The following is a 67,328-nucleotide window of genomic DNA, read 5'->3' as shown; positions in this document are numbered from 1 at the left end:
AACTCTCCAGCCTGTGATCTTCTGAGAGACTTCTTACGTTGTAAGTATAGATCTTCATTTTCTTCATGTTGTTTAATGTCCAAGACTTGGATCTGCTTGGACAGTGCTTAGTCACATTCGGTGGCACACTGCCCGTAAGCACACGAGGCAATGCGGTTGGACCTTTAGGAGACGATGATCCAACAGGAACGTCCGGCTTTGTTTTTGTTGTGCTGTTCACATTGGCTATGAAGGGGGGTTGGCAGTAATCTCACCTCCGTGCCAACTGGTTTCTGTTGAGATATTTCTCTGGAGTCACCTTATTCATTATATTCGGTGAAGCCCTATATCTATAGGTTGCCCAATGGTCCACGCCGTCATTATGACGGTACCCTACATATCTTTGAGGAATTTCCCTGTTCGCCATCAGGGACGTACCAGTTTGCAGTGGGCCCTGTGACTGTGCGTGTGAGCTGCTCTTTGTCTGATCTTTCTTACAAAACCTGTTCGATATGGGTGACCCTGCAGAGATTTTCTCTCTATCGACATAGCAATTGTAGTCATTAAGATTCTCAAGCCTATCCACCACGTCAAGGTGTCCACTCTCGGATAGGATATATATATATATATATATATATATATATATATATATATATATATATATATATATATATATATATATATATATATATATATGACACACAGGAAACCCACAGTCGGAGAAAATAAACTTCGAATAAAGAAGAATCCTATATTTCGGCTATCAACTGTAGCCCTCTTCAGGAAAGTACATAAGACAGAGGACAAAGGGGACTTATAAGCTACAGAAAAGAGAAGGAATGTGGACAGATGACCTCACTCAGGCGCGGGGCAAACTGGGGTGGTGGAGGAGGGAGGGGGTGAGGTGAGGGGGGTTTGTAAGCCCCGTACCAGTTTGCTAACAGCTGCGCGTGAAATGATGTCAGGAGTCCACTGTCCTTTAGAGATATTAATATTAGGGCATTCCTCAATTAATGCTGATTCGACTATTTTTCTCCTGAAACCGCAGTGGGACTTGAACACTAATCTGGCCTTACCCCAGTCGAAAGAATTATTCTTATTTTTGACATGAAGAAATACAGCCGAATTTTCTTGCCCAAAAGGTCAATTAGGTATGGGCAAGAAATTTCGGCTGTATTTCTGGCCAGCTAGCGGAAAATGGTCAACTTAGCGGACCATTTCCGCTAATTTGAGCATTTTCGTTATTGCTATTTGCAGTTCGCTAATTTGAGCTTCCGCTAAATTGAGATTCGTTAAATCGGGCTTCTACTGTATATATATGTGTATGTGTGCGTGTGTATATGTATATATATATATATACATATATACATGTATATATACACACACATATATATATACATGTATATATTGTCACATATATTCCCATATATGTAAGGTGGGAATAGTATTACTTTGGATAACGGCGCCCCGCGATAACGTGGGCGTCAGATTACAGGACGAGTACTGAGGAGGCGTGGGAAGGAGGTCCATCCATACAATGGAGTATTTGTTCTAACACTCAGCCTAGAACGAAGGAGAACGTTTTTAGTTAATTGACCAATGAGGTTCAACCACCATAGACGCAATTGGGCGTGTCAGAATCAGTTTTAGAGTAGAGGGTACGATGTAAAGGTGTCGCCTCGAAGGGGTCGTCGGCTGAAGTAAGTCCTCTGTACTCCCCCCTGTATTAGTCGTAAGACAATTAACTCAGCTAGGGTATAATCTAGTGTTTCATGTAGTGGTGTCAAATGTCTATAGTAGTGATTTAGACAGTGTTTTTCGTTGGTAAAGTATTAATTAATTAATTAATCTTCTTTCACCCCCGTTAAAAGTTTTCGAGCGGGAATCTTCTGTTTTGAAACTTATTACTCACTTGAATATTCAGTGATTGTTATCCTTCATGTAATCCTATTAACTTTAATGAATAGTGTTAAACGTTATCTGTGCGTTTCATTTTTCTTGATATTTATGATAATATAAAATCAAGTGGCGACCTTGTAATTTCTATTGGAGTTATCCCAAAGACATGGGGTCTTGGGAACTCAGTCACCCATTCACTCTTACTATGTGTTACGAGTCTGACAACTTTACAATTTCTATTTGAGTTATCCCAAAGACATGGGGTCTTGGGAACTCATTTCACATACTTAATCGATTGCAAGTCAGATATGTGAGCGAGATTCGTAACATATATATTGGCGACCTTGCCAGGATTTTAACGGTAAAGTGAAAGAATTACCAACGAAAATATTTAGTATTAAATAGGATCAATAGTGTGAGAAAATGAAGTTGACAAGTACAGAGGAGGTATTGGAGTTTGTACACAAACAACCTACTAAAAAGGAGATACAGAGCCTTACTGCTAACGATTTGAGATTCATAGCACAAAGTCTAGGGGTTGAGCACGCACATGAGGCAAATAAAACTGAATTAATAAGAATTGTTGTAGAAATAGTGCATAATCGAGATGAAAGTGGGGCAATGAGAGATGAAGGAAGAACAGATAGAGACTCTGTCACTTCAGAATGTGAGGAAGAGGAAGAAGTGGAAGAGGAAATGGAGAAGGGTGAATCTCAAAACACTGAGTCTCGATTAGGCGAATTACGGTTGAAGTTAGAGATAGCTAAGATAGAAGCTGAAGTAAAAAGGGAAGAAACTGAGAGAGTTAAGATGGAAACTGAAAAGGCTAGAATAGACAATGAAAACCTTAGACTTCAAGTTAACTTACAAGAAAGTAGACGAGTGCTATCAGAATCTCAACTCGTGAATAGGAGGCTCAATTTTGATGTAGTACATAACGCTAAATTGCTTCCTGAATTTGATTAATCACAGGTGGATACTTACTTTAGGACGTTTGAAGGAATAGCGGAAGATTATCAGTGGCCGAAGCAGTATTGGCCTGCATTGTTGCGAACAAGCCTCAGAGGCAAACCGCTAAGAGTTTATGGTGCTTTAGAGGATTCACAAACAAAGGATTACGATGAAATCAAAGCAGCCATCCTACGAGCCTGTGAATTAGTGCCTGAAGTTTATAGGGTAAAATTTAGGAATCTGAGGAAGCAATCTAATATCTCACACGTTGAATTTAGTAGAGAGAAAAGAATGTTATGGGACCAATGGGTAAGATCCCGTAACGTAAATGGAGATTATAGGAAACTAGCTGAGTTAATGTTAATGGAAGAGTATCTGAGATCCATCCCTAAAGAGGTGTCATTGTATCTTCAGGAGAAAGAAGTCTCGAAGTTGGAAGAGGCTGCAGTCTTAGCAGGTAAATATGAAAAACTTAAACCTACTGCAGGGAAATTCTCAGTTACTCCAAGGGGGAGAGAGGAACAGCCGAGGATCCCACAATCAACCTCCTCAGGTGGACCTACAAAATCCCTAGAGGTCAAGAAAGGTGACTATAGTAAGTCATCACAGATAATTTCATGTAGCTATTGTGGAAGGATAGGACACCTGACGAGGGATTGTTGGCACAGGAGAAGGGAAATAGAGGGGGTTAAACCCATAGTATTATTAAATAGATGGGACACCCACATAGAAAGTAAAGTCCGAGAGGGGGAGGACGAGGAGGAGACCACCAAAGTAGTGGCCCTCATGAGTAAGGTTGCCACAGACGGCATGGAGAAGGATGAGATGAAACCTCACTTGAGAGGTTATGACCCGTTCCTTTTTCAAGGAACAGTTACCATAAAGGGAGAGAAGAGAAAAGAGGTGACCATTCTGAGAGACTCAGGAGCCCTCCAATCAGTAATGCTGAGTAGCTTAGTTGAAAAACCTGTAGCAAAAGGGAGAGTAGTTATAGGCTTCCTAGGAGGCCTAGCCAAGGTGTCACTGGTAGAGGTAGATATGGAATCACCTCTATATGAGGGACAGGCAAAGATAGGCCTAGTAGATCAGTTGCCAGTGGAAGGAGTTGAAGTCATTCTAGGAAATGACTTAGTGGGTGGGAAGATGTGTCCCACACCTACATGTGAGAGAAGAGAGAGAGAAGGGTCTAAGGACCAAGTGAGGCCAATAAAGGTCTCGAGAGGGGAAGGCTGTGGAAATCCTAAATGTAAGGACAGTCTGAATCCCGAGGGAAGAATCCCTAGTGAAAATACTCAAGTCGAGACAGAGGTGGACTTGAGGTTCCTGTTCCGTGAGGAACGAGGCAGCGAGTCGGAAGTGTTTGACCTGACTCGCCTGTTTATGGGAGAGAAGAAGGGAGATGGAAAGAGTCTAAATGACTCACACAGAGAGGGAGAGAAGAAAGGAGAGAAATGGAGTCTAAGCGACTCACACAGAAAGGGAGAGAAGAAAGGAGAGAAATGGAGTCTAAGCGACTCACACAGAAAGGGAGAGAAAAAAGGAGAGAAAAGGAGTCCAAGCGACTCATACAAAAAGGGAGAGAAGACAGGAGAGAAATGGACTCTAAGTGACTCACACAGAAAGGGAGAGAAGAAAGGAGAGAAATGGAGTCTAAGCTACTCACACAGAAAGGGAGAGAAGAAAGGAGAGAAAAGGAGTCTAAGCGACTCATACAAAAAGGGAGAGAAGACAGGAGAGAAATGGAGTCTAAGTGACTCACACAGAAAGGGAAAGAAGAAAGGAGAGAAATGGAGTCTAAGTGGCTCACACAGAAAGGGAGAGAAGAAAGGAGAGAAATGGAGTCTAAACGACTCGCACAGAAAGGGAGAGAAGAAAGGAGATGGGAGGAGTCTAAATGACTCACACAGAATGGATGAGAAGAAAGGAGAAAAGAGTTCTAATGACTCACAAAGAATTGGAGAGAAGGAAGGAGAAACAAGGGGTCCCAGTGTCTTACAGGGAATGGGAGAGAAAGAGGTGGAAGCAATGAGCCCCCGTGGCTTACAGAGAGTTGGCTCCGATTTGAGAGACTGGAAGGAAGGAGTGGTGAGTGAGAGTGAGTTGTCAAAGGAATACTCTTTAGAGTCGGGAGTACTATTCCGCAAGTGGGTGGATAGTACCTGCTCTACTGATGACGCAGGATGGTCTGATAGGCGACAAATAGTGTTGCCGAAGGTCTACAGGGAAGGAGTTATGCGATTAGGGCATGATAATTCCTTTGCAGGACATTAAGGTGATCCAAGAGTGATGAAGTCGGTGGAGGCAGTGAGAAGCAGGTTGACCTCATGTTGGCAGAGTGTTCAAGAGCGAGTGAAGGCGAAAGTGCGAGAGTTTAAACGAGGAGCGAGGTTCAGCGACCCGTACGACGTGACAAAACGAGTGAGGGAACTGAACAAAGTGGTTGTCACTCCGGGTAGGAGACGGAAGCAGCAGTTGTGTCACCTCGGTGTGTGGAAAGCGTACCAGGAGAGGGACAAGTGGGTGTGTCTGGCGGTAGTGTGCATGCCGTCTCCATCGGGCCTGAGGAAGACGAGGACTCGACCTTCCCCACCTTTGAGATGACGTGGAAGGCGAATGCAGAGGTGTGGCCACAGGTGGTGAGCCAGCTGGGTCATCGTTCGGCTGAGCAGCGAGAGGACCTACTGGAGTTGCAGAGACGATACCAGGAGAGCTTTCGGGATGCCCCTGAAAGGACCCACCTGACGCTGCATGACGTGGACAGGAAGATGCGACGCCTATCAAGCAAGCCCCGTATCGTGTGAACCCGCAATAAGTGACTATCATTGAGGAAGGAACAAAGTTCCAGTGGACAAAGACTTATAATTCCGTTGTGCTTAAACTAAGAGTGTCAAAGAAAAGGGTATGCCATCAATGATCTTAGCAATTAAGTATTTTGTTGTGCATGTCCATGTTGGTGCCCAGGTAACGGTTTTCACAGACCACCATCCCTTGAAGTACCTTAACAAGTTTAAAGATAAGAACCTCCGCTTAACCAAATGGAGTTTGTTTTTGTAGGAGTATCATTTAGATGTTCGTCATATACGAGGGAAGACAATGTGGTAGCCGATTGCCTGTCGATATTGTAAGTATATTCTCCCTCAAGTAAACACCAAAAAAAAAAAAAAAAATCTTTACCTTAAAAGAGGGAGGTGTCACATATATTCCCATATATGTAAGGTGGGAATAGTATTACTTTGGATAACGGCGCCCCGCGATAACGTGGGCGTCAGATTACAGGACGAGTACTGAGGAGGCGTGGGAAGGAGGTCCATCCATACAATGGAGTATTTGTTCTAACACTCAGCCTAGAACGAAGGAGAACGTTTTTAGTTAATTGACCAATGAGGTTCAACCACCATAGACGCAATTTCTATGGGCCAATCAGAGGATTTTGTAGAGAAGAACCAGAGCGCCTTGGGCGTGTCAGAATCAGTTTTAGAGTAGAGGGTACGATGTAAAGGTGTCGCCTCGAAGGGGTCGTCGGCTGAAGTAAGTCCTCTGTACTCCCCCCTGTATTAGTCGTAAGACAATTAACTCAGCTAGGGTATAATCTAGTGTTTCATGTAGTGGTGTCAAATGTCTATAGTAGTGATTTAGACAGTGTTTTTCGTTGGTAAAGTATTAATTAATTAATTAATCTTCTTTCACCCCCGTTAAAAGTTTTCGAGCGGGAATCTTCTGTTTTGAAACTTATTACTCACTTGAATATTCAGTGATTGTTATCCTTCATGTAATCCTATTAACTTTAATGAATAGTGTTAAACGTTATCTGTGCGTTTCATTTTTCTTGATATTTATGATAATATAAAATCAAGTGGCGACCTTGTAATTTCTATTGGAGTTATCCCAAAGACATGGGGTCTTGGGAACTCAGTCACCCATTCACTCTTACTATGTGTTACGAGTCTGACAACTTTACAATTTCTATTTGAGTTATCCCAAAGACATGGGGTCTTGGGAACTCATTTCACATACTTAATCGATTGCAAGTCAGATATGTGAGCGAGATTCGTAACAATATATACATATATATATACATATATAGATGTATATATATATATATATATATATATATATATATATATATATATATATATATATATATATATATATATATACCTATGGTTTGATATCAGTGAAGGGGTGAGACAAGGTGAAGTTTATATTCCCATTACCTTTTATATTTTTATACAGATGTAAAAAAAATGAGATTTGGGGATGTAGTTTTACACTGGTATATGCAGACGATACTGCACTGCTTGCAAACAAACCCAGTAAACTTCAAAATGCATTAAATGACTGTAACAGAGCATTAAGAAGGGCAAAAAAAAGAAGATCAGTATAGACAAAACAGAAGTAATGATGGTAGCAAGGCAAAACGAAGAGAGAAATATGGTTAGAAGAAAAGCTAAAATTAGTCGAAAGATTGAACTACCTAGGAGTGAGAATAGATGAAAAGTGACAATTGGAAAAAGAAATAGTAAATAGAATACAAAACTATACAAAAGAAAAATATTGAGAACATTATACCGACTGATGAGAGACAAAATCATACCCAGGCAGTTTAAAACTATGACATACAAAATCATATTGATTCCAATGATGAATTAAGGTTCAGAAACCTCGACCCGACGCTGACCCGCCACTGACCCTGCCCTTCCCTGCCCGCTGGACCGTACTACTCACCGCCGCCGGGCCAGCCCTGCCTGGTATGGACCTACCGCACTCCCTGCCTGTTGTGGACCTACCGCACCCCCTGCCTGCCCAGTCGCGCTCCTGAGAGTGGAACGCGAACTCCTGCCTGGTGTGGACTCGCCGCCTGCATCTTTGAGTGGATTCCCGACGCCACTGGCTGCTCCACCCGCAGTTGACCCCGACGCCGCTTGCCATCTCCGTCAGAACGGACTCTAGCCTCCACTTGCCGTTGCCTGCAATTCCCGCCGCCGCCGCTGAACCTACGTACATATCATCATGGACCAGTCCGGTTTACCTTCAGCAAACGTGGATCCCGTGCAGGAATCATCCACTGCTTCACTTCAGCAAGCTGCAACCTTATCCGCTGTCCAAGCCTTCCGTGCACCACCTTTCCTAAGTCATGACCCGACTGTGTGGTTCAACATACTCGAGTGCAACTTCAAATCCTCTCGTATAACTACTAGTCTAGCCAAATTCAGTAGCGCCTGTTCCCTTCTTCCTGCGGACGTTCTTTCACGTGTGTCTGACGCAATTTCCACAGCTTTGACTTCAGCCAACCCATATGAAGACTTGAAGGACGCCATCCTCGCTAGATTCCAGTCGTCAGTCGCGACGCGCCTTCAAGAACTTCTCTCAAAGGAAGAAATAGGCAACGAGAGACCGTCAGACTTATTACGCCGCATGAAGAATCTTCTTGCTGAAAAGTACGACACATTTGACAAGGCTCTGTTTCTCCAGCTGTATTATCAACGTCTGCCCGCCACCATCCAGCGGAGCCTGTTCACTGTCAAGGACCAGCTTCCCGTTGAGAAACTCGCCACACTAGCCGACGAGCTCGTCGCCACTGTTACCTCGCCCTCTGTCTCCCATGTCAAGACAGACCCCCTTTACGAGCGCCTCGTCGATATGGTGACTCAACTCACCCTTCAAGTTAATGAACTGAAGGAACAGGTTCAGGCAACAGATCGCCGTAACTTTTCACGCAGGCCACGTTCCCGATCAAGACCGAGATCCAAAAGTACAGATCGGAACCCAGCGGTATGCTACTATCACGCCCAGTTCGGCTCAAAGGCGCGTAAATGTAACCATCCCCGCGCCTTCCCCCAGTCCCCTACTTTAAACCTCAACGGCGAACATTAGCGGTGCATAATGTTCGCCCCTCCTCTTCACAACTCCTGTACATACAAGACCCTTTAACACGTCACCTCTTCCTCATCGACACCGGTGCTGCAGTGAGCATACTGCCAGCTTCTGCCAGTTCGAAGACGTTACCCCCAATCACGTCCCTCTACGCTGCCAACAACACTAAAATCGCCGTGTACAGGAAATCCACCTTAACCCTCTCCCTCAACCTCCGTCGTGCCTTCGAGTGGACCTTCTACGTCGCCGACGTCCCTCAACCCATCATCGGAGCCGATTTCCTGAACCATTATGGCCTTCTCGTGGACATTCAGCGCCGTCGCCTTTACGATGTCTCCACGCGCCTCACGTCCTACGGCCACACTCGTCCTGGCGTCAGTACCAACATCTCCGTCATCAGTCCCGGTACACCTTTTGCTTCTCTCCTTCAACAATTCCCCACCCTCACCCAGCCACATAAATGCACGCCGCCGATACGTCACCACGTCGAACATCGCATTGTCACTTCTGGTCGCCCAACCCACGCCAAGCCACGACGTCTAGCACCCGAACGGCAACGCGTCGTCAAGGCCGAGTTCGAATCCCTCATGCGTCAAGGGATAATACGACCCAGCAAGAGCAACTGATCTTCGGCGCTACACGTCGTCACTAAGAAGAGCGGCGACTTACGACCATGCGGTGACTATCGTGCCCTAAACTCTCAGACTGTCTTCGACCGTTACCCAATCCCCAACATTCAAGAGTTTGGTTCCCAACTCTTCGGCTGCACCATCTTCTCTACAGTGGATCTGGTTCAAGCTTTCCACCAGATCCCTGTACACCCCGATGACATCCCGAAGACGGCCATTACCACCCCGTTTGGTCTCTACGAGTACGTCCGGATGCCATTCGGCTTGAAAAACGCAGCACAAACGTTCCAGCGCTTCATTGACGAAGTCCTTCGTGGCTTACCCTTCTGTTTCGCCTACATAGACGACCTCCTCATCGCCAGCCCTGATGAAGCCACCCACCGCCGTCACCTCGAAGAAGTCCTCACCCGTCTACGTGACTACGGCATCCAAATCAACGCCGCCAAGTCGAACTTTGGATTGACCTCCGTAGACTTCCTTGGACACACTGTCTCCTCCACTGGTATTTCACCTCTGAGTACCAAGTGTGATGCCATCCGCCAGTTCCCGAAGCCCTCCACACAGAGACAACTCAAGCAGTTCCTAGGAATGCTTAACTTTTACAATCGCTTCATTCCTAAGTGTTCCCTCATGTTGCAGCCTTTGTATTCCCTCATTAGACCTTGCAAGCGTGGTCAGTCTATCAAGCTCGATTGGTGTCCTGAAGCCGACAAAGCTTTCGCTTCTGCGAAGTCTGCCCTAGACACCGTCGCCACCCTCAGTTTCCCTGCCCCGGAGGCCCTCACATCAATCGCTACTGACGCCTCCAACGACGGAATCGGCGCCGTCTTGCAGCAATTCGTCGACAATGCTTGGAAGCCGCTCGCCTTCTTCTCCAAGAAACTGAGCAACGCTGAGAAGAACTACAGCACATTCGACAGGGAATTGCTCGCTGTCTACAGAGCTGTCCAACGTTTCAGATATTTCCTAGAAGGTCGACAGTTCGTCATCTTCACTGACCACAAACCCCTCACTACCACCTTCCACGCTAACAAAGCCAGCTACACACCTACACAACTCCGCCACTTACAGTACATTTCTCAATTCTCCACAGACATAAGATACGTACAAGGTTCCAACAACGCACCCGCTGACGCCCTCTCCAGAAACATTCACGCAGTCTCAACGCAGTCTCCTGCCATCGACTACGCCGCCATTGCAGCTGCACAGGCCAACTGCGACGACTTGCAGCGTCTGTTGGACAACCCTTCCCTCAGGATGGAGAAGATTCAAGTACCTGGCACAGACATCCATCTGTATGATGACGTCTCCACCGGCAACCTTCGCCCCTTCCTACCTCCGTCATTCCGCCATCAACTCTTCCGCCACCTTCATGACCTTGCACATCCTGGCATCCGTGCATCCCAACGGATGTTGACGTCCAAATTCATCTGGCCAAGTATTAACAAGGATGTCAGACACTGGGCCCGCACCTGCCTCCAGTGCCAGGCTTCCAAGGTAACGAGACACACGTTTTCTCCACTAACTTCTTTCCCGCTCGTCTCTGCCAGATTCAGCCACGTACACGTCGATATCGTCGGCCCCCTCCCATACTCCAACGGCTTCAAGTACGTGTTTACCTGTGTCGACCGCTTCACTCGCTGGCCAGAGGCGATTCCACTTCCCGACATCAACACTGACACCGTTGCACGAGCGTTCGTCGACAACTGGGTTGCTCGCTTCGGTGTCCCGACCAACCTCACCTCAAGGTAATGGCCATCCTTGGTATCCGCCGTTACCGCACTGCCAGTTACCATCCTCAGGCCAACGGCATGGTAGAGCGCTTTCACCGCCAGCTGAAGGCCGCCCTCTACGCCCATGCCCTCAACAATGAGCTCTGGTCAGTGGCCCTGTCCCTTGTGCTCCTTGGAATCAGAACCTCACTCAAGCTTGACATTGGCCACTCTCCTGCTGAACTCGTTTTCGGCACCACCCTCAAGCTTCCTGGAGAGTTTGTCGCAGACGTGCCTCCTTCCACCTCCTGTACTCCACACGACTTCGCCTTCCAGCTGAAGGAGACCATGGCCAACCTCCACCCCGTCCCGCCACGCCACGCCAAGTCTACTAAAACCTTCGTGAGCCAGGACCTACTCCAGTGCACCCACGTCTTCGTCAGGACGGACGCCGTAAGAAAAGCCCTCCAACCTCCGTACCAAGGTCTAAGTAAACAGGTCTAACCGCTGTATCAGTTCTGCGCAGCTTCTGACGTAGTTTGGATGCGTCCATTTTCTCTTTGTGATACACTGAAGAAAACTGTGAAACGCCAAGGAAGACAGGAACTATAATATTTTATATATTATATATATATATATTATATATCATATATATTATATATCATATATATAGACAGGAACTATAATATTTTATATATATTTATATATATATTTTATATAATATTTGTCAGAATATAACTAATTGATTGGAGCGGTGCGAGCGAAGGCGACGTCATTTTCGTACGACGGACCAACTTCAACTGACAGCTATAGGACCCGCTAACCCACTTTGAACAGCCAGGTGACGTTCACGGGCTCGCTGCGCCAACTCCCTCGAAATTCGGTCGGAAGTGGTTAGACCTTATATTCTTAGATCTTGCTCCGTACGAAGGCCCTTTCGAAGTCCTACGACGCACCAGAAAGACGGTCACGATCAAACGCAACGGAAAGCGTGACCACGTCTCCATCGATCGCGTCAAACCGGCCTACCTTTTCGACCCCACGGACACTCCCGTCAACACCACTCCCATTCCCACTCCTTCCAGGCAGCCCCGAACCTCCAAGACTGTCTCATTTCAACAATAACTCGGAGGGGGGTTATGTAGCAGCACGCTACCACTGCTAGTGTCCCCGAAGCGTACACGTCATACTGTTTGTAAAATTATTATTCTGCATCAATTTATTATACATGCCTTTTAAATTATACAGTATGTTGCAAAAATTATATATAGTACGAGGATCACTGTTGTATTGTTCAATATATTTATATCTATATTTATTTGCATACTTTGTTCATAGCTTTAATTATTTACAATGTAATATGTATGTCATGGCGGACGGGCCATTAAATATCACTCACTAAAACAAGCACGAAATTGGCGCTACTCCTACCGATGAGTAGGGAATGTTACTGCAAACCTGATGAGATAATCCAGCCTCGTCAGACGTTGCGCAACAATCCGCAGAGTGAGGGGGTAAAATGAGTAGTAAGTGAAGGGAGAGCACTGGGATGCACATCGGACATATTCTCTGAGAGGGTACCAGCCCTACTTGGTGAATGGTTAGAAAAGGTTGGACATGAGAATATATGTACGTATGTATATATATATATATACACACATATATATATATATCTGTCAAGTGATGTAACATATTTGTATAAATACACTAAAGACCCACTGTTGATTGGATTAAGAAAAGGAAGTAACGATTTCCGTATATTTCGATCACTGGCTGTGATCCTCTTCAGCAGAATATTCTGCTGAAGAGTATCATTGTCAGTGATCGAAATATACGGAAATCGTTACTTCCTTTCTTTTCTTAATCCAATCAACAGTAGGTCTTCAGTGTATATATATATAATATATATATACATATGAGAACCACAATGGAAATAAGCTTACATGCTTTTTTGTGTTATCCTCGCCAATTGTAATTATTATTTCGAACTATGTGTTCTTGTCATTATCAGCACTTCATGTATATTAATTCTTTGCCAAATAAACTTACATATATATATGTGTGTGTTTGTATACCGCGGGAGTAAATTTTCTCTTAGGCAGGTTTGGTTAAAAGCAACTGCAAATTCAGCGCTGATCAATTTCTTCTTCAGTTTCCAACTTCCTAAAGGTATCCTTTATAGCAAGGGGTAAATCTATATATATATATATATATATATATATATATATATATATATATATATATATATATATATATATATATACATACATATATATACATATATATAGATATATATGTGTGTGTGTGTGTAAGTAAAAATACATATATGTATATAGTGTATATATATATATATATATATATATATATATATATATATATATATATATATATGTATGTATATATATATATATATATATATATATATATATATATATATATATATATATATAAAGTATGTATGTATGCAATAATCATGTTTCGTACAAATGGGGTCTTTGAAATATATCGTAGGACTTCAGCGCCACTACTCATCCCTAGCTGCATGAGCCATTACAAGTTTTGGCGCTTCATTTCCATTACCACAAATTGACATTTTAGATTCCATTATCTTTTTAAATAGGTGACAGTTTTTGTGCATCTATTCTGTTTTAATATCACATATTTAGAAAAGTTATATATTGTTATATCCTAATATTCTCTTTTAGTTGGCTTTTTAATGATGATTATCATTATATAACAGGCTAAAGTGCTAAACCGTTACATTGCATCAGCAAGAAATAAACGCTAAGTTTATCATATGGTCAGTTTGGCCCTACGTGTGAGTTTTATCTAGCGCTATTTCGCTGTGTGGCTGCAAACACTTCTCACAGAGGTTCAAGATGGCGTCTGCACTCTACCGAGGAATTCTCTTCACGGAAAAACTTGTGGCCCGATCAGGCCGCCAGGTATTTTCAATTGAGATTATTATAGAATATTGTCATTAGTTTTAGTTGAAGCACGTAATAATGTGTTCTTATGTTGACGATACTCCACTTACCAGGAGCCGTACTTTTATCTTTCGCAACACTTTTGACCTACTGCTATTTTTGGTCATTGAGGGTGATTCAATAACTAATCGTACTTTATTGGTGCAATTGTATCGATGGGTAGTAGTCACATAATAACACATAGATTTATTTGTAGTTAAAGTACGTGTCCAAAGTCTTGCGTCACCATATTCCAAGGTGAACAGGTTTACAGGGAAGGCTACGTTGTACGATAATTATATACTTTCATTAATGATTAAGATATGATGGATTTCCGAGGTTGTTCAGGTGATTAGAAAAAGTACTAATTATGCCAGTATAAATCCAGAAAGATATTTACTTATTACAGTATATAAAGATATTGTGAGTAGTATGTACCCCATATATTTTGCTACCGGGCGTGTATGGTAAGAACTAAGATACGGTATTGAGGTAAAGAATCGAAGATTTAGAAAAAATATGTATGAACTTCTCCCGGAGTGCAATCAGTAGTTATTAATCAGCAGAATTAATAGGCCGTCCACTATGTTATTCAATTAATTAAGTTTAATTTGAACCTGTCGTTGTTATTATTTGAATGAATAACGGTAAATATTAGGGTATAAAAAGCATGAATGTAGGTCATCGTATTACCGCTTAGCAGATACCCGTTCTTTCCTTGCAATACAGAAAATGTGACGTAGATTAATATTTAAGCTCTTTTGTAAACTTTTTATTGAAGAATGAAAAAATCATGATAAAATAAGATTACTCAGTCCATAACCCTACCTTGTCTGAATTTGTCATAAATTATTAATCAGAGTGTGAGAGGAATCCCTGTAGGTAGTGCATATAAATTGTAATGGAGAAAGTTCAAGTACATGAACCTATTTCAAGGTCTCAATAATACCAGTATAACAATGGTACAAATTAGTTTAAGAGAATCCTCCCAATATTTCTTCCAAATAAGTATATAGAAGATATCAAAACAGCCATGGTTACCGGTACAAATTAGTTTAAGAGAATCCTCACAATATTTCTTCCAAATAAGTATATAGAAGATATCAAAACATCCATACATACATATACCAAGGCTTTTTCCCCCTTTCAAGGGAGGTAGCCAAAAAGAATAAGGCATAAAATCATTCCCACCCATTCCATCCCTGAATACGCTCCACTCCCCTCCACCCTCCCTCTTATCGTAGCACCTCCTGGATGATGGGTCATCCCCGCACCTTGTCCACTGCCCTGGGTCAGAGGCAGTGTCGCAAGTCACAGAACATCCACAGCAAGGCCACTTCATCATATCGACAACCCCCCCCCCTCTCTCCATCCTAGATTGCACACTTGTTCATTAAATTTGAATACTCCTTGAGTGAAAAGTACAAAGATTTTAGGTAACCTCATTGTCATTAATCTGGTGTGATAGAAAGGGAAAGTTCTCATGGTACTTTGTAATAGTAGTTGTAGCTTTGAGATTAACGGATTGGAATTTCAGACCCCACAGACACAGTGGCGGGCAACAGTCCTCAGGCCTGCCCATAACTATGGGAAGGAGCTGTAAACTTTATAATAAAGTGGGACTGCTGCTTTTGGTAGGAGGAAGGGAGTAGTTGCCAGTTATCCTCTCTCATTACGTGAAGTGGGATAGAAAATATAGTCAAACGTTCTAGGCGTAGTCTGGAGATGGTCGCAGCTTCTTCAGATGGTAATTATTGGTTGGCTTTGAAGATGGAAGGTAGGGATAATAATAATAATAATAAGTTTATTTGGCAGTAAATCAACTACAGAAAGAAAAAACACGTACTTCAAAATTACAATTGCCGAGGATAACACAAAAAAGCATTGTGGTCCTCATGAAATCTGTTATTCTACACAGTTACACAGACAGCATACATAGGTGTTAAGGGGGACCAGAACAGTCATGAGTAATACAAATCAGTACACATAAATTGTGATATTCTCAGATTTTCATCTTGTAGGACTACTGCTCACAGGTCCTTATGTTTAACACACTGAAGCTAGTTGATCCATTTGCTACAGTTTTCAGATCTCCTGCAAGAAATGAGACACTTAGACTTTTTTGATGTACTCGTGTAGGGTGGTTTCTCTGCCACGAACTCTCCCATGAGTTAGGACGAGAATGAAACAAATGAATGGTGGATGGGAGTGGGGCATGACTTTGACTCAGCTACCTCCCTTATAAGGAGAAAGGCCCGTAATGTTTAGATATATAGTTTCTCTGTCACTCACTGAAAGTAATATCTAGACTTAAATTGTTAGAAAGGAATCTTGGGCCCAGTCCAAATACTGCATGTCTTATGAGATGGTTTGATGTATTTTAAAAATGGGCAGTAGGTAGGCAATTCTGTACACCATCTTGTAGAACCATCACTAGCAGGTACCTATATTCTAACCCAATCTAACCTAACCAAACCTAACCAAATGCAAGAAAGACCAGGGACAACACATTGGTTGATTTAGGAATAATCATTCGGCCTATGGTAGTGAAGGTAAACATTTGTTCTATAGTTCTTGCTGATTAATGACTTCAGAACTTCTGTGCTCTATGTTGCTGGCTTAGTCTAGTGATATAGGAGTAGTTGGCAGGTGTAATTTAGAAGAAATAGACCAATGTTAGAGATTTTGGACCTTGCCTGAATACCAAATGTCAATCTCTTAGATTGACCACGAAATGGAGTTGGTGATATTTATGGATTTGAAAGATGGGCAACAAGATGCTTCTCTTTGATAACCCTTTCATAGGCCAACCATTTCTAGGTATCCATTCATCATTGGTCCTTCCTGTGGTATTTTGTCTGATCATTACTTAATTGGGGTGTAGAGATTTTATGGGATTTCCCAAGGATTAAATCCAGCCAGAGTATAAGCTAGTGAGAAATTTACCTTAACCCTTTGTCACCAAAGATGTCACACTATTGAACAAAGTGGATATACCCCCCACACACACACCATTTAACATGGTCATACAGATAATTCCTTATTTCTGAACAAGATGGAGCCCAAAGCATTCTGCCATATCAGTGCTTCTTTCCCTATTAACAGACTTTAGCCAGTAGGAGTTTGTTAACATTTCAGCCCTATTCTCTTTTTCACTGTTCCTCTGAACTTAGTATCTGCATGCCTACCATCCTTCAGAGACTGTAAAACACAAGGTTTTCTGAAACTTCTTGCCCCCTTTTCATGTAGTAATGTTTTACTAGAGTCAGACTACATCCTCAGATCTTTCCTTCCATTGGAAGGGTGTGGAACTCTTTCACCAAAAATTTTCATCTCTCTGACTAGGGCATCTCAAAACACCTCCCATAAGCTGTCTCTTGGTCACGTGATTTTAGGATCCTCTGTCTTTTCTTGTCATAGCATTCCTCTGTAAGCAGTTTGTCATTTGATATCCCCGCATTGGTCAGAAAAAGTTTAATATGTTTCAGATGATGTTAATCTTTGGAGTTTTATTCCAGTTAATGTGAGACCATTTCATTGGGTTAGGAAATTTTTCAGAGTGTGTGTGTATGACTTGGTTATGCTTCACTTTTAAGATATGTTTTTGTGTAGTACCAAGCCCTGTACTTTGTAAAAGGCAGGGTGTTACAGTAATATCAGTAGAGAATGCCTTTGTTTATATTATCTTTACTCCTTTTGATAGCAGGAAATCTAAACCAATTTAAATTGTGTAGGCCCAGACAGTTTAAATAATTATTCTAGGAACTTCATTGACATCCAGCATACCAGTTACTCAGTGATTTTGTGTGTGTGTGAGCGTGCGAGATTAGAGGCTAGTCTTTGCTCGAAAAGAGAATGAGCCAAAACTTTTAACTTCAGTCACTGTTCTGCTACCCTTTTTAATTTCTTTTATCACACAATTTACTCCACATCTTCAGTGCAATATTGGCCACAAGAATAGATACTCTGGTTATTCGTGATTAAGTGCAATCTCGCCCTGGTCCTCATGGCATCATGTTATCTCTGCAGATAGAAGCGCCGGTGCGTTATCAGTGACGAAATATAAATTTCCTCTCAGCCCACCCACCTTCCTCCCTCCCTCCCCTCCCTCTTCCTCTCATTATCCCTTCTTCAACTTTCATTCTCCACTCTTTACCTCCTATTCCTCTCTTTATTCCCTCACTCCCCATATCTCTCTCTCTCTCTCTCTCTCTCTCTCTCTCTCTTTCTCTCTTTCTACCTCCTTCCTTCTCTCTCTCTACCTCCTTCCTTCTCTCTCTCTACCTCCTTCCTTCTCTCTCTCTCTCTCTCTCTCTCTCTCTCTCTCTCTCTCTCTCCCTCTTCTCTCTCTCTCTCTCCTCTTCTCTCTCTCTCTCTCTCTCTCTCTCTCTCTCTCTCTCTCTCTCTCCTTCCTTCTCTCTCTCTCTCTCTCTCTCTCTCTCTCCTTCCTTCTCTCTCTCTACCTCCTTCCTTCTCTCTCTCTCTCCTTCCTTCTCTCTCTCTCTCTCTACCTCCTTCCTTCTCTCTCTCTCTCTACCTCCTTCCTTCTCTCTCTCTCTACCTCCTTCCTTCTCTCTCTCTCTCTACCTCCTTCCTTCTCTCTCTCTCTCTCTCTCTACCTCCTTCCTTCTCTCTCTCTCCTTCCTTCTCTCCTATCTCTCCTTCCTTCTCTCCTATCTCTCTCCTTCCTTCTCTCCTATCTCTCTCCTTCCTTCTCTCCTATCTCTCTCTCCTATCTCTCTCTCCTATCTCTCTCTCTCTCTCTCTCTCTCTCTCTCTCTCTCTTCCCCTATTCTTTTCACGTTCCCCGTTTTCCGTCAGGAGCACTTCGCCTGACCTCGCATATCTTTGTATTCGCTGGCAACATCTCAGTTCCTCATTGAGCGGCCATCAGATTCCTCCTCATGGCACCTCATCATTACTCTACGTGTGAACCGTGAATACCTGCCCCCCCAGGGGTAGGAGGGAGGGTCCGGAGTCCCTCAGGGGAACCCTAAACAGAATATTAATGTGGATGTTTAGGGATATCGTTTAGTGGTGGTGACGTAGTCTCTAGGAGACTGATCAACAGCGTCTGACCCAGCGTTTCTCAACCTTAAGGTACCCCGGAACCCAAAGGTTCCGTAAAAGGTTCCCAGGGGTTCCGCGAGAACAAGTGAGATATGCTAGTGCACTTTTTATTTATTTTTAATTTAATTTCATATACGTAATATAATTAAACACGCACGACATATTCTTGGTTATTGTAATAATATAATATAGACATCTTCCTATCTAACCTATTATTACGATGAAAATAAAATGAGAAAGATATGGTGTGTGTGTGTATATATATATATATATATATATATATATATTTTTTTTTTTTTTTTTTTTTTTGCAGGGGTTCCTTGAGACATGCAATTTATTCTAAATGTTACGCAAGGGTAAAAAGGTTGAGAAACGCTGGTCTAAGCTCTGCAGTACGTGAGTGGAAGAGTTAGAGATGAATTTGGAGGTGCGTCCACGGAGCGGGGTCTGAAAGAACATTCTCGCCCTTCTCATAATATGGTGGAGGCAACCACGATTCTAGGATTAACATCATCATTCGAGATAAGGCGATTTGGGGTGGCGATAAGAAGATAGGCATGCGTAAAAGTTCTACTGATATTGAAGCCATTGGCGACATCAGGTGGACAGTGTGTTTGTGTGCGCGCGCGCGCGCTGTACGGTCTGCAGAGGCGAAGTTGCGGATTCCGGACTGTTACTGCAGGTCTATTCCTCAACTTATCGATCTTTCGTGCAGGAATCGCCCGCAGTGGGTGAGGGGTGGGGAAGATCACTTAGGGAGGGGGAAGGTAAACTTTTTTTTCTTCAAATTTTGGTAGAGAAAGGTAACACGCAAAGTTAGTAATAGTCGCTCTTTGTCTCCCCCTCCCCCCCCTCTCTCTCTCTCTCTCTCTCTCTCTCTCTCTCTCTCTCTCTCTCTCTCTCTCTCTCTCTCTCTCTCTCTCTCTCTCTCTCTCTCTCGCTCGCTCGCTCGCTCTCTTTCATCGAATTGACTATGACTTTGCATGTGGATTGCCTTTGCTTGTTCAGACTGCATGCGTGCACCGGCTCCCAACATCGCGGGTGTCTGAAGGGAGTTCGATCAGCACCGTGCATGTCGGGCATTCAGTCCCGTCAGCCACTCTGCTGATCTTCTTTTGCGTTGCACACGCAAGTGGGTGGGTCTGATTCCCCACGTACCCAAAAGTAGCGACTCGTGTCGTGCGTACCCGAAAGGAGCGACTCGTGTCGTGCGTACCCGAAAGTAGCGACTCGTGTCTTGCGTACCCGAAAGTAGCACAAGACTGCTTTCACCGTGTTCTCGGGTCTTGCGCTGTGTGTTATGTGTGACTGCGTGTGAAGCAGCCAAGCAAGGAGACGCTTGTCGCTTGTTCTGTTGCCAAGCATGTGGCGATGCTTTGTTGCACCTTCACTTTGATGCAGCTTGGTATAGATTCATGAGCAGGATTGGTGAGGTTAAGAGGGTACTCAGCGGTGACCTCGAGTTTCATTTCTCGAATGTTTCGGATGAATCTTTCCTCAGAGAAATCTTAGACGAAGGGAATATGCAAGTGTCCACATCTTGTGGGTCTGAAGACCACACGAGATTTCGCGGAATATGTGCGCCTGACATACCTTCGTAGACGGTCCCGTCCCCCCCCCCTCTCTCTCTCTCTCTCTCAACATAGAAAATCTCCTATATTGGTGAACTCCATTGCTATTCGCAATTTTTCCTCTTTTTTCCTCTTTTTCCCTCTTTTTCCCTCTTTTTTTCCATCAACCACCATTTCGACATAATTCTCAAATCGAAATATAATGATGTTGATCTTAGTGTTTCCACTAACGATTGCTTACCCAGTGATTCCTAACAACAAGATGCGAAGGTGCAGCATTGCCGAACATGGACGTAGGTCCGGGGGAGGGGTGGGGGTGGGGGTGTTAGGTAACATCCGTGAGTGAGGAAGACCTACAAGACCAGTGTATAGTGGGCACTTGTTCAGCTCTCTTTTTCTGTGCCCTCCCCAATGAATTGTATATCTGGTGGAGTAGAAGAGAAAGAAAATGCAGAGGCTTGCCTCTCTTTTTCTCCCACACCCCAAGCTATATATATATATATACTGTAGATTTATGCACAGATACTACCGCCAAAAGGCATAGTAAAACACAGTGGAGCGTTCTTGTATTCACGACGTTTCGTACACTTTTTACATTTTCAAGTGCGGGGTGAGGTCGCGTAAAAATGATCAAGGGGAGGAAAGGAGGTGGAATTCTGTGCAGTGGTGGACTTCATAGACGGAATTATGGCTAGGTCTCTAGACTGCAGATTTAATTTTGGAGACTTCTCTTTAATAACAAGGGCCTCGAGAATTTGCAAGCGCTTGGTATCCTGTTCTTGTCCAATAATTTCTCTCTCTCTCTCTCTCTCTCTCTCTCTTCTCTCTCTCTCTCCTCTCTCTCTCTCTCTCAAAACATTTCCCTTGTTAGAGTGGTGTTGTGGCATGTGGTAGTGTGAGTGGTGTACCATTTTGGAAGTGGAGAGTGATTCTTTTACTAAGTGTTGTTGTGTATATGTGCGTCCCTACCCTCCTCATACATAGGATACACAACAACAACACTTAGTAGAAGAATCACTCTCAACCTCCAAAATGGTACACCAAAAACTCACACTATCACATGCCACAACACCACTCTAACAAGGGAAATGTTGGAAAAAACGAAACAAAGATTATTGGACAAGAACAGGATACCAAGAGCTTGCAAATTCTCGAGGCCCTTGTTATTAAAGAGAAGTCTCCAAAATTAAATCTGCAATCTAGAGACCTTGCCATAATTCCGTCTATGAAGTCCACCACTCCACAGAATTCCACCTCCCCACGGAGTTCCATCATCCCACGGAGTTCCACCACCATACGTGACCTCACCCCGCACCATGAACCCTATTCTTTCAATATATAAACATGTCTTTTTTATTGTAATCAATATCACGTGAAAATGTACAAAGTGTACGAAACGTCGTGAATACATTAAGAAAGCTCCACTGTGTTTTACTATGCCTTTTGACATTAGTATTTTTGTGCTCAACTCGACGCATCAATCTGCAGTTCGCAAAGTAGAGAGTATCAAGAAGATCATAAATACAGAAGTCGCTGTATTTTTTAACCACACACACACACACATATATATATATATATATATATATATATATATATATGTATATATATACTCGTGTGTGTGTAGAAAATTACATGCTGCCCAGCGAATTGTGTATTTGAATTGATCAATTCAAGAGGTGCAGTACAGTGATGTTGGTTGCATATTACCTCCTTTTCCTCCCTCCCTCCCCTCTCTCCCTCTCTCATTTTTTTTCTTTCCTCCTCTGTTTTCTTCCTTTCCACTTTCTTTCTCTTCCTCCTTCCTCTTTCCATCTCTGCCACCGCCCCCTCCTCCCTCTTTCCTTCTTTTCCTCCTTACTTCCTCGTTCCTTCTTTTCCTCCTTCCTCTTTTCTTCTTTTCCTCTTTCCTTCTTTTCCTCCTATCTTCCTCTTTCCTTTTCCTTTCCTTCTTTTCCTCCTACCTTCCTCTTTCATTTTCCTCTTTCCTTCTTTTCCTCCTTTTCTTCCTTCCTCCTTCTTTTCTCCCTACCTCTTTCCTTCTTTTCCTCCTTCCTTCTTTTCCTCCTTCCTTCCTTCTTTTCTTCCTTCCATCCTCTTTCCTTCTTTTCTTCCTTCCATCCTCTCCTTCTTTTCCTCCTTTCATCCTCCTTCTCTTCTGACCTTCTCTTCCTCATTCCTTCCTATTTTCATTTCTCCCTCCTCTTCCATCCTATTCCTACTCCTCCCCATCCCCCTCCCTCTCCTCCTCCTCCCCAGCCCCCTCCCTACCCTCCTCCTCCTCCACCTCAGCCACCTCCTCCTCCTCCTCCTTCCTCCTCCTCCTCCCCAGCCCCCTCCCTCTCCTCCTCCGCAGCCCCCTCCTCCTCCTCCTCCTCCTCCTTTCTCCTCCCTCCTCGTCCTTCCTACTCATCCTCCTCCTCTTCAAAATAACCACAGGTGGAATGTGATGCCCAGAGACTTTCTCCCGCCGACCCTCTCCATCTTGTCCCAGACGGACAAAATGTGTCAGACGCTCTTCGTTATGCGCGCGCGCGTTTGTGTGTGCGAGAGAGAGAGATAATAATGTTGAACGTTGGTCCCAGCGGGCATTGATTCCATTTTCATTAAAACCCTGCTGAAACGAACGATTGCCAACCGGCCTCCTTGATGAATCAAATCGCCTGGCGACACAGCGATGGACAACTTGTTACAATGAGAATGCATTTGGGCGAAAGGAGACTTTTTGGTCCATAGCCAGGTGATTCTATTCAGTCGAAGGAAACGTTCTCTAACGTAGCAATGACGTCACCTGCAATTGAATAAAATCGCGTTTATTCGCCTGAACACGGTGGCCGTGTTTCAGTCGAGTCGAGTTGTTGGTCGACCGGGGACAGTGAAAGGTAGCCAGAATAACACGAAGGTTGACATTCAGGCTCTGTTCACACCAGCGGTCTGAACCGCGTGGAAACCGTATCAGTACCGCATAGTCGAGGAAAAAGCGCGCGGTTGTGTGTGAACGCCTCCATTAACTTACATCGTAATTGAACCGCCGCGGTTCAAACCGCTAGTGTGAACGGGGCCTTAAGTGTGCCGGATTGGGCGTGAGAAAATGCGTGATCGGAAGTATCGTAACTTTGTTCCCATTTGTCGTGCACACAAGATTGGTTTCCAAGATATGACGTAGACTATGGTCCTCTATTGATCGACGAGAGCTTTCGATATATAAAAATAAATGTGAATTTAGTCTAATGTGTGAATTACAAATTACTTTATTTTTACGAGTTGTATTTATCGATTTAATTTATTTTTACGAGTTTTATTTATCTATTTTTTCGACACATCCTTTCCCACTCGTGTGATTTTTTTTAGCCAGAATTAACTCTACATTGTCGGGTTGAAATAACTCGCATCTAATCCCGCAAAGGAAGGGATGTGGGATCAACGGGGTTTAAGATTAACCAGGCTTAGAAATTATATATTCTGATTCATCGTCTTGGCACTATTGTTGAAGTTGATCGTTTACGTTATTACTACGCACGGTCCCCATCTTGTCGTCAGAATCTCGCCTTTACGTGTCGTAGAGGGGGGGGGGGAGGCCAAAGGGAAAACCAGCCCCCCCCCCCTTTACCTCTTTAGAAATCAATAACTCCATCCTCCTCCGCCTCCTTCCTCCCCCCCCCCCTTAGCGGTTCCTTCTGGTGCATGAGGCTGCAATTCCTACTCCTCTATCTCCTCCTCCTATTCCTTCATCCCCTTTTCCTCCACTTTTCCCTCATCCTCCTTTTTCCTCCTCACCCTCTTCCTCCTCCTCCCCCAGTACCGTGATTACGGTTCCCCTCTGGCTTCTAGAATAATCTTAACTTAAGGGTTTGACTGATCAAGATACACCGTGACCTTATCCTCCCTTCCCCTCTCCCCTCCATTCCTCCATTCCCCCCGCGCCTCCTCAGATCGCTCTATAACGTCTCTGATGTGTGGGTTACCTTCACCCTTCAGTATGTCTTGCTCCCCATGACCCACCCCCCTCCCCCCTTACCACCTCTCCTTACACTCGGACAGTGCTCCCCCCTCTCCCCCTACTCCATATTTTTCACCCCATCCACTACCCCTCCCCCATGTACTCATGGTATCCCCCCCCCACCCCCAAGAACCAGAACAGAACAGCGTGACGGCCATCGGCCCATCACACTGAACATCCGCTTCCCCCCCCCCCCATGCCTCTGCAACCAACTCATGTTACACACTCCATCCTCCTACCCTACCTTACCCCCCTTCATTGTGCTTTATGCTCGTAGTGGACCCCCTGTTCATTTCCCATTGTGATGAATCTCAGTGCCCCTCCCCCACCCCAGGGATCCCTATTCAACTGGATAAAAAAAATTGGTTCCAGCAAGAATGAAATATATATAGAGGTGCCACATTTGTTCCGTTGGTCAACAGTGGAGTAGGGCTTTTGCTAAGGAAGACATCATGGGGGGAGGGCACTGGCCTCCTCTATTTCCCCCTCCCCCTTGTTCATTCAGCCCCCCCAAAAAAATGGCCAGCCCCCCCATTAGCCCCCCCAACTGAAATGAGCAAATTGAAAATTTAAAACACTCATTGAAATAATTTTATTAAGTGGAATTTTTAATTGCCAGGGCTAAAGATTTGTCAGCCATCAGTGCTAGCCCAACCATTAACCCCCTCCCCTTCTGAAATGAGGATAATATATGTGTATTATCATATTACTATTAGCCCCCCCAAAAATTTGCTCAGCCCCCCCTTAGCCTCCCCAACTAAAAATTCCTGGCGCCGCCGCTGGTCCAAACGTTTTCGTCTACTTAAGACATTATCAAGGATAATGTCTTAAATAGACGAAAACGTTCGGACTAAGCTTCTTATTTCCCAGTGGTTTTTTCTGCATATTATTTTCACATGTGGCTTGATTCTTATAATTGCATGTTTTTCTCTGACCAGATACTTGCAGCAGCATCCTCAGGACCTCTCTGTACAAGTCAACAACACCGAAACTTGAACGTCCATGAGCATGTCAGCTTCAGCTTGTTGCGGAAGTCAGGCATCCCAGTACCTGGCTTTGGAGTTGCTGAGAGTGCAGAGGAAGCTGTGGATATTGCCAAGCAGTTAGACTCCACTGATGTAGTCGTGAAGGCTCAAGTGTTGGCTGGTGGCCGTGGGAAGGGCTACTTCAAGGGTGGACTCAAAGGCGGTGTCAAGTTAGTCTATACGTAAGTAAGATTGAAATAAGGTGTTTCTTTACTGGTGTAAAATTGCTTGTTAGATAAAACACATTTCCAAAATATTTTATTAGTTATTTAATTGTCTTTTATGTTTCAGTGCTGAAGAAGCTGGAGATATAGCTGGTGCAATGATCGGTGACCGGCTTGTAACCAAACAAACTGGGGAGAAGGGTGTTCCATGCAACAAGGTTCTTGTATGTGAGAGAAAGTTTCCAAGAAGAGAATTCTACTTAGCAGTCATGATGGAGAGATCATATGGGGTATGTAGCACTGCTGGATCCTCCACCCTACCCCACCCCATCTCTATATATCTCTGTCCATCCTGCAAAATAGATGTTGGAGAAAATAGTCTTCCTAATGTTCATCAAGTCCAATCAACACCTGCACCACGTGGAGGTGCATCCCATGGGGGCATGCATTCAATCTCCGCACTCTGCCCACACTCTGATTGTTAACTTAGCATACCCACACTATTAAAACATAGATCAACATTTCTTCAGATAGAGATCTAAGAGAGACCAGATACAAAAACATACACACACACACATGCAGTTGAATAAAATCATCTGGTGGTAGTTATAAAATACATGTTACTGTCCTTGAGTTAGGATTTGTGGATGTATAATGACCAAGTTACATGTATTGATACACTTTAGTATCTGTTTTTAATTTATGTGATCTTACAGGGCCCAGTTATTATTGCATCATCACAAGGAGGGGTCAATATTGAAGACGTAGCTGCCGAAAGCCCAGAAGCCATTCATAAAGTACCTGTTGATATTGCACAGGGTAAGTAGTCAAATTGTCTCTTAACTTCATGAAAGATCCTAATTTACAGCTGAGAATTTTTCCTTTATGTTACTTGACATAAGTTCTTGGAAGAGGTAAGCTAGATTACATTATGACGTGTATTCCATCATTAGGAATCACAGACGAGATAGCAGAGGACCTCACAAGAAAACTAGGACTTCATACAACTCACTTAGAGGAGACGAAAGCAGTTATTAAATCTCTCTATGGTGCCTTCATAAGATATGATGCAAATCTGATTGAAATCAACCCCTATGCTGAGGACACATATGGAAAAAGTGAGTGGTACATGTTGTTTGCAGGATAGTAGTAGTAACAGTAAAATCACAAAATGTATATGGATTGGGTGTATCCTTTGACTCAGTCACTTGTTTATAAGGAGAGGAAAGTCCCTGTTGGTATGTATGGATGAATAAAATCACTTGGCTGCAGCTCCAAATATTAAAGTTGTAAGTTATCAAAAGGAACAGAAAATGTAATTTTTTACTCTGCTAGAACTGTTCTGGTTTTAGTATTCGCAAGTATTCATCATTTCCCCTTTGTCTGGGCTGCACTAATAAATGCCTACATACCATCAATATTATATATATATATATAAATATATATATATACCAAGGCTACTGGTTGATTGATCGATGAAGTTCTACATATGTCCTGCTGTCATCTCAATCAGGAGAGTGTGTTGTCACCTGTGTTTCATTGCAGTGTATGCCTTGGATGCCAAGATGCGTTTCGATGACAATGCCGAGTTCCGGCAGGACGAAGTATTCAGTCAGCGAGATTGGTCACAGGAGGATGCAAAGGAGGTAGAAGCAGCTAAATACAATCTCAACTATATTGCCCTTGATGGTGAGCATAAAATTCTGTCTTAGATTATTTTATTTTATTTTATTTAAGGGACTAATGACTGGTATGTATTTGTGGTCTTGCAAGATGGATGGTGGACACTTCCATTTTCAAAATCCATCAACCCTTTTACCTTCATCGGAAGGTGTAGCCTTATGGCATAGACACCAAGGAGTTCTATCAGTGTCAGTAGTATTTCTTACATCTTGTTGCATGAGGAGAGCTGACAACCAGGGGCAGTGAATTGATTTGTAAAGAAGTGTTTTGTCTTGGAGTGGAATTAATGAGAAGTTGCCAGTTTAATTGCCTCTCCTGTGAATGTGTTGTCACCTTCACATCAGGCAGTTGAGTCTTTATTCAAAACACAGTACATACATAGATATACCAAGAGCATTTTCCCCCGTACAACGGAGGTAGCCAAATTGAAAGGTATAAATCCACTCCCATCCATTTCATCCCCACAATACTCCACTCCCATTCACCACCCCTCCCTCCCTCTTTTCTTGGCTCCTCCTGGATGAAGGGTCATCCCTGCATCTCACCCACTGCCCTGGGTCAGAAACAATGCAACAAGGCCTCTTCATTTAATTGGTGAACTCTCTCCCCATCCCCTCATGCAAAAAAGATGATGGGGAGAAATCCCTTTGGGCTGTGTCAAAATATCATTCACATATACTCCCTCACCCCCCACCCACCCCCTTCCAAACATCACAGCATCATCCATACACGACCATTCTATACTCACCCCTCACTAACAAAACACAGTATGATACACAAATTAAGTTTGGAAAACAAGTATTTACAAGATAATTACAAACATTCACAAAAGCACAAGAAATAATACATTTATATGTATACCATACCTTTGTATTCAATTCTTTAAGAAATCAAAAAGAATAGATATATATATATAATACATTTTGACTGAAAGACAAGAGCAGTAATCAAAGAAAACCTAGGAAAGAAGACCAACCAAACATACTACATACATACATACATATACCAAGGCTTTTTCCCCCTTACAAGGGAGGTAGCCAAAAAGGGAAAGGCATAAAAACACTCCCACCCATTTCATCCCTACATACACTCCACACCCCTCTCATCTGAGCACCTCCTGGATGACGGGTCATCCCTGCACCCTGCCCACCGCCCTGGGTCAGAAGCAGTGTCGCAAGACACAGCACATCCACAGCATGTTTTAACATGATTGATTAACTCTCCTAATGTGAAAAAGTGGGGGAAATTGATAGAGAAATATCTTGGGTCCAATCTGAGACCAGGTGTCAGCTCCTTGTTGCATACATACATACATACATACATATACCAAGGCTTTTTCCCCCTTTCAGGGGAGGTAGCCAAAAAGGGAAAGGCATAAAATCACACTCACCCATTTCATCCCTACATACACTCCACAACCCACCCACCCTCCCTCTCATCTGAGCTCCTTGTTGGCAGGTTTTGAAAACTAAGACTAATTTACTGACATTGATCTTGCAGGACCACCACTTTTTAAAGCAAGTATAGGAGTCATTATTTGTAGTTGGCAGTTCTCCCACTAAATTTTGTTGCACTCTAGTACTATGAGTAAAAGTAAATACAGTATTCTGTATTGGTTTGGCAATGATGACAAACAAGAGGCCGAGTCTGAGTGGATTAGATTGAGCTCCCCAGAGGTTGAGCTCTCAGTTTGCACGAAGATTATTGTCTTTGAGAAGCTATGTCTGAGCCCAGCAGTATCTTTTATCATCCCAGGGTCTTGGTAGATCATGAATACTGAGAAAATTAAAATAAAATTTGCTCTGCAAAGAAAAACATGAAATTCGGTGTGAAAAAACAACAACAAAATTGTTAGATAATATAGTCAGGATTTATTGCTTTTGGTATGATAATGTATATTAAATCTAAGGATAAATGATTATAGCAACATGGTCATTTCTGGTTTGAAATGCTTTGCAGGTAGCATTGGGTGCCTAGTAAATGGTGCTGGTCTTGCAATGGCCACAATGGACATCATCAAGCTGCACGGTGGGTCGCCTGCCAACTTCCTTGATGTTGGAGGTGGAGCCACATCAGAGCAAGTCAAAGAAGCTTTCAAAATCATCACAGCTGATCCCAAAGTAAGTTTGGTCAGAAAGTGTATACAGTAAGTCATAGTGGTAGCTTTAGTAGTACTTTTTAGTTTATTCCTGTCATAATGGCATTTTGTATGTGTATTACTCACGTGTGCATCCCATACCCTCTAATAAATGGTATGTGTGTTTGCACACTGGCTTTTGTCAACTACTCAGCAGCTGTGAGTGTTTGATACGCAAGTGTATGTACAAACGAAAAGAAAACAATAATAAGAGATGATTGTTAATTGGCATGTACATATGTGAGTGGTGATAAAGTCAAAGCATCAACTTGGGGTATGCATATGTAAATGGGAGGGGAGTAAAAGAATTATGCTTTAGCTTGGTAAATAATTATAATAATTGTGTTCCAGGTACATGCCATCCTAGTCAATATCTTTGGAGGAATCATGAGGTGTGATGTCATTGCTCAAGGAGTCATTGCAGCTGCAGAGGAACTGTCACTAAAGATTCCCATTGTTGTCAGGCTTCAGGTGAGTTTTGCAAATTTGCTATGGTATGCTGCAGTATAATTGTCAATTTTTATTTGTACTTAATTTACATACATTTATATAGGTAGACATAAATATGGAAAGGCATAAATATCCCTCATAAAGGAGTGAAACTAAACTGAAAGGAAAAGGAGAGTTAGAGCTTGGAAGTATGGTAGGTAGAGTTTCATTGAAGAGAAGGTGAGAGGGGGAGGAAGTGGCTCTGTTTGGTAGAGTCTTGATTGAGAGGATTAGGAGAGAAATAGAGGGAATTGGTGAGGGACAGTGCAGGTTTAGGACAGGTAGGGGTTGTGTGGATCAGGTTTTTGTGGCAAGACAGATATGTGAGAAAATTTTAGGAAAAGGTAAGGATTACAAAGGAGGAGCATGCTGACAGAAGACCTTATGGTCCATAACTGGGTCAGATGGGAAAAAAAGTGATAAATAAATTATAATATAGATACATATACCAAAGGGTTTTTCCTCCTACACGGGGGGTAGCCAAGAAGAAAAAGGCATAGAAACCAGTTCCACCCATTCCATTTACTATTTACCTGTTTGTATATTATTTAACTATACCTATGTATTTATTTTATTTATTATTATCTATATTATTATAAAAAGTAAGAAATTATATAGATAATAAAAAAAATACATAGGTATAGTTAGATAATATACAAATAGGTAAATAGTAAATAATAATTGACAGATAAATAATATATACATATACCAAAGGCTTTTTTCCCCCTAATAAGGGAAGTAGCCAAAAAACAAAGGCATAAAAACCACTCCAACCCATTCTGTCCCTATCATACTCCACTCCCCTCCACCCTCTTCCCTCCCTCTTATCTTGGCACCTCCTGGATGATGGGTCATCCCTGCATCTCGCCCACTGCCCTGGGTCAGAAGCAGTGTCGCAAGACACAGAACATCCACAGCAAGGCCACTTCAACCCCCCCTCTCCATCCCCTCATGCAGAAAAGAAGAAGACCGGGAGAAATTCCTTCGAGCTGCATCAAATTATTTCTCACATATTCCCTCAACCCCCATTCCCAATCCAATCCACCTCATGCATAACAGCATCATCCATATATAACCATTCTCCATTCACCACTATCATCTGTCCTTTCCTGCCCTTCCTCAATAGACATTCCCTTCTTTCCCCATGTGCCTTTTACCCCATCCATCTCATCCTAGGTCAACCCCTCATGTTCACTCCTTCCACGTCTGCCTTCCACACCTCTTTTACTAGTCTTTCTTCACTCATTCTTTCCATGTGTCCAAACCATCCCAATACTCTTTCATCAACCCTATCTCCCAAGTCCCTTTGCACTCCTGTTCTCCTCACCACCTCATTTCTCACTCTATCCAGCCTAGTAACCCCTATTATACTTGTGAGACACCTCATCTCAAACACAAGGACTTAATAGATAAATGTAAAGATCAACCCAAAGTATTTTATAGATATGTAAACGGCAAGCTAAAAAATAAATAGGAAATACATAAATTACATCAAGGTAATAGAGAATGCAGAGAAGATATAGAAATGGCAGATATTATGAACAAACATTTCAAATCTGTATTCACCAAAGAGGAAAAAAATCTCCAAAACTATGGTCAAAAAATTGAAGTAAGATTTCCTCCACTGAAGAAAATAAACATTACTCAGAATGAAATAAGGAATCAAATACTAAAGCTCGACATTAACAAGTCACATGGACCAGACGGAGTTGCAAACTGGATACTGAAGGAATGTATAAATGAACTAACAGGAAAAATATACAAAATAATAGAATGCTCTCTCAAAGAAGGAAAACTACCAGGAGACTGGAAAAATGCCAATATAGTGCCGATATATAAAGGGGGAAATAAGGAAGATCCAACAAATTATAGACCGGTGTCCCTAACAAGTACAATAGTAAAAATTTGTGAGAGAATCATCAAAGATAGATGGACAAAATATCTGGAGGAGAATAATATACTAAACCCGAGGCAATTTGGATTCAGACAAGGAAGATCATGTACCACTAATTTAATTTGTTTCTATTCAAGATTAATAGATATATTGAAAGAAAGGCTGGGCAGACTGTGCATTCCAAGACCTACAAAAGTCATTTGATAAGGTACCACTCAGAAAATTACTATATAAACAGGAAAAAATAGGAGGTATACATAGAAAACTATTGAATTGGATGGAGGACTTCCTACATGGAAGAAAAATTAGAGTGGTGCTCAGAGACGAATATTCAAAATGGGAAGAAATGAGTAGTGGCATCCCACAGGAGTCAGTACTAGCTCCGATAATGTTTGCTATATATGTAAATGACATGGACGAAGGCATTGAAAGTTGCATGAACTGCTTTGCAGATGACGCAAAATTATTCAAGAAAATAAACTCCGAAATAGACTGTGACTCATTGCAGAGGGATCTGGACAAAGTCTCAGAGTGGAGCAAGAGATAGGAGGTAGAATTCAACATCAAGAAGTGCATTATAATTGAATTTGGAAAAGGCAAGAAGATAATAACAGGACAGTATAAAATTGATGAAAAAGAAATAAAGAAAGTAAATTCTGAAAGAGACCTAGGAGTAATCATCACCAAAGACATGTCACCAGATAAACATATAAATAAAATAGTTGGAGAAACATACAATTTGTTCAGATCAATACCTGGATAAGGAAATGATCAAGAAAATATTACAAACTCTGATAAGGTCAAAACTGGAATATGCAGCACTGATATGGTCACTCAGTACAAAAAATAATATAAGAAAATTTACAAACCTGACATAATTATGAACAAAGACTGGCTGAACTGGAATTGCCAACCCTGGAACAAAGAAGAGAACGAGGGGACCTAATAACCATCTACAGAATTATGAAAGGAAAAGAATGCCTTGATAGAGAGGACTTATTAAAGTGGGACAGAGGAAAAACAAGAGGACATGTAATGAAACTCAAAAAGGATAACTACAGGAGAGACCTGAAAAAGAACAGCTTCCCACACAGAGTGATAGATATATGGAACAAATTGGATGAAGAAATAGTGTGTGCAAACACAATACAACAATTTAAGAACAAACTTGATCTTGAGAGATACAAAAATGGGTCACCATGAGCAGAGCTCCCCTTCCCATACAATACAACTAGGTAACTAGATAAATACATTCAAACTCCTTCTCTCTTCCTCTCTTATGGTCCATGTTTCTGCCCTGCACTGTGCTGTTAGCACAATCACTCCTTCATACAATCTCCTCTTACCATCCATTCCCAAATGTCTATTTTTCATTACACTTTTTAATTAATCCACCAAGGCATTTACTTGCTTCAATCAATCTACATTCTACCTCCACCTCCACTCCCTTTCCTGCAGCATTCACACCCAAGTATCTAAAACTCCCCACTTCTTCCAGTCTCTCTCCCTTAATACTCACTTTCAGTCTGCTGCCACTTTCTCTCCTTATACATCTCATCACCTTTTACCCACATCTTCAACTTCCTTCTTTCACACACCTTCCCAAAATGTCACTAACTTCCTCAATCCCTCCTCTGATCCTGCCACAAGTGCAGTGTCGTCCGCAAACAACAGCTGGCTTATCTCCCACTTTTCTCCATTTTCTTTAACCGTCTTCAACCCACTACCCTTGTATTACCTGTCACACCACCTCATCCATGTATAAATTGAACAGCCACATGCTCTACTACTCCCGTAAGAACTCATGACAGCTCCTAAAAGCTTTCCTCCTATCTTGTATATCTGCAATACTTCCCAAAGTGCCTTCCTATCTACCGTGTCATAAGCCTTTTCTAAAACCATAAAAGCCCAAAAAACATCCTTACCTTTTCCTATAGCTGTCTGCTGTATGTCTTACCACAAAAATCTGATCTACACAATCCTTACCTGTCCTAAACCCATATTGTTCCTCACCAATTACTCCCTCTGTTCCTCTCCTAATTCTCTCAATCAAGACCTCCCATAAGCCTTCCCAACTACACTTAACAAGCTGATCCCTCTGAAACTACTACACTCACACTTGCCCCCTTTTCTCTTGTAAAGTGAAACTATACAGGCACCCCTCCAGTCCTCCTACACTCTACCTTCTAAACAAACATTAAATAACCTCACCAGCCAGTCCTCCATCACTGTACCTCCTTTTTTCAGACGTTCTGCATGACATCCATCCAACCCAGGCACCTTACCTGCTCTCAACATCTTAACAACTGCCTTCACCTCATCTTTCTTTATTTCTCCTATATTTTCCTCGCCCATCACAGTCATTTTCTTAGCACTTCCCACTGCAACTACTTTTCCCTCCCAATCCTCCTTCACATTTAGCAACTCCCTAAAATACTCTGCCCATCTTCCTCGTACTGCCTTCTCTTCCATTATCGTCTCTCCATCTGCACCTTTTACCTTTTCTTCTCTACTTGATTTGTCTCCTTAATTTCTTTCCAAAACATCTTTTTATTACTTTCAAAATTTTCTGTCATACTCTTACCCCATTTCACATCTTCTCTCCTCTTTTCCTCCTTTATCTTATGCTTTACTTCTCTTCTCTTTTCTTTATACCTCTCATATGATTCCCTTCCATTTTGTAACCAATCTGTGAAAGCTTGCTTCTTCTCGTCTACAACTTTCTTTGCTTCCTCATCCCACACTACCCTTCCTTCTATTTCCTCCCATCTTGAACCATCCCCATTCCTCCTCCACTCCTAGTTCTACTCTATCCTTCACTCCCTCCCATCCCTCTCTCAGCTTCTTATACTCCTCCTTTTCTTTCTCATTTAAGCAGTTCACTCTAAGCACCTCCCTACCTTTTGTCCTTTTCCTCTTTCTCCATCTATCCTCCACTCTCAACTTACCTTCCAGAAAATTATCTGATATTCCTTCACTCTCTCCCCTTAGAACATGTACACCGTAACTCTTCCTACTATACTCCTATTTACCAATACATAGTCCGTTAACACTCTACCACCCTCTCCTATGTGTACTTATGCTTGACTCTCTTCCTAAACACTGTATTTGTTATCATCAAGTCTAGGCACATCTTCACCATCAACTCTCCACTACGATTCTTTCCTGGAACTCCACGCTTCCCAACCACTCCGTCTATTGGTTCATTTCCTACCCTAGTATTAAGGGCTCCCAATACCACTACATTGACATTTCTCCTTAATCCCTCTATGCACTTGTTTAAATCTATCCAAAAGCCTCCCTTTCTTCTACACTCTTCTCACTACCAGGCCCATATGCACTTACAAAAACCCACATCTCCCTTTCCAGCTTCACCTTCATCCACATAACTTTGAAGAAACTTCCTTCCACTCCACTACACGTTTACCTATCTCTTCACTTACTAGTATAGACATTCCTCTCCCTCATCCACTCTTCACTCCTGAGAACCTCCCAACTACATTCCCAAACTCTCACTCGCCCCTCCCTTTCAACTTGGTTTCACTCAATCCATCTTTCTTCTCACAAACATACTACCTATCTCTTCCCTTTTACTCTCATCTGTACCACATCCATACGCATTAAAAGTCACAAACCTTAGGGTACTGGTGGAAAACTCCTAGGCCCTCTTGTGCCTGTACTTATTTTAGGAATGTCCCATGTGGGGCTACAGGGAGAAGGATTCCTAGTCCTAATGCCCATCCCGTTTTTGTCGCCTCTTACAATTCAATTGGGAAGACTTGGTGGCAGTATTCTTTCCCCCCACCACAAGGGAAAATAATAAATGAAAATCAAGCAAATAATAACAAACAGACAGACAAATAATCCTTTGGATTTGGAAAACACTTATGATGGTGGACAGGAAGGTACTGTGGGGGGTATTACAAATATAGGTAGGAGGAAAGTTTTAAAGAGCAATCAAGAGTTTTTGTGAAAGTAGTAGTGCTTGTGTTAGAATCAGAAATGGAAAGAGTGAGTGGTTTGAGGTAAAGGTGGGACTTTGCCAGGGATGTGTTATGTTGCCTTGGCTTTTCAATTTATACATGGATGGGATGGTGCAAGAGGTTAATGCAAGGGTAATGGGTCAGGGATTGGAGATGGTTAAAGAAAATGGAGAAAAGTGGGAGATAAACAAGTTATTTGCTGACAACACTGCACTTGTAGCAGGATCAGATGAAGGATTGAGGAAGTTAGTGACGGTTTCGGAAGGTGTGTAAAAGAAGGAAGTTGAAGATAAATGTGGGTAAAAGTAAGGTGATGAGATGTATAAGGAGAGAATGTGGGAGCAGACTGAAATTGAGTATTAAGGGAGAGAGACTGGAGGAAGTGGATAGTTTTAGATATTTGGGTGCAAATGTGGCAGGAAAGGGAGGAGTGGGGGTGGAGGTAGAACGTAGATCGAGAGAAGCAAGTAAATGCCTTGAGGAATTAAAAAGTGTAATGATAAATAGACATTTGGGAATGGGTGCTAAGAGGAGATTGTATAGAATGATTGTGTTGATAGCACTGTATAGGGCAGAAACATGGAACATAGGAATGTGAATGTATTTGAGATGAGGTGCCTGAGAAGTATGATAGGGGTTACTAGGCTGGATAAAGTGAGAAACGAGGAGGTGAGGAGAAGAATGGGGTTGGAAAAGGGATTTGGGAGATAGGGCTGATGAAAGAGTATTGGGATGGTTTGGACACATGGAAAGAATGAGTGAAGAAAGATTAGTGAAAGAGGTATGGAAGGCAGAAGTAGAAGGAGTGAACATGAGGGGGTGATCAAGGATGAGATGGATGGATGGGGTAAAAGGGATATTGGGAAAGGGGAAATGTCTGTTACGAAAGGATGGGAAAAGACAGAAGATAGGGGTGAGTGGAGAATGGTTGTGCATGAATGATGTTGTGATGCATGAAAGAAAAGGAGTAGGTGGGGGATGGGGGGTGAGGGAGTATGTGTAAAAAGTAAATTGATAGAGCCCAAAGGGATTTCTCCTGTCTTCTCCATTTCTGATTTAATGAAGTGGCCTTGCTGTGGATGTGCTGTGTTTTGGAACACTGCTTCTGACCCAGGGCAGTGGGCGAGATGCAGGGATGACCCGTGTAGGGGTTGTGTTTTACTGCATTAGCTTTAACCTAACAAAAGTGATGGGGGGACGGGGATAAACATTCATTCATGAGGAATTAAGATGTAGTTGTTGTGCTGAGCTATTATTATAAGGTCATCTGAAAAGGTGAAAGCTTTGGATTTGGATTGGATTTTTATTGTGCTCCACATTTGTTGTTTCTCCATCATTAGTTTGTGTGTGTTTCCCACTTTTCTCCCATTCTGAAGTTTGTTGAGGTGATCTCACCCAACTAATAACACTCAAAGCCACTCACCCAGCAAATGTCCCCTCTTTGATTCTACTCTTGTGAAAGCTTTAGACAGTCTTCACTGGATTTCCCTCAATCCCAAATGTCCACAACACACTCTGCACCTTTAACCCTATCATACACCCAAATCTATGAAAATCCAAAAGACATCCGTATACATACATACATCATACCAACGGCTTTTTCCCCTTTACAAGGAAGGTAGCAAAAAACAAAGGCTTAAAATCCACTCCCACCCATTCCATCCCAATATACTCCACTCCCATTCACCCCCTCCCTCCCTCTTATCGTGCCTTTTCCTGGATGATGGGTCATCCCTGCATCTAGCCCACTGCCCTTGGTCAGAAACAAAGTGGCAAGACACAGCACATCTACAGCAAGGCCGCTTCATTTAATCGGTGAACCCCCTCTCTCTATCCCCTCATGCAGAAAAAGAGAAGACGGGGAGAAATACCTTCAGACTACATCAAAATATCATCTACACTTACTCCCTCACCTCCATCCCCCACCCCCTTCCATGCATCACAACATCATGCACACACAACTATTCTCCACTCACCCCTATCTTCTGTCTTCTCCCTTCCTTCCTCCACAGGCATCCTCTTTCACTGCCCCTTTTACCCCATCCATCCATTTCATGTCTATCCAACCATTGATGCTTGATCTATGCATCCTCTCCCTCTCCCAAACCCACACTGCTCTTCACCTAGTTACACTCCCATACACCTAACAGACTACTCTTACCAGACATATCCATGTAAAACTATGTTTATATACCAAGAGCTTTCCCCCTTACCATAGAGGTAGCCAAATTCGAAAGACATATACCTACTCCCCTCCACCACCCTTTCCTTCTTCGTTTTAGCTCCTCAAAGATGACAGGTCATCCCTGTATCCTGTCCATTGCCCAAGATCAGAAGCAAAGCAGTAAGACACAGTAGATCTATAGGAAGGCCACTTCACTTTATCAGTGACCCCACCTCTCCTCCCCCTCATGCAGAAAAATAGCAGACAGGGAAAAATCCCTTCTTGCCATGTCAACATATTCGCACAAAACCACTCCCTAACCCTCTCCTGCCCCCCATTTACCACACACTCCCTTCCTTGTATTACAGTATCAACTATAGAATTATAACTACAACTTATATACAACTATATAATTGTAAAACTACAATATACATGCACTCCTTCCATCCACCATTATACTTCCCATATCCACAAATTAAAGATTTTTTTCCATTCAGTAAACATATCTTTTGTTAAACATTCCAGGTGACTACCATTTAACCTAGGTGCCTTTTCAAGTTTTATCTGTTTTGGTGCTCTTTGTATCCTTTGACTGTAATAGCCTTACCATTATCTTTTTCCATCACAGTCATCCTTCTTGAAATACTTTGGCCATTTTCTGTTCACTGCTTTCACTTCCATGGACATATCTTCATCTGTCCCCTTTCCCCTCTCCTCTCTACCTGACTCTCTCTTCGTCTTGCATAGTAAAAGAGGTGGTGGTCTCCAAGGAGAAATTGAAGAACAGTCTGTGAGTGAAGATTGGTCTTTGAACATACAAGAACACTGCATGATTCTGGTCTATACAGATGTCTCTTAACTCCCAAAAGTATCACTCATGTATATAACCAGCAGCCAGTACCCTAGTGGAGGATAAATGCTTTAACTTGCCACCCCATCCCAAAGAAGAGAGAAAGTGGTCTTTACAATATATATAGTCGCAGAACCTTCATAATTTAAGTTCAGATATACAAATATTTAGAATGCTAACCAATCTTGTTACTTTCTTTCACAAGGGAACAAATGTTGATGACGCAAAGGCACTGATCGCAATGTCCAATCTCCGGATTTTAGCATGTGACAACCTGGATGAAGCCGCCAAGATGGTTGTGAAGCTGTCTGATATCATAACAATGGCCAAAGCAGCTAATATTGATGTCAAGTTTGAAATCCCCGTGTAATAAGGGACACACCCGTACTTAGCACATGATTATAAGAGATTCATCAGATATGTTACCAAATACTATGCATATTCCTTGCACAGCTGTCTTCTGGAAGTCTTGTTAATAAGAAAATCAAATTGCTTGAAGCTGTTAAAGTTTTATTTATTTTGTTGGTTTAAGTGCTCAGCAACTTTCTTTTTCTAGTGTGTCACAGCTTGTGCAGAACTTCATGAGTCAAATATCATCTATTGTATAATATTGTACAGATGAAAGCGGTTGTAGTATATCATATTTTTTTCTTTCTTTTCTTTCTTTCTTTGAGAAATGACAATTGTAATTAAGAAATTGATCTGCATTGTACATAGTTTAGAATTTAGTTGTCACAAAGGAGAGGTGGTATATAAAATATTTTAAAAGTCTACCTAAACAAAGATTATTTTCTTTTCTTTTGTCTCAGTCTATCAAAACTGAAGCTCACAGTTGGTCTTCATATGGATATATGTCATCAGGTCTTATGAAATAATACCCCTGACAATAATGACCCCTTTGTGGACAAGCTGTAAGTTTCGAGCATTGGTGCTGAGTTATATATGTGAAACGTGTGTTCTATCATACAATTGGTGAACATGAATAATGGCAACACAAGGCACTTTTCTAGTCTTTTTCTTTCATCCCATTTGATAGATTAATTAGCATTTTTATTGGTCATAGGGAAAGAGCAATCATGGTGAAGATGATATTGTTTATTTGGTTGATATTTTCTTCTTTTTCTACTTCCTTGTCCTCCTACTACTCCTATTGATACAAAAGTGTAGCCATGATATGGTACATTTAAGTGTATTGCTCTTAAAAGGAAAAAATAATTCAGGTGCCCTTCCCATGACCAAAATTCGCTTGTAATCTGCAACAGTCCATTTTGCACCAGGCTCTGTTATTGACTCTATTGAACCAACAATTAGAGCAGGCATTCCCAGGTTATGAACCTTAAGTGTAAGCAGAGAATTAAATGTAGTATGCCTTTACTACTAAGAAAAAAATAACATTGAAATAAAAGTTGATAAGGAAAACTTTCATCTTCATCATCTTTTACTTACTGTAATTCCACCTTGTTTCCTCTCGTTTTTTCTTCACTCACAGTTTTACAATTTTCATCCTAGGGATTATTATAAACTCCCCATTTACCTTTTCATCTTCCTCTTCAGTTTTGACCTTTACACTTTCAAAACTTAAGAAAATATATATTCACCAAAGGCCCTTTCCTCATTATAAGAGGGGTAGCCAAATTAGGAACATTTGGAATATGTCATATATCAATGCATACATTTTACATGGATAACCTGGTGATAGCTCATTGGGTTTCCAGTAATTTCATTTTTCCCTCTTGTACAGATTCGTCTACACCAGCAATTAACTATTCAGACTTGCATTTCCCCATCTCAATAACTTTCCGTGTAAACATTGTACTTGTATGTACATTTGACTCCTTGTTTTTGTCCCTTTCTGCACAACCATCGCCAAGTTATCTGTAGGCTTATTTTTACCTAATGGTATTATTTCTCTATTCTGTTGTAGCCAATGACCTGAAATTTTAATCAGCTGAGCTAGACTTCAGACAAAATGGGTAGAAAGATCCCTACAAGCCCAAAACATTGGTGACACTTCTTGCTACTTTTATGGTATGCCCATCCTAAATCCAAAGAAGTGGTATACTCGTTCACAGACAACTTTATCAGTTCTTAGTGAAAGCCCAGTTTGTAAACACTTTTCTCCCATGTTATAAACGTGTCCTTTTTAATGTTTTTGAGTTTACATTTTTACCAAGTGAATTTTAAGACTGAAATGCTATTTTCAAAAGTAACAGATTCAACTTCATGAAATAATTTCTCATCCTGAATTTATTTTTTTTTTTTTTTTTTTTTTTTTTTTTTTTTTTTTTTTTTTTTTTTCTCCTGTTGAATTAGCTAAATAAAAATTGGTAAGATTATAGGTATTCATTCCCTTCTTGCTAGTTTCTTAGGTAACTTTTGTTTACAAGTACACCTGAACAGTGTTCGTATACGTAGTCTAGCATGGATTGATACAAGGTAGTTGTTTTATTCCTTGAGCTGCATATTACTTGTTTAAACCCTTTAGCTAGCAGAGGCAATTGCATAAAACACTGTTCTTATGAGATGGTTAAGTATTTCATTCGGTTTCTAGAGGTTGTGGCCACAACCAGACGACTTTATTTGACTTATGGATCAATTAGAGTCTTACTTGGTCTAGATTTAATCAGTCATTGGACTGTTTCTTTAGTACCTTTTACCTAACGATGCCCATACACATTTTCCTAAATTTCAGACGGTTTAGACATGTCACAGAACAGATTTGGAACAGAATTATAACTATTGAAACCCCATTTTATCCCATTAACCCCTTCTTTAGCTAAATTGTCCAATACTGCAGAAAATCTGCAGTCTTCTTTTACTGCCCAAGGGAAAGATATCAGGACAGGCATAGCTTTAATTATGGACCTTTCAGCAGGGTAGAAGCTTCAATCAGTTATTCATCTTATTGTGATGTGGTTAGAGTTGTGTTTATAGGGTTCAGTCTCTGTATCTGCTGATTAAACTTTGTCTTGGATTCATTCATGGTGTCTGCCTAAATTTTCTTCTGCCAGATAAAGGGTTTACAACCTATCCCTTACACACTATCTTCACCATAATAGATGGAAGTGAAGGCATCTTGTACCTGTGATGAATCCTATTTTAAGATCTTCAAACACACTTCTCCTTATCTCCCTTCTAAGTGGAGAGCAGGATCTCAAGGCAAGGCATGGAGATAGAACATTTGAAATAAAAGATCAACAGCTGTCCTACCACCACACAACTGATGCCTCCTGGGACCATTTTTCATTAGGGAGTTACCAAGAGTGAGCCAGTGACTGATACAGTATATTCAGCCAGAAACTCTCACTATCTAACTATAACTTTTGTTCTTCCACGTAACACTAAAAAATCCTTCGGCAATGGCGCGTGGCAGTTTGGGATAGCCAGGTATATTCAGTTGGTATTGTGTTTGAGATGAGGTGTCTGAGAAGTATGATGGGGGTTACTAGGCTAGATAGAGTGAGAAATGAGGTGAGGAGGAGAACAGGGGTGGAAAGGGAGTTGGGAGATAGGGTTGATGAAAGAGTATTAGGATGGTTTGGACACATGGAAAGAGGTATGGAAGGCAGATGTGGAGGGAGTGAACATGAGGGGACATCCTAGGATGAGGTGGATGGATGGGGTGAAGGGGGCTTTGGGGAAGAGGGGAATGTCTGTTGAGGAAGGACGGGAGAGGACAAAAGACGGGTGAATGGAGAATGGTTGTATATGGATGATGTGATTGCATGAGGTGGAATAGGCGGGGGGGTGAGGTAGTATGTGTGAGCAAAATTTGATGCAGCCCGAAAGGATTTCTCCCCGTCTTCTCCTTTTATGCATGGGGGGGTCGCCGATTTAATGAAGCTGCCTTGCTGTGGATGTGCTGTGTCTTGCGACACTGCTTCTGACCCAGGGCAGTGGACAAGGTGCAGGGATGACCCGTCATCCAGGAGGTGCTAAGATGAGAGGGGTGTGGAGTGTATTCAGGGATGAAATGGGTGGGAATGATTTTATGCCTTTTCCTTTTTGGCTACCTCCCTTGTAAGGGGGAAAAAGCCTTGGTATATGTATGTATGTATTGTTTCAATGGCTGGTGACCAGAATTTAGTTGTGAATGTGTTTAAGGATAGTGGTGGGAGTTGCAAGGATATATAAAGTGAGAAATTAGGTGAGGTGAAGAGAGCTGGGAGAAAGGATAATAAAAGAATACTGGAATGATTTTGGTATGTGAATAGACGAGCAAGTGTAGGAGGCAGAGTTGGATGGAGAGAGAACTTTGATGAAATGTATTGAGCAGTGAAGGAAGGGGCTAAGAGTATACGAGTTGAGAGTTGTTATGAATGGATGAGAACTAAATGCGTCCAAGTGATTTTTTTCTAGTCTGTTCAGTAAATATTGATGAGAGGATTGGCATGTAAAGTGGGGATAAATCCGCTTCGACAGTGGAGGTGCTATGCCTTACCACATTGCTTGTGTGTTTTGACTGCCACCCCCTTTTAAGAGGGAAAGAACAATTTCGTATATGTTCGTATTTTTTATATCCTTGAATATCTTGTTGATTTGAGTGACTTTCAATCACCATAACTAGCAATTTTGGTTACAGTAAATTTCAATAATCTACGTAACGGGTGTATGCTGTGAACATAAATAGTCTTAGAAGAACAGAACCCTGAGGAATTTCACTCGTGACATCTGTCGAGCAAAAAGTTGTCCTCTCAGTTGTTTATGATTGTTTAGCAAATTTCAAACCCAAAATAGTACGTTACCTCTTATTCCATGTAAAGTGAGTTTAGTTAGTAGCACCCTTCGCAGGGTACTATCAGATTTTTTCCAAAGCCCAGATTATTGAACGATGTTTTTGCCCTAGTTTATAGGTAACAAAATGCAGTGACTGAATTCAGATTATCTTTAATCCCTTCACCGTAAAAACAAACTTCTAACACATTATTTTTACACCCTCCAGGCGAATTCTCTCTGTTTAGGGGAATGTCACATTACCTTTTTAACGCGTTTATGTGATTGTATTCATAGTCCAGGACCTAATTAAAAACATGAAAGTATATGAGCCGAAATTACAAGCTGATCTGATGTCATTTCACAAAAGAAATATCGTCAACTGCCGGTCACTTCCAGACGACGGCATGACGCGACGGCGCGGGCGTCGTCTTGCAGGCTGACGGCCGGCAACCAAACGCGGGTCCAATATCTCCATATACCGTTGCTTGACACGAATCATTCGTTTATGCCTCTTCGCCCCCCCCCCTTATCCACCACCAGCTTATCCGTCTCCCCTTGCCCCTACTCCTCTTTCCCCTCTGACTTCTTCCTCTCATTCATCCCCTCTATTTCCGTCCCTTCTCTTCCTCTCCCATTCCCAGCTCCCTCCTCATCTGTTTTCTCCTTTCTCCCTCCCATTCCTCCGCCACTGTCTTCCCTTCCACCTCCTCCCATCATTCCCCTCCACTTCCCTATATTTCTCTCCCTCCCCCTCCCACTGCCCCTTTTACTCTTCCTCGTCATCCCCACCTTCCTGTCTTTCTCATTTCTCCCCCTCCTCGCTTCCTCCTCTGAAGAACCTCACTTGTGCCCTGCAGTGCTTCCTACGCGAGAGCGAGCGCTGGTTTAAGCAGTTCACGCCCTTTGCCCCCACCCCCCACCTCCCCGCACCCTCCAACATTCTGCTCTTTCTTTGTCCCGCCAACCGCAACATCTGATGGCTCGCTGATCACGACGACGACACAACGGAGCCCCCCCACCCTCCAAACTTCATTCACCCCTTCAATACCGGGTGGCACTTCTGCCGTCAAACGATTAGATATACTTACGTGACACCCACCGTAGCTTCCTGTCCTACAAACATCCTCAACCCTCCACCACTCCCCTTCCCTCTATATCTTCCTTCCCACCCCGTCCCCCTCCTCGTCTCCACTCCTCCCTCCATAAGTCCTCGCCGGCTGTTCTCAGTCTATCCACCTCCCGCACCCCCATCGTATACAACTTTGGTGATTTCATATCTCTCTGGCTGTCTCTCCCTCCCTCACCCTCGCTTTTCCATGCAACCACCTCCCTCGTCCACCCACCCCCATTCCCCCACCCCAACGGTATTCGTCACAACACGTTCTGCCTGATAAGAATCCCCACCCGCTCATTGACCTCACCTTAGAACATGTGTCACTTATCCAAACATCTGGTCCTTCACCTAGCTCACTCGCACACATGCACAGTACACGCACATACGAGCGTACACTTGTATCCCATAACCCTGAATTTCGAATATGTGACAGGCAGTCGCGATCCCATATCAAGAGAAGTTACAAAACCAGTATCTGCTGGGACCCATACCTGCAATGTCGTGCCCCGCGTAAAGAGGCGGGAAACACTTGAAAACGGTGAGATTTGATCGCCTTGTATACACATGCACAGAGAAAAATTAATGTGTTTGATCCGACAAGTTGTTGCTGCAACAAGACATGGATCAAACACAGAGCAGACATCAGGTTCACGAATAGCGCTACAGTAATGTTAGATATTCTCAGCGTCGGTGGATGGACGCTTAGGGTAGATTAAAAACAGGTTCTAGCAGCAAGAAAACACCCAAAATGGAGGAAACTAAATATAGGGTTGCAATCATATCTATCTACACGTGTTAATAACACATGTAGATCTATTAACCTTACAGCAGGTAAGCAAATGCTGACATGCCGTCAATTATATCTGCCGGATGCAGAATAATGAATACACGAGTAAAAACAAATTCATTGTTTATTCACTGAACAAACTAGAGCATATGCCTTTGTTTATCCAACCGAATCTACTGGAAGTTTCATCTATTTACTAAACAGTTAACTAAATTGTTTCTCTCTACATCTACAGTAGATGAAATAAATATTCTGAAAGCTTGAGGTTGAGTTTGCTTGTCAAATTTGTACGCGATGTGAAATATCAGTTGAATTCAGTTCTGTAATCATTTACGATGTCAATAAACGTTATCTTGAACATACACATCGTCCCGCCATCTTCAGAGAAAACGGGTAAAGAATTATCATGCGGTTTGTAAATTTGTTCTTGATGTTTGAGATTAGTTACAAAGTCGTCGCCGTATATTTTCTAGTCTATTGCAAATTAGGGGAACATGCAGAAAGAGGATATTCCAAATGTGAACGAACTAGTGATCTTGGCGATAGCTGGAGTTTTGAAATTAAAATACCGCGATATATCTTTTGAAATAATTTCTGAATCCTCTGAGGCAGAAATACGTTCCATAGGTTACTATACCTAACTGCATGTGTAGACAACATATTTAAATACTGTAGGGCAGTGGTTCCAATTTTGTTTCAGCTTGCTATTCAATTTAACATGCCACGTTAATTAAGCATGTTATCACTATCACAAAATGCTGTCAACATTGATATATATGGCTAAATAAAAACACTAGAGACATTTTCATTTATCTATTATATTAGAAGATTGTGCATATCTAATGACTTGCCAAAGATGTCGAGAACTTCAGTGGGATGGATGGAGTTGGATGCTTGAAGCTAGTTGAGGAATTCTTGGCTTCATGGTTGACAGTGCCAGCCTGGCAACGTGTGCACACTTAGATACGTATTTCTTCTTTTCTAATACTGTATATTAGTTTTTTTTATGTTTACTGTTATTCGGTTTAACTTTACTACTTAATTATAATAGGTTTACTTTACAACTTTACATTGTAATACCAAGTTAACATTAATTCTAATGCCAGGTACCGCAATGTTTTCTTGGTTTTCAGAAATCTTAATTTTTTTCTGTTATCCCTCCATTACCCCAGACAAATTGTTAAATTACCCTTATGGGGTAATTTACCCCCAGTTTGAGAACCACTGCTGTAGGATGTTATTTTATCAGTCTTTTTTTTTCTATTTTTTATTCGTTAACAAGTAGATTGTCACTACGTCGTTAGAATTAAATTTCATTTACCACTTTACACAATTACTCTATCTAGTCTAGATCATGCCGATTATTGCAATGGATTCGAACCGTTATTTCTTATTCCGCATGATTTCGTACTATCAGCTGTACACTTGATAACGTGAAAAACAACTGTCAGTCGTATATATCAATGGAACACAAATCTGAACTAAATCTGAACTTTACAATCCCACACAAGCACAGTCAAATGCCCATTCACACGCATTGTTGGCATGCGTGGCGTGGTTGGAGGGAAAGACATTTGTGTTTTTCTTCTTTAATTTCTGATCCTAGTCTGATGCAACAACTACTGGCAGCCTAGAGGAAAACTCTGGAGGTTGCCAGATTTTCCTAGCTAAAAATTACAGAAAGCAAAAGGAGGCGTTCCCCACGAAGGGGTGCTCAATAGGAAAGGTGGCACTCTTGAGGGTTGCCAAAAAGGGGTATCGATGTGAAGACCGTTGTCTAACGGCGCAAATCTTCGGCGATGACCTTTGACCCTGTTCGCGTTGCGTCGACTCGAGTTTGTTTAGTGTCCTGTGGCCGCTCTGATGTATGGGGAGCCCGGAGTGCTTGGCTGAGAAGGCCTCTTGTCTCTTCAGTCCAGGATGAAATAAATCGTTAGACGCCTCTCGTAGATGGGGAACTTCTCTTGGCGTCTCTCACAGGGTATATCACAGCATGCATACACACACATGCACACGGGCGGTTAATAACTGTCGATCACGAGTCCAACACGTGATCCAAGACAATGGTAAATCATACACATACATGTTCTTGCAGTAAGAAAAAAATATCTTGTAATTTCTGCATGAGTTGGCAGTATTGTGAACTGCAGCGATTACCCACATTCCATCTGGCCCCTCTGTGGAAGAACACCAAGTTAAGGTGAGGTAGCAGATATCAAAATTTCTCACTCGAGTAAGAAATAGATGGGGCGGAATTGTATAGGTCTGAGATCCCTCTTTTACTTCTACCTTGAGAAGAGGCAAAGGGAAGAAATGTGCTTTGACCCGTTCACCCCTTATATGGGAACTTACGATAAATGTATGTGTACACACGTAAGTAGACTACAGGTAAGTAAATATACACATACCAATATAACACATCTCCCTCGGTTCCCTCCCACCCCACTTCCGCCTTCATCTTGTCACACCTGCCTCCTCGAACGCATCATCCTTCTCCCTCCTCCCACCCCTTCCTCCACCTTCCGTTGCCGTCGCCACCCCCGTCTCCTACGCCCCCGCCCTCCTCTCCAGCACACATACACACCTCCCTTCCTCCCTCCCCCTCCACCACCACCACTACTTTCGATCTCCTCACCCGAACGAATTTACCCCCTTCCCCCCGTCCAGAGTCTGGGCCCATCGACCCGCCTCCGGGAACACCAAACTCGCGCGTCGCAACCTAGTACACCCACATCCTCCTGCACAGGAACCACCACCACGTCCTCCACCTGCCCATCCCCTTCCCCACACGGTGAAGAGGTTAGGCCTATTGTCTTCGGCCCTACTCAACGGGTCGCCTTCTTCATCATTTCAACCTCTCCATGTTAGACTTTATAGTAAATTATCTTTCTTCAGGTAGACCTACTCTGACCTAATCTTCTTGGCTCTCGGTGCATTAGCTATGCTCTTGCCTCTTCCTCCTCCTCCTCCATTCTAGCTCACCATTAATTTCCCGCCACTTTCCCTTCGACCACTGCCATTCTCGCACCCTCCACCGCATCCACCTCCTACCATAGCGTCTTCCACTCCCTCCGATACACTCCCTTTGCTTCGACTACCAGATCCTATATGAATTGATAATTGTTTTCTTTGCCAAATCTTCAAGTATGAATATCTTTCATATTATTTCGAATATATAATGTGAATGCGGTAATGCGTTTACGGAACTTCTGACGAGTTCGTTATATCCGCATTTATTGATTTATTGACTACGTTTGTCATGGCATGGTAATACATTATCTTGGAGTAAATGTAAAAGTATATTGGTTATCAGTTTCCTACCAAATACATCTGATGTGAATTTCTCAGGCTATAAGTTGTGGCAGAAGACAATCTTGCGTAGCATCTGCTAAGAACGCTACAATCCCAGCCTGACCCTGTGATCCTCCATAAATAATATCGAGCCGACCGGGTGAGCAGACGCTGGAGTTTCGTTCTCTCAAATTTCGTGTAGTGTTGTGGCTGTGGCAGAGAATATGGGTCAGTCACGTGAAGACGTACTCATGATCGGCTTTCTCGAAATAGGGTCGTTGAAACTCCATTTCAGCTCGCACAAGTTGAATAAAACAGTGGTTACCTGTTTTACTCGAAAAACATGAAAAGAAGAATAAGCTGTGTTTTATATTTTAAGAATAAAAGAGTATATGGAACAAAGCAAAAATCAAATGCATTTTTAATATGCAGTTTTTTTTTTATCAGGTAGAAGAAAGCTGAAGCTTGAACGCTTTTGCGTAAGATGAATGTAAACAAAACCCACTTCGGCTTTCACCACCGGGAGCGAAATTATCGCGTAGCTTATCACAGGTGACGTCAGTACTGGTTGTACTGTGTGGAGGGAGTTGCCAATTACTGACTCGGTACCCATTTTCATAAAACATCTCACCAGGCCAGTGCACTGTACAGGAAAATGCCCACAGTACTAGATCCTTCTGAAAAGGGTGTAGGTATTAAAATTAAGAGGTTCCGTACTCTTCTTGATGTTTCTCCAGTGACAAATAACCCATTACCAATATTTTCATTTTTTTCCTCCTCCGTTTTTTTTTTTTTTTTTTTTTTTTAAGGGTTCATTTTTCATGTGTTTTTCATTACATTTTCGTACATTTACCTTTTTTCAAATTAATTTTCATACATTGGAATTGATTTTCCATATCTGACTCAATAGCAAGCCGCAATTTTGACGTCACTGTTACCACGCTCTTTATTAGCAATCAAGATAACTACTAACTTGCGGACAAATTAAATGCATTGAAAAATAAACAATGTTAACATGCGACCTGTTTCCAAAGATTTTATTCTTATAGGACGATGTCCCTGGGGCTAAGACAGACATTCAAATTATTGACCGTTATTCCAACATTCAACTGAAGCGTTGTGTCGAGGACTAGAAAGCTCAACACTGGAAAGATACGCTCTCCGTCATGGGCACTTCTGCTATCCCCATTATTTCGACGGAGAGGTGCGTTTGCGAATTTCCACTGCAGCCCTTATCAGAAATACACTTACCTGTTAAAAATTGCTACTGACGTTACTATTTTTTGCTGTATTTATGTATAGGGTAATACTCAGAATTATAGTTATTCAATGGTGTAGATAAGAAATGTATCTGAGATTCGCAAACAACTTTATATTTACCGATTTTTCTTTAATAAGAATAGTCCAGTACGAAAATTTGTAGGCGCCTGCAAACAACAGATTTGTATGTTTTCTCTGCTCCCAGTATGTGGAAAAAAAAAAAAAGTTAGGTGCGGATGTTATTCCCCATCGTAGCCCCCCGCAAAGATGAATGAAAAGAGTAAATAGATAATAATAATGATAATAATGAATTATAATAATAATAAATAAATAAATATATATAAATAGAAAATCACTACTGACGACACTTAATTTGCGATACTTATTTATGGGGTTCAAAATACTCAGAATGATAGGAGCTATCCAATGATATAAATAAGAAATGCAACTGAAACTAACATTCTTTCTTCATCCCAACTCAATATGGGCACTTATATAAGCTTTCAACACTACATGCAGATCTGCATGAGGCAGTGTGGAGCCAGCTTAAACCCCTAAGGCTCACAAGTTGACAATCGATGAATAAACCATATTTGAAACTGAATGGGACAACATTGTACTGTGTCAGTGCTTGGTGGACTAACCTGTTCTGGGCTTGGATGTGGGTATCAGTAGGTCCAGATTTACTTATAATATGTTTGCTGCATATGTATGTTTTTCACATTCTCCGTGGTAATTTCCTCCCTTCCAAGCGATCGAACCCATAACTGACATTTTCAAGTAACACCCTGTATATGCAGTCTCTATAATCATAACTAGAGTCACCAATGTTTAGTGGAAGGCATTTGGAAAAGTTAAGTGAAATTGGATCCCGTCAAAATAGCCGGTAAATGCAGATATTTTTCACAAGAAAATGAAGTGTACCTAGATACTTGTTCAAGGATTTTACCGCGCAATACCAAGTGACGTCATGGCAATGTTTGTTTCTATTTTTAGGAACTGAGTGGATCGCTATTCATATAACCTTTTCCATTTTCCAACAACGAGGTAGAGAACGCAAACTCATGCAGAATGCCCCTACAGGATATCAAATATTTATCCGAAACACGTAAGCTCAAAGGCAATAACGGTCTTGACAAAACTAACAACGAAAAATATGCACTCAATTCCAATCCTAAAACCAGTAACCATCCGAAAACTCAACATCCAACAGACCCGTCCCCTTTCTATCCACCGCATGCAAACTGAAGATGAGACTGATTTCAGAAAAAAATGTCATAATAAATCTGCCCATGTAATAAGTGCTAGTTGGAAACTAACTCCAAATAGAAAAAAAATGTAGTAGTAAATATGAATACGGCATTTGATGATGTCCTAATATAAGAAAAATAATACAGACTGAGATCCACCACTACCAGAAATGGCTAACAAACTTCTTAGTTGGAAGAGATTGCAGAGTACCCCCATAACGACAATATATTAGGAATCAAACGATTATATACTGGAATCCCCTAAGGAGTAATAATCTCACCTGCATTGTTTAACCTCTTCACTAATAACCTTCTTGCTCCAAATCCAGAGCATAATATAATAGCTCAGCATGTCAATTACAACACAGATGACCCAAACACTCAAACCTACCTAAATAAACCTGAATCGCTCCAAAATCATCACACCCCAGGCATCCATGAATCAAAGAAACACCCAGCAATTTATACATCTATCAGCTCATTCATCAAGGATCTGAGAGTTAAAATTAACAATGAAATAAACATACTAAGATCAGTAGCAAGCACAGATTTTGGTCAACTGAAAGAAATTTATTCACATTTTATAATCACCTGAAAAAGTCATCATCACGAAATTTTTCCGAGAATGCCTAAGGAGTGTAAATTTGAAATCTGCGACCAGTTAACTGAAATATTTAATGAAACGGTAGACACTGGTTTTGTGTCTACTGCTTGGAGGTAGGCAAACGTTGTTCCTGTTTTTAAGAAGGGAGATAAATCGTCTACAGGCCAATCAATTTGACATCGGTTATAGGTAAAATGCTTGAATAAAAAATAGTAAATAGTCTCAGAGAACACATCGAAAGACATAATTTAATTCGTGACACACAGCATGGTTTCTCCAGGGGTAAGTCATGTGTGACTAATCTTCTATCCTTATACATTAGATTATATAAGGCGTCAGATAACAATGAAAATTACGATGTTATTTACCTTGACTTTACCAAAGCGTTCGACAAGGTGCCACACCAGAGACTACTAAATAAAATCAAGGCCCATGGCATAGAAGGAAAAGTGTTAGAATGGGTTAGAGCTTAGATAAGTAACAAAACAGCGAGTCACCATAAATGGAGTAAAATCTAGGTGGGACAATGTTACTAGTGGGGTTCCCCAGGGCTCGGTTTTGGGTCCCTTGTTGTTCATTATGTGCATAAACGACTTAGACGGGATAAATAGTGATGTTAGTAAGATTGCGGACGACACTAAAGTAGGACGCCTAATTAGGTAAGGAGACGACCCAGAGATTCTGCAGGATGATCTTAACAAATTGTTCATATGGTCGATGAAATGGCAAATGAACTTCAATATCTCTAAGTGCAGCGTGTTAAACAGATTAGATAACACGTTTTTAGAGAAAACTGAGTGCGAGAGAGACTTGGGAGTTCTAGTGAGTCCGGACCTTAAAACCAGGAAACAGTGCATTAGTGTCAGGAATAGAGCTAACAGAGCATTAGGTTTTATTGCTAGGACGGTGACGAATAGGAGTGCAGAGGTAATTATCAAACTCTATCTAGCGATAGTTAGACCCATCCTTGACTATGCGGTACAGTTTTGGTCTCCGTCCTACGGAATGGACATCAATTCACTAGAATCAGTACAGAGAAGAATGTCCAAAATGATACATGGATTCAGAAATTTGCCTTGCGAAGAGAGGCTTAGGCACCTTAACTTACACTGGAAAGATTCAGAGTGCGGGGTGATCTAATAGAGGTGTTCAAGTGGATCAAAGGCTTTAACAAGGGTGATGCAAACAAGGTCATCATATTAAAACAACAGGGCAGGACTCGCAGTAATGAATTTAAACTGGACAAATTTAGGTTTAAGAAGGAAACAGGCAAAAATTGGTTTACTAATAGGGTGGTTGACAAATGGAATAAACTTAGTAAACATGTAGTGAGTACTGAAACTATTAGTTCTTTTAAGAAACGATTAGACAACTTTATGGATGAGGATGACAGGTGGTGATGGATATGGAGCTGCCTAGTGTAGGCTTTATGGTCTCTTGCAGTCTCCTTCATTCATATGTTCTTATGCTCTTAATTTCGTTCGCGATAAGAAATTGGCACATGATCAACACTGACCAACTTTACCTAGATCCCCCAGCCGTCTTGCAAAGATATAATCGTACTTGATGGTGCCATGGTGCAGGCGATGATGTATGATAATAACGTCCACACCCTGTCGGCAATTTCGTCGTCGAGTAAATCGCTCTTGCCCAAAACCGACGACATACACGACGCGTTGTCGTGTCCACATCATTCCCGTTTCACCACAAACTCATTTCGCTAAATTGCATTTCACCATGTTGTGCTTTGACAAATTCCAATATCATTAAACTCCTTGAGTTAAACTATCCTCACCAAACCTAATCTTATCTAAAAAGAGTTTTTCGAAACGGACAGTTAAGCTGAACCTTGGAGTATTTATGAATAGTTTGTTAAAAGACTGATTGTATTATCGTGGAAAACCACACAACACGGCTTGAACATTATCGCGTCCTGCCTTAGAGTCGGGCACCCAATGGTTTTCTTGACTGTTATCAACTTTATGGATCTAAAGGGGAAAGTGTTCCTTCCCATTCACGTGATGTAAAGTATTTTCTTTCCCTAACCAAGCAAAATAATAATAATGGAACATGTTTGTATATTCAATGTATGATTTTTTCCTCCAAGAAAAACAGTTGGTAGCACTGCTTGTCTATCTATTTGATGTGACAAGCTTTCCTTCCAAGTAAAATCAGTTGATATCCCTGTTTTAGTATCGTGAATAAACTTTATGCAAAAATACCGTCAATTTTATCACTAAATATTGATGTATTTGTTATTGGTCTGTTTTCACTTATCTTTATTTTTATTTTCGTCGGACAATTTCATTTTACTTAGAAAGACTACTCACTGAAATCAAATACTGTTTTTATTCGTCCTTCAATAATGTGAATCGAACTTTAGCATTTCATTCTAGATACCACTAGATAATTCTAATCAATGAGGAGAAACTTTCATTCCTCTTTTTAATATCATGCATTTCATACTTAAATAATTCTCATGTTTTCGAGATCGTTGCAACGTTGAAAAAAAAATCGTCATGCATCCACCAACTACTAACAGTTGCTCTTTTGTTTCCCACTTTATAGTCACCAATATTGGTATATGAACCTCAAATTAAGGACAATACCGCTGAAAGGCAATTTGGTGGAAATCTAATATATATATATATATATATATATATATATATATATATATATATATATATATATATATATATATATATATAAAATATATTAGATGAATGATTTTGATGAAATTCGTACTCAAGAATAAATAGATCAAGATATTGCGGAAACTGTACTCTAATGAGAAATGCAAACGAACTATGATATGAAAAGTTAGTGCAGAAAATCGCCATCTATGCTTCTCTTTCTTTTTCCTCCCTGTCTTCATCTTCCATTTGTGAACTGTAATTCAATGAGATATGAGAATTACAAACAGAATATTCTGCAAAATTGGTGTTGATAATAACCGTTATGTTCAAGTAAATGAATTTTTTCCTATAGTATTTCCTCATGACTCGGTCACTTTCCAAGGCGGGCGGGCACGCAATCATCGGATAAAAAATAAAGGGAAAAAAAATATATATATATATATATATATATATATATATATATATATATATATATATATATATATATATATACATATGTATACATACATATATATATATATATATATATATATATATATATATACACACAATTCGAATGTCACTCGAGACTATCAAATATGCTTGAAAACAGCAACAATATATATATATATATATATATATATATATATACACACACATGTAATAAAAATAAATAAATGAAGGGTTTTTTCTTTCTTTTTTCTCTAATTATTCAACCATTGCTTCTACTCATATGTCTTCATTTTCTCTTGTCTCGTGGTGGGCACTGGTCAACCCTTCTTCATTTGTTCTTCCTCTTTATCACCTTCTTTCTCTTGTTGTTGGTGTTCTTCTTCTAATTATTATCATCATCATCATCATCATCATTATTTATATTGTTCAATCAGTGCATGAGGTTAATCGCTAGATCAAACCTAAAGACAAAGGAAGCAAAAGTATTTCATGTCCTAGTGACTCCCACATGCCTAGGCTATCACTCATCCTTAGGCCATGTCACACTACGCATCTTTTGAGTAAGGGTGGCCTATGTCCAAACGGTGACTCGTCGCCGTAGGTGAATAATGCAAGCTGCTCAGTTCATCCGTGTTAATTTTGTCATTGCACAGGTGATGTTTCACTTGCCACAGGTACACTTTATCCTTGTACAGTTATATCCGTTGAATAACGTCCTTACGACGTCAGTAGAGCTCCGATTTTTGTGACATGATGAGTGATTCGGTTTGGTGAGTCTTCTGTCGCGCCTCACCAATCCAACACTGCTGGGAGGAGAGTGGCGCGAAACAAGTGCCCCGCACGCCTCAATTTGACTGTGTTGCGGGGACCGCCGGGGTCAGTTCCCCACGATTTGACGCGTCGTGTGACGGGGCCTTAAGTCATCGATGTTTCTCATCCCGGAGAAGGGGTGTCCCAAGAGGTCGATTCTAATAATTGGCGGCAGCCAGAGGAAAAGGGAAAAGTGTCACCCTCTAGGAAAGGGATGTATTCGTGTCTTATTAAAGGACGTTGTTGTTAAGTAATGATAGTAATAATGATGATGATAATAACAATAGTAATAATGATTATATTAATAATATCATTATTATTTTCTTTAACAAAATATTCATTCATGTCCAGTGATTTCTCTTCCTTTCGTTCGTTCTTCTCTCTCTCTCACTTTCTATATATGTATTTCTCCCTTCCTTCTTATTGAAGAAGCACACTGAAAACAAGTAATGGACATTTTGTGTTACCCTCGTTCTGCTTTTAAACTGCGTTGCTTTTTACATCAGCGTAATTACCAGTAATGCAGGATGCATGTTAAAGCCATCCAGAGTAAGAAAGAAAGGAAAAATAAGAAAATGTGAAGCTGCTTCATTGACTAAATCCTCGACGACGCACAAGAATGTCGACAAAATCGAAAGAGGAGGAAACGACGTCATGCCGTCTCACAGACAGCGATGCAAAATGACGTCATGTCGAAGTTATTATTTGGGAAGGAAGGAATGTGCAGCTCAAATATACAATGTCTATGTTAAAGAAGAATCTTCCAAATAATGGATTTAAATATTTCTTGATTGCTAACCGTAACTATTTTTTCTAATAAAGCAATTTTATGCCTAGTGATTGATTTGGCGCCTGAAAATTCTGTAAACAATAACTGTTTTGTTCATAGATATTAGGAATGATAGCTAGAATATGCATATTCGAATTATTATCTAAAGTTAAACTAGTTGTATCTAAGATATCGAAAAGGATAGTTTTCATAATGTGCATTTGAGAATCTTTGATACAGATATATTTTAAACTAGGAATGAGTAATGAAACTGATTATTAGCCTTAAACAAATGTGAAAATAAAAACATCCTAAAATGTTTAGAAATGCGTAGAATTACATGCACACTGTTACACACACACAAATTGGATACTAAAAGAATGTATAGATGAGCTAGAGGACAAGACATGTAAAATAATTAATTGCTCACTCAAGGAAGGAAAGGTACCACAAGACTGGAAAAATGCAAATATCGTACCAATATATAAAGGGGGAGATAAGGAAGATCCAACAAACTATAGGCCGGTCTCCCTTACAAGCACAATAGCTAAAATATGTGATAAATTTATCAAAAGTAGATGGATTAAACATCTGGAGGAAAATAAGATACTGAATCCAAAACGATTTGGCTTTAGACAAGGAAGATCTTGTGTCACCACCTTGATTTGTTTTTATTCAAGGCTAATAGACATCATTCAAGAAAGGGGCGGATGGGTAGATTGTGCTTTTCTAGATTTACAAAAGGCATTTGATAAGGTACCACGCAAAAAATAAGAAGAAAAATTGAAACAACAGGAGGTGTACAAGGAAAATAAATGAAATGGATGGAAGATTTCTTGAACGGGAGAAAAATGAGGGTGGTACTTAGAGACAAAAATTCGACCTAGGAAGAAATGATAAGTGGAGTCACACAAGGTTCTGTACTACCTCCGATAATGTTTGCCATATATATGTAGTAATCCTTTGTAATATATATATATATATATATATAATATATATTATATATATATATATATATATATATATATATATATATATATATATATTGCAGTAATTCACAAGGAACACGTGAAAATAATATGCAGAAAAAACCACTGGGAAATAAGAAGCTTAGTCCGAACGTTTTCGTCTATTGATAATGTCTTAAATAGTCGAAAACGTTTGGACTAAGCTTCTTATTTACCAGTGGTTTTTTCTGCATATATATATATATATATATATATATATATATATATATATATAGATATATATATATATATATATAAAATATATATATATACATATATACATATATATATATATATATATGCATATGTATATATATAAACATATATATATATATATAAAATTATATATATATACATATATACATATATATATATATGCATATGTATATATATAAACATATATATATATATATATATATATATATATATATATATATATATATATATATGACATGGAAAAATGTGTTGAATGTTATGTGAACTTCTTTGCAAATGATGCAAAACTACTGAAGAAAATAAGTACAGAGAAAAAATCTAAATCACTTCAGAGAGATTTGGACAAAGTCTGGTAATGGAGCCAAAAGTGGGAAGCGAACTTCAACATCAAGATATGCAGTATAATGGAGTTTGGAAAAAGTAAGAATAGAATATCAGGACAATATAAACAAAATAGTTGTAGAAACATACAATTTACTAAGAACAATAAAGGTGGCCTTTAACTACATTGATGTGGAAATGGTAAAGAAAACATTAGTCACCCCGATAAGACCAAGATTGGAATACGCTGCGACACTATGAACACCTAACACAAATATATATATATATATATATATATATATATATATATATATATATAAAGAAATTAGAAAGAATCCAAAGAGCAACGTCAAAGATGGCACTAACACTTTCAAAATTGACATACAGACAAATATTGTCCAAACTGGAACTATAAACCCTGGAACAAAGAAAAGAAAGAGGAGATCTACTGGCCATTTACAGAATCATGAAGGTATGGAAGTCCTTGATAGAGAAAATTCATTAAAGTGGGAGAGAAGAAAAACAAGAGGACACGAAAAGAAACTTAAACAAGGATAGTTATAGAAGAGATCTGAAAAAGAATAGTTTTCCATACAAAGTGATAGATGTCTGGAACAAATTGAACGAAAAATAGTGTGTGCAAAAACCATACAAGAATTTAAGAACAAAGTAATGCTGAGACGGTCCCTACGAGCATAGCTCATTTCCCGTCCAATACAACTAGGTAAACACACACACACACACACACACACTCGATGACGCAGTGGTAGCGATCTTGGCCGCTATTATGGCGGTCCGAGTCCGAATTCCGTACCAGGGCTGAAATAATTTCAGTATTGCTGCGCTGTGAGTCGTTACTCCAACTCTCGTGGGCAGGGAGTTGTGTGCGTGTGAGGTCACAGCATTACCCATAGACAGGTCATATGTGAGCTATGAGCTCTCTTACGAGAGGGTAATAGGCGTCGATCACGAGTCCAACACGTGATCCAAGACCATGGTGAATTACACACACAGAGTGGTGGATGCCTGGAACAAATAGGACGAAACAATAGTGTGTGCAAAACACACACACACACACACACACACACACACACATATATATATATATATTTATATATATATATATATATATATATATATATATATATATATATATATATATATATCGATTACCCTACAAACCTCATTCTGAAACGTAGATTTTTTTGTGTGTGAAACGTGCCATACCTTCCCCATAAAACAATGAAAGAAGCCACTCAAGCCTTCAACATGGCAACCTTGCCAAGTTTCAATTTTATTATAACCAGCGACAGTTTACTTTATTCGTCTTAGGCCTGGGCAGTGAGTTGGACTAGAAAGTGTATGAGTCTGTCCTTCAATTTAATAAATTCATCTGCCGTTCTCCACCACATCAGAATCGACAGAGGGCGTCACCGTAATAAAGGACTAAGCGTCGGCAACATGACAATACAGGAAGGTCACACGACACGCAAAAACTGAATTAAACTCATGTAGCTACAACCACAACCTAAGAATCAATACCAACTTGAATAATACCAGCTACTTTTTTACATTTTGAAAAGGAGTGTTTATGCAATAAATATGTTAAATGAACTTTTATAATACATTTGAAGGTGAAGTTTCGTTCGTGGCTACAACCGTTGTTTACAAACGCTTCGGAATCTAACGGAGGCATGCGGATGAGGCCCACCTAAGGGGTGGAACGGAACTGGTGTTTGCTTCTATTGGTGACCATGATGATGATAATAATGGCGATATCATTGGTGCAAATGATATTAGTAATGATCATGATTATATGTCTACTATCATTATTTCTAGTGCTACCGCTGCTATGAATATTACTTCTATTGCCACTACTGGTAATAATAGCAGTAAATCATATAGTAATAAATATAGAAACATTCGGAGAACGAAAAATTCTCTGTATACATACATATATACATACATACATATATACATACATGTGCTAAACAGACTCCATAACCTGGTTAAAGGGCGTGTACCATGTATGACGTCACGCGTAGTTCACACGGAGTATCCTTGAGTCACTCATAGCATCCATTACGACACGTTTGGGTCACGTATAACGTCCATGACGTCACACTTCGGGGATACGTGTAGCATCCATGACGTCACGTTTGGGTCACATGTAGCATCCATGACGTCACGCTTGGGTCACGTGTAACCTCAATGACGTCACATTTGGGGGTTACGTGTAGCATCCATGACGTCACGCGTGGGTCACATTTAACATCCATGACGTCACGCTTGGGTCACGTGTAACCTTCATGACGTCACCTTTGGGGGTTACGTGTAGCATCCATGACGTCACGCGTGGGTCACAATTAACATCCATGGCGTCACGGTTGGGTCACGTGTAACATCCATGACATCACACCTGAGTCAGGTGTAACGTCCATGACGTCACGCTTTAATTGTGTGTAATGTCCTTGATGTCACGCTTGGGTCACGTGCAACACCCGTGACGTCGTCACATTGCTGCGTGTTTGCCAGATGGATTCCAGTAAATATAACAAAATAAACGAAAATAAAATAGTATAGATAAATAAACGGGTAGTTATAAATAGATAACAACAGATATCAATAGATAAATAATAATAAATAAATAAGTAAATGATAAATGTATCAATAAAAAAATTATATAGATAGACAATTATAAATAAATACTTAATAGACAAATAACATAATACATATAGATAAAGAAATACAAAAACGCTCATAACTTTTTGGTAGTTACGGAAGTAACAAACAAACGAACGGACGAACAGCACGACAGCGTACACAGCACGAGCACCACATAATCTCTGACGGAGCCAGATATTTTCACAACAATTTTCATAAAACCATGGTCACTCGTTCTACCGGGGTTTGGGGGGGTTGGGGGGTCGGTGGATAAGGCAACTATGTTTCACCCTTCAGCACCCAGAACTCCCCCATAAACTGAATAAAGCCGTCTATCGCTAATCCGGACAAAAGCACTATGGGAACATTGAACCGGGCTGGGTTGAGGGAATGTTCTTTAATGGGTTTTTTGAGGGAGTGTAAGGTATACGTTATTATCTTGGCGGCGTACTTCACGGGTTTTGTTCTGGTAAAAGAAAGGTGATTCTTATTTAGTTTGCGGGTGTTGGGGGGGGGGCGTCCTGAAAGGGGTGCAGGAGGGTTAATCGACCCCCCCCCACCCCCACACACACGCACCTCGTCTTACAGCCGGAAGTCACATCCCACTCGCCCCGTGGGAGTCGCCTGTCCTGAGCCGGAATACCATGAGGGGCTCTTCCGTATTGAAGGGATTCTGGTATTTGGGTATTCCGGTATGCGTTACCCCAGCTACACCCCCTTCTTTTATTCAACTTTATTTATTTATTTATTTACTTATCTATTTTTTTTCTATTATGAAACTTTCGTACTGCTAACTAGGTTAATAATGTGTTCACTGCGATATTCACCCAGTTGTAATTTGCTCTGTTTGTCGCTGAGCGATTTTATTCATCCAAGGTTAACTTTCTGTTGCCCTCCTCGTACAAGGATGTATACATTCCTCCCAGTCTGAACCTTGTTAGTTTGTTTTTATTTTTTCTTGATCACAATTTCACTATATTTTACACATTTTATATTCATCTTTAACAACCCACAGTTCTAGATTATGGCATCTCTCAAGTAATGAAATTTTTATTTTTTATCTTATTATTCAAGTTCTGTGGTGTCATTTACAGCAGCTGGGAGGATATTGAACACTTTTCACATATTCTATCTCCTGTTCGATGTTTTTCTAATACGTTGCTAACCACACATTCCAATGGCTCAAATTAAGATCTAGTATGTTTCTATATATATATATACATATATATATATATATATATATATATATATATATATATTAAAACATTATTTCCAAGGGTACCATTTATCGCAAAAAACCGCAGCATACCACATCTTGCTGAGCAAGCTCTCCACACTTCCCGCATTTCGCTGAATCTGCATTTTCTTCCATTTGGGTTGCCATTTTCCTCTTAACCGTTGCTATTTCGTTCAGTTCCTCCATGCTTTCTTTTTCATGTTCGGACTAAGTCCAGCTGCTTTAAATTCCCTCTGCTGATTTGAATCGTCTGGCGGCATTCGGAAAAAAAGACATGCTATGGAAAATAAGTTTGGTCCCTTTTTATAATGACGTCTTTGATTTTCCTTTGACTAATCCCAAACGATTTTATTCAGCTGGAAACTAAAGGATTAGGAATAACTCAAGTTCACCATCTTTAAACCGTTAGCATATTAATAAATTTATATATATATATAAATCCTGCAAACATTTTATTGTTTTAATCGCGCGAAGGAGATCTGAATGAGCGCCTCCCCAGACAGCGGAGTTATGTAAATATTGTGCGACACGCGACGGTTGGCCTGGAGCAACGACTCTGCGTCATTGTCTTGTTTGGGAAAGTCCCGTCCCCCCCCCCTCCTACCCACCTCCTAGGAAGCGGGAAAGGGCATCGAGTAAAGGCACCGTTACGTTTACGATCAGGCTAAAGTTCCCATTCACAACCACAAGTGTCATAACGTTCAAAAATGAATAAACAAAAGACTGCGGTTTGGCTGCGTGATGTCACGGGAAGTGAAGGAAAAAATATTACGCTTTTGTGTTTGTGTTGTGGCTGCAGGGCTTCGTTTGACTCGTTGGGTTAGTTTTTAACCTGACATGAGGGAAGAGATGCAGGTGGTGACGTTAAATAGAAGTATCGCGTGAGTTTTCTGCCCCTTGAAATTGAACACCTGGGTCGCCATCCTCTACGAACCCTCACACCTCCTCCCCCTGCGAAGCTCCAACGGGTGACGCGACATGACGTCAGGTCGGCCACCATCGACAAAAAGTCGTGTTTGCGTGCAGGGCTCAACACAAATCCAGCCCACCCGATCGATATTGATCTCTTTAAGTCTGGACAACCTCGTCTGTCATTCAGTGCCGCCGTTTTCATGGCGTCACGGACACAGCAACAGCAGAATATGAAGTTTGTCGACAATAACCAACGCATCTATTCTTGGGAGGTGGGAGTAATAGCGTCCCAAAGGGATGGAATCATAGAGATGGTAAAGAAGTAATTTACGTTTGGCATAGAAAAAATATAAAATCCAAACTGATACGCTTTCTTTCTTGAGTGAATTCTAGTCTTTAATAGTGATAATAATTATAATGATGATAATAATAATAATAATAATAATAATAATAATAATAGATACATACATACATATACCAAGGCTTTTTCCCCCTTCCAAGGGAGGTAGCCACAAAGGGAAAGGCATAAAAACACTCCCACCCATTTCATCCCTAAATACACTCCACACCCCTCCCACCCTTCCTCTCATCTGAGCACCTCCTGGATGACGGGTCATCCCTGAACCCTGCCCACCGCCCTGGGTCAGAAGCAGTGTCGCAAGACACAGTACATCCACAGCAAGGCCGCTTCATTTAATCGGCGACCCCCCCTCTCCGTCCCCCTTTGCATAATAATAATAATAATAATAATAATAATAATAATAATAATAATAATAATAACAGTAGTAGTAGTAGTAGTAGTAGTAATGATAATCATAATAATCATAATAATAAAATATTCCGTGCCTCTGGTCTACACGGAAGAAACTAGTCCTTAAAATACTGATTGCTTAAAAGTTAGGCATTTAATATTCTACTCGGGAAGGGCAATAGCAGACCGTGTGCCTGGCGTTGCCAAGTCATCATCCATTCAAAGTCCACTTCTAATGTTAATATTTGCCAAGTCACTCCTGCTAACTTCACTATCTAGTCCCTCCACCTCATCTCCGATTTCTGTTCTCCATTTCTGTCTCTTAGTATTCTAGTAATATATTCTAGTTTATTATCTTGCTTGGTTTGGTCTCTTCCTGTATTTAATCCTTTTGCTTCTATTGACAAAGTGTAGTTTAATCTGATTTCGAAAGAAGAGGGTTATGTATCATTCCCAATATTTCCACTCCATTACCCGGTACTCTGAGATTTACTCGTCAAATCATAGTTTCAATCATTTTCGTCAGTTTCTAGTCCCTCGTGATGTTCCTATATTTATCGTACATTTCCCAACCAATTGTAATGTTTTCATTTTCGTTCAGATTGCATTGTCTCTATCCGGTCACAGCGGTTGACCGATATAATAATGTTTTTTTCTTTTTCTTTGAGACCCTTACCATCAATCATATTGAGTGTTGTTGCTGTCGTGTTTATAGATAAATAAAAAAAAATCTTCACATCCCCTCGCTTTGACATGAATGATAAAGATTCTTATCATTTGCTACTACGAGTACGCCTGATATAACTACTACTCCAACTATACTCAATTTTAACGGAACTGAAGAATATTAAATTCTCCTTGTGGCAACAATTCCAGCATACTGGATGTGAGTGTTGCCATACAAATGAGTATATTTTTAAGCCTAATGCCTAATGCACACACCCATACATATATTGAAACGCATGCGCGCGCGCGCGCACACACACACACACACACACACACACACACACACACACACACACACACACACACACACACGACAGCGCAGTGGTAGCGTTCGCAACTGCTAACCCAGCGGTCCGAGTTCGAATCCCGCTTAGGGCTGAAATCATTTCAGTATCGCTGCGCAGCGATCCGTTATTCCAATTCTCGTGTGTGTGGCTGGGTGTGAGGTCACAGCATTACACATAGATCGTTCATACATGAGCTCAAAGCTCTCATACGGGAGGGTAGTAGCTGTCGATCACGAGTCCAACACGTGATGCAAGACCATAGTGACTTACATACACATAGGGTTAACTCTTACATCCCGACCAGAACAGTTACATACCAGAGCAGAAATATAATGGAACGAAGTAAACGTTCCCTGACGCCACTACTAGTTCAGGAAGCCTTCAATGTGCTGAGCATTCTGTGATTGGGGATGAACTGTGTCCCCTCTACCGTCCTCCTGCCCCTACGCGCTCGCAGCTGCAGCAGCAGCAGCGATGACCTTTACAAACGACTTGACGTCACAGATGGCGCTGCACTCCCCCAATGCATTTGTATTTGTAAGTACACTGATTTGTTGGGAGGGTGAAGGACCGGCAAAGTGATTTGAGAACATTTTAGAATGCATATGCCTTTGTAAAAAGTCTGGATAAAAGGTACAGATGTGATGAAAATACAAGTTATAGATAACACAGGCGAATTGATTGATATAAGTTTTATCAAGTGAATAAAACCGCCTGACGACATATTCGAATCGCAGCGAAAGGATGGAAGCAAATTAAGGATTATATGCAAAGAAAATGTATTTCGTCTTTGAAAACCGGCGATCTTTTTGTTTGTTTTACGTGAAAACTTATTTTCTATTTTTTAAGCCAATAAATGTATGACGATGAGTAAACAAATTCAAGGTAAAAAATATAAATTGTTATTTCAATATTACTTCATTATTACGCCATTATGTCTTAGTATTCATGTGGGGGGGGGCTTGACCCTCCCCTCCCTCCCTCCCGCACCCTCCGCGAAGAGGCACTCCCATATGACATTCTCCGTATCAGTGCCACGGTCCTCCGCGAGTTAAGATCCAAGATAACAAAGATAACAAAGAGCTTGTGGCCACTGAGTTTCAGGTTCAGTGTTGTAAGAGGTGGGCGAGGTCAATGGGAGGAGGAGGAGGAAAAGGGATTCGATTGTGTTCAGTTACAATAGACGACAGGAAACTGATTTTTTTTTATACAAAATGAGTTCAGATGCCACTAGAAAAACAAATAAAGAAATAAATGTACAAATGGATGAATATATTAATAAGTGAAATAAATGAACAAATGAATAAATAAATAAATAGATGAATAAATGAATAAACAAAACAACAAAGAGATAAATAAACAAGATAAAGTAGTAAACAATGCGATTTTAGTTTTTACCCAATTATCAAGCCTTTTTGCCCAAAAGCTGCAAGTGCGTGCGTGCGTGCATGCGAAAGCCTCGAACTCGCTCTTTGGGTGCAATTCCAGCCAGCCGAGAGGAGGAGGAGGTCCCGAGCTCTTGGACCGACGCCAAGATTCTCTTCTTCGCAATAGGAGTCTCATGTCTTGCACTATCCGCACACACACACACACACACAACGGCTCGATGGTGCAGTGGTATAGCTCTCGACCGCTGATACAGCGATCCGAGATCGAGTCCCGCTCAGGAATGATGAAAAAACAGCACAATTGCAATCCGAGCCAGCATCCAAACTCTGTTGTACATACAAGGAATCGTGTGTGTGTAAGGTCACAGTACTACCCATATATCGTGTATTATAAGCTCTGAGCTCTCATTGAGAAGCGTAAGGGCCGTCGATCACGAGTCCAACACGTAATCCACACACACACACACATGAATTTAAAAATAGTTTGGATAAAACGAGATATGAAAACGGGATACCACAAGCATAGCTCCCCTTCCCGTAAAATACAACTAGGTAAATACAACTAGGTAAATAGGTAAATACACACACACACACTTCTCTCAAGACACAAAACCCAGTAACTCACGGGAGAGTCCTACGTTCAGCAGTGGGTTAAGAATTGATGGATAGATAGTCGCGTCAGTGACCTACCACCAAGCTGAATATAATTGCCTGGCAGACATTGGTTGAGAGAAAATTTATCTTCGAAAGCATCTGCTATTTTGGTAACAGTGACGATATCTACTTTATATATTTCATTCTGGCTAATGTCAGACGATTGTATGCAGTGGGAGGAAGGCCCGAGGCAAAATTGGATCTGGACGCCATGATGTCCCGAGTTTGATCTCTCAGATGAATAAAGAAAGTATGACGTTAGCCAGAATAAGATTAATAAAGAATGTCACTGGAATGCCACTATAACTAAGGAGGAATCTACGAGGCGGGTGGTGTTCTCAGTGTGCATTGACGGCACACAAGAAGTTAATATCAATTTTCTTTTTCTTTAAAATTTTCCCTTCATTCTTCTTCTTCTTATATTACTTCTTCTTCTACCACTTCTTCTTCATTATCCAC

At 41.1% G+C, this 67,328-nt stretch overlaps 3 protein-coding genes across 3 annotated transcripts; all 3 read left to right on the top strand.

Annotated features, from left to right (window-relative positions):
- Positions 1-7,839: 7,839 nt before the first annotated feature.
- LOC143025999 (uncharacterized) lies at positions 7,840-8,703 on the top strand. The gene has a single exon (XM_076185985.1). It carries the CDS (start codon positions 7,840-7,842, stop codon positions 8,701-8,703), a length of 864 nt encoding a protein of 287 aa, XP_076042100.1.
- A 2,380-nt stretch (positions 8,704-11,083) lies between these two features.
- LOC143026170 (uncharacterized) lies at positions 11,084-12,419 on the top strand. The gene is made up of 2 exons (XM_076186180.1): positions 11,084-11,528; positions 11,976-12,419. The coding sequence occupies exons 1-2, from the start codon at positions 11,084-11,086 to the stop codon at positions 12,167-12,169; spliced, it is 639 nt and encodes a 212-aa protein (XP_076042295.1). The 3' UTR covers positions 12,170-12,419.
- A 1,449-nt stretch (positions 12,420-13,868) lies between these two features.
- ScsbetaA (Succinyl-coenzyme A synthetase beta subunit, ADP-forming) lies at positions 13,869-40,042 on the top strand. The gene is made up of 9 exons (XM_076186853.1): positions 13,869-13,989; positions 25,587-25,855; positions 25,965-26,127; positions 26,554-26,656; positions 26,791-26,955; positions 27,383-27,526; positions 29,480-29,640; positions 30,009-30,128; positions 39,243-40,042. The coding sequence occupies exons 1-9, from the start codon at positions 13,924-13,926 to the stop codon at positions 39,405-39,407; spliced, it is 1,356 nt and encodes a 451-aa protein (XP_076042968.1). The 5' UTR covers positions 13,869-13,923; the 3' UTR covers positions 39,408-40,042.
- The last annotated feature ends 27,286 nt before the right edge of the window (positions 40,043-67,328 follow it).

The sequence above is a fragment of the Oratosquilla oratoria genome, chromosome 6 (genome assembly GCF_046742065.1).
Source record: "Oratosquilla oratoria isolate Oo_2021 chromosome 6, ASM4674206v1, whole genome shotgun sequence".
Taxonomy (NCBI): Eukaryota; Metazoa; Arthropoda; class Malacostraca; order Stomatopoda; family Squillidae; genus Oratosquilla; species Oratosquilla oratoria.
This window is presented reverse-complemented; position numbering and strand designations above follow the sequence as displayed.

Bases quoted from the DNA above. Each gene is read 5' to 3' on its own strand.
- LOC143025999 (XM_076185985.1), top strand. From the start codon at position 7,840: ATGGACCAGTCCGGTTTACCTTCAGCAAACGTGGATCCCGTGCAGGAA.
- ScsbetaA (XM_076186853.1), top strand. From the start codon at position 13,924: ATGGCGTCTGCACTCTACCGAGGAATTCTCTTCACGGAAAAACTTGTG. The intron at 26,657-26,790 runs GTAAGTAGTCAA...TTCCATCATTAG, and splicing joins ACCTGTTGATATTGCACAGG to GAATCACAGACGAGATAGCA. The intron at 27,527-29,479 runs GTGAGCATAAAA...AATGCTTTGCAG, and splicing joins CAACTATATTGCCCTTGATG to GTAGCATTGGGTGCCTAGTA.
- LOC143026170 (XM_076186180.1), top strand. From the start codon at position 11,084: ATGGCCATCCTTGGTATCCGCCGTTACCGCACTGCCAGTTACCATCCT. The intron at 11,529-11,975 runs GTCTAAGTAAAC...CTCCGTACGAAG, and splicing joins CCTCCAACCTCCGTACCAAG to GCCCTTTCGAAGTCCTACGA.